This window comes from Oreochromis aureus, linkage group 3 (assembly GCF_013358895.1).
Source record: "Oreochromis aureus strain Israel breed Guangdong linkage group 3, ZZ_aureus, whole genome shotgun sequence".
Taxonomy (NCBI): Eukaryota; Metazoa; Chordata; class Actinopteri; order Cichliformes; family Cichlidae; genus Oreochromis; species Oreochromis aureus.
Window position 1 is genome coordinate 11,518,888 of NC_052944.1, and position 72,089 is coordinate 11,590,976.

Genomic DNA, 72,089 nt, shown 5'->3' on the forward strand with positions numbered 1-72,089 from the left:
GTTTTTCCTTCCTACTCTTGCCAAGTGCTGGCTTGTAGGGGGTCGTCTGATTGTAACATTGTAGGGTCTTTGCCTTACAATGTAAAGCGCCTTGAGGCAACTGTTATAAAAATGAAATGAATTAAACAGTATTTTCATGTAGCAGTCTTTTAGTTGATCTCTTTTATTATCATCGCTTTTAGGTAATAATTTTGTCATAATTTAGGGTTTAAAATAAAACCCACTTTTTGAACACTACACCTCTGCCTTCCTACACATTCTACAAAACAATCTGATATTTTTTTGTTTTGTTGTTTTTTAGCTGTCTCATGTTTCTTGTCAGTATTAAATCCCAACAACATACACAGCAGTGAGTGTAAACAGCATTCTGCACTTTGGGTGCCGGAGGTCTGCCGTAGCAATGTGTGTGTGTGTGTGTGTGTGTGTGTGTGTGTGTGTGTGTGTGTGCGAGCCACACAGTGAGTTACTACAACAGTTCTGTTGTGGTGCTTTTGTGGGCTGTAATCTCTATGTATGTTTGTCTTGTAAAATTGCTTTGTATTGTAAGTAGAGCAAATGATGAATTACCCACAAAAAACATGCACACACATAGTATGAATACACATACACACATGCACCAGCTCTCTGGCTGCTGCTCTTGTGCTGTTTGTATAATGTAAGTTTGCACCACTGCCCGTAATATAAGGCTGCGATTATTACTCTATATCATACCTCCATATTTTTCTGCTCCTTTCATCTGTTTCCATTATCTCTCCCTGGAGTATTCCACCGTTCTTCCAATCAGCCTGTTTTCACCTCTTTTTTCCCGTCACTACAGCCTCCCATCCTTTCCCCAAACACACAACCCAGAGGAAAAAGTGTGTGCAAAAATGGATTACCTGCCTTTTTAAGTCATGTCTGAAATAGCACCTTTGAGCCCAATCATAAGCTCTGCATATATATGTATATGTATATATATATATAGATGTGTGTGTGTGTCTGTATGAGTCTATGTGCTTAGTGTATGTAAATATATGCACATACACTCACAGAGATACAGTACACATGTAGATTTTAGGGAAAAGTACAGTTTTGTAAAAGCGCACATTTAAAGGCTAACACATAGACACACACGCGCGCGTGCAGACACACATACAGAGGTTTCTTCTTCTGTTCATTACTTTACTTATTTTCACTATCATCAGTGTCAATAAAAGCTGGAACAACAAGCAGACAATGTTACATCATTGACCATGGATATTCACGATGAGAGGTACATTTCTATTCATGCCAACAAGCTTCCATCTCTGTGTAGCGAGTACAAATGACAGAGGACAAATTGATGGGTGCAAGAGAGGCTCACATGCACAAACACATACACACTCGTATTATTCTCAGTCCTATTAAACTAAATGCACAAATAAATACAGCTCTGGTAGAATTATTCATGTGTTCTGCCGTCCCCTGGCCTGAGCGGTTCATGTAGGAGGGATGGTGAATAATCACAGAATGAAGAGTCGGTGATGGCAGCAGGTTAGCCTGGAGGGAAAGAGGATGATTGACGTCTCACATGTTATTAGTCTGGAATAAGGTTGAAGCGCTTTTGTGAACTCGAGACTGGCGAGCGACCAGGGAACAAAGACATGTAAACACTTGGAATTTAGTCATATAACGCTTGCTTTACAAACAGCATTAGAACTTTCTGCAACATTGCAACTGTGAAAATCATAGTCTTTATTTGAAAGACGGATGAAGCCACCGTGACATCACCCAGTGCAATCATGTGAGGTTTGATGGTGGTGGGCAATAAAGGGGACCAGTACCAGTCCGTGAGTCGTTTGGTAGCGGGCCACGAGAGTTGAGGCTCAGGTTTATGGTTTTCAGGGGTTTTATCATAATTTTTTTATCGTGTTTATCAATAACTCAGTTTCCCTAGATTTTTTCCTGTGTGTTATGAATAAATCTTTTTTTCTTGGTACTGGTACCGGTTTTATTTTGTTGTATTTATCCACAACACCTTAAAGGCCGGTCTGTGAAAATATTGTCAGACATAAACCGGTCTGTGGCGCAAAAAAGGTTGGGGATGTGGCAATATGTGAACATGAGGGTAGAGCTGGAAAACCTTTGCTTTGTGTAAATAGCACTGGCTACCTAGCTTGCCTCAGATCACAAAGTTGCTGGGTGCTATAGTTTTACTATACTGTAGGTCTAAGCGAGTTACCTTGCTGATCTGTAAATATGATTAAAAATCCTTTGGGACAAAAAATTGTTTAGGCAATGCAAACACCATCTCTGTCATTTAAAAAAACAAAAAGGCTACCAAAATACATCGATTTTATCCCACTCGGCGTAATCTATTTTGAACAACAGATAAGAAATTAGCCCTGAAAACAGGTAGATTTCTAAGTGTGTTCACCATCACTGACCCCCTGAAAACCACCCACCTTTTGGGAAAAATGTGAATTCCTTGAGTGGTTGAAAGAGGTTGCCTGCACAACTAAGTGAAGCTGATTGCAAAAAGGTAACAGTGCTAGGGACTGTGATTAGTTAGCATGTGTTTACAGACAAGTCAGCATCTTACCAGTAAATCTATGGACAACTGCAGAAATCTGCTAGCAACCAAAGCAATCTTTGCAATTGATTTCACCTAGCGACAGCTACGAGCCATTTTTCAACCGGTTGAGAGAATATACCTTTTATCCTTGTGGTTGCCAGGGGCTCATCGATCAAGGCGATCTGGACCTGTTAGTCTAAGGCCTCAGACTTTCAAAATTCACCACCAGTTGTGGTGAACTGGAACACAGGAAATTAGCTACAGAGACTCAAACTGTTGATGGTCCAGCTGAGTGTTTATTTCTGCTGTAAAGTTGGGGATTTTAACATGAGCGTCTACAGACTGCCCTGATTATTACTGTCTATATTTAGCTGAGAAGATGAAAACTGCTTTCAGTATTTATAATTTTCTTAAATTTTTGGTGTTTGCTCTCAGCATGTCACAAACTCAACATGTAATCTGTACTATTGGTTTAACTCGCCGCTCTCCTACAAAGTCACAGCTTCACATAGTTGTCTTCCAGCGCCTGTAGCAGCTATGAATAATTAGTCTCTTTTCATGAATAAACTATTAAAGATGCTACGGGGAAACATTTGCTCTGAGGTCAGGAAATGAGGACAAGCAGGCGAGATACAGCAACAAATCACTGCACAATCTTTATTGAAGGCTCTGTCCTCTCACCCCTCTCACTCTCCTTGTTCCCCCTCCTGTATCCTTATAGTGGGGTCAGATGTCACGTTGAGGTTGCAACAAGTGAAAGCTCGTTCCCAGCGTCACATTTTGGACATTGAGATTTTAAGCCTCCACCTTCCTCTGCGTGTCGTCCCGATGAAGCATCTTTATGTTCGGGCAGTAAATTTTGCTCAAGTAATTTCACTTCAAAGATACCGAGGCCGTGACCAATTTTCTTTGCTCGTCTCAGATTCCCTTCTTGACGATAGTAATTACATACAGATTTAATTAATGTGGGAACAGGAAGGGAGGAGCAGGAGGGGTCTTTGAACTGTACGTTCATAGTAGACGGAGGAAAAGATGGAAAAGGAAAAGAGAAGAAAGAGAGGGAGAGATTAGTGAGCCAAGGCAGAACGAGTTATTTTAGATGAGCCGGAGCTCACATTTGGTGGATGCGTAACATGTCAGTCTCTCATCTGTCTCGTCAGTTTCTTGCTGTAAGTTTAATGTGTATGGTTTGCCTCTCCTTTGCTAGCCTTGCCGCTGCTCTTTCTCCGTGCCCCCTCTAGGATGGTAGCCATCCTCCCGCCTCCCTCTCCTCCTGCTCCTTCCTCCCTCGTTTCCTTTTCTCCTGGGCTGCGGAAGCATAAAGGGGTTGGAAAAGAAAAAACGCAGACGGCACAAGACAACTCCTGAGCGCTGCGTCAGCACCAGGCGCCTCGGGAGGATAATAAAACGACGGGATAATTCTGTACTGACGGAGGGCTAATAAGCGATGTAGAGGGGAAGAAGAGAGAGCGGGCTGACAGGGGTGGCTGCAGGTGGTCTGCCTATCAGGTGAGGCCATACTGCAAAAATAACAAACCCCTGATTTGTGCAGTTAGTCAGAACTTATTACATTTTAGCAGACAAAAGCAGCAGGTATGAGACAATTAAAACCTCCCCCACCTATAGTCATCCACTTCATGGCTTTTATCGCCTGCTATCAGTCCCACATTACAAGCAGGCATCCTCCTGCTCCTTCAAGTGGCTAGTTACCATGTCATTAACAGAGTTAATGGGCGACGTCTGCTTAGTTTAAAACAGAAGCTCAAGTCCACATTAGCAGAGGTGGGGTGGAGGGGCAACCCCCTTGAATTTCAACCACAGCACTTGATTTTGAAACCTCGGCTTTTACTTTTGCTTTTAGCTGTTTATTTTTACACATTGTTTACAGGCAACGATTACATCTCCCTAATCACTGATTAGAAGTAATGAAAACGACCTTTTGAGCCTGCTACGTGGTAGAGGATCACACCTACAGTGATACGTATGGGACTGATAACAGCTGATAAGAGAAATTCAAAAGGCAGATAGCAGCCAAATGAGTTGCAATACCTCAGTAACATCTTAATGAGAGTACGGATGGCCATCTAAGTACCGCACTACACCGCACAACAGAATAACAGGCGTCTTTTTTGAACTTACATAATTTTTTACTTTATTTGCATTTATTATTAGCTAAATCCATTAAGAATTGCTTAGGCAATATATAAAGAAGTGAACATATTTGGATAATGGCATAGAGTGCTCAGCTGCCAGCTAACATCAGCAAGCCTGGTGAGCAAGTTCTAAGTAGACTAAGGCCATGACCACACTAATACGTTACAGTTTGAAAAGGCATCTTTTTCTCTCCGTTTTGGCCTCCCGTCCACACTGAGACGGCGTTTTTGCTCAAGGATAACGGAGCTTTTTGAAAACGCTCTCCAAAGTGGATAAACTTGAAAACGTGGTTTTCGCGTCGCAGTGCAGACTGCGAAAACGGAGGCTTTCGAAAACGATGACACATTTTAGTCATATGATGCAATCATGTGACCAATTCAACTAAGATGGTGGATGGCGTTATACAGCAGTTGTTTTGTTTGCTCTCAATTTTGACAGCCCTATTAAAGATTAATATCAGTCTGTACATGCTCCAGATAGCTTTTCTTCAAATTCTTCAATTCTCACTCGCTTTTGCAACTTTGTACTCTTGTGCTACTCGCAGCAACAACTCCACCTCATTGTCAGTCCATTTAAAAAAACTCGGTGCTTTTCCTCGACGCGCGACGTTTCAAAGAGCCAGAAAGTAAATAAACGGCAGACGGAGATGACGCAAGACGAATCGTCTTACATTTCACGCTTGCACAATACAGGAACCTAAGTGTTTTCATTCGTTTCAGTGTGAATGAACAACTCTTCGGAAACGATTAAAAACGATAGTGTGGCGTTTTGAGCCAAATTTATCCGGATTAGTGTAGACGTAGCCTAACAAAGACGAAAAAAATATAAAATAGCGACTGAAGCATTGTACAGCACACAGCAATCATGTTATTTGTCACAAAATTCCATTTAAAATTCCACAAAAATATAAAGACCACAAATGTTGACAGGTCCCATTCATTGACTTGATCTGGAGGCCCAGCTCCAGACTACAGCTGCCTGTGCTGGTACACCTGGCAATCAAAGCAGCCACAGCCCTAACTTTAAACCTCAGTATCCAAGTGGAAGCTGGACATTTTAACACAGAAGTCAATGGGGCAGGTGGGCAGTAGAAGCCCCAGTGTTTGGTGCTTCGTTTCAGTCACTCAATTAGTCTGAATTGTGGGTTAAAAGGTTTATGGTAGCGTTTATGGTAGCGTCCTTAAAGTTGCTTCGATGTGTAACTACATCTAAGAACAGTTAAACACAAATGGAAACCGAATCTGTGACTCTGTTACTTGCAAGTTGTCACAGCTAAACTTAATCAATCAAAAGGAGATTTTAAAAAAAGTTCAGATTTTGTAAGATTTAGTCAGAACTCTGAGATAATGATGGTAATTTACGATACATTCTATCTAAAGCTTGGCAACAGAGATCAAAAATGGTCTAAATAATTAAAACGAAACAACATATTATTTCTTTCTTCTTTTTTGTACAAATCTGACACATGTGGCTGTATAAAATCAATATTATTTTACAGTTGGTTATGACTGACTGGTGAAACTTTTCTTCCACACCTCCAGGTCTGTTTCCTGTTCTCAGCTGAACAAATCGCCTCTTATGGGACATTGATAAAATTCCCACGTCTGTGCCATACACTATGTCCCATCTGTTAGCAGCACATTTGTTAGTAATGTAGCTGCAAGTAAAAGAGGACAACAATTATATCTGATGTGTAAAGCTCGCTGGAGATTAAGTCAAAGCTGGTCTGCTGTTAAAGATGTTACCCGAGTTTTAAAGAAGATTTCTCTGGATATGAGTTAAACATTTCCAGCCGTGCGCACACACACACTCACACACACATGGATCTGACGCCAACAGCAGTGTCTGCAAAGTTGAAAGGAGGCGAGCAAAGGAGAGGAGAGAAGGTAGAGATGATCGATAAAAGTAATTGTGTCCAATGATGGACATCACTGGCAGCATTACAATCAACAGTGATGTCATCAAGTGCCTCCTGCAAGAGTCGTCGAGCCGTCTACAGACAGAGACAACGGAGGAGGATGCTTATATAATAAAATGAAGGAACGGCTATGTGAGAGATTAATTCTGCAAGCGAACTTGATGACAAACTAAACAGAAAAAGTGCTTAAGTCATGAACAGCAGGGGAAACACTCAGCATGTGAAAGACACGCTGGTTTTTACCCCCGCTCCTTCTTCCGCTTCGTCTCTCCTGAGCCTGTAGATAAGAAAACTTGAGGCAGGAGGTTTTACATTCTCTGGCCAAGCCACAAAGTCAACAGCATCGACTACCCTGTCAAAAATCGATGGGCGCAAAAATCATTTTGGCATCTCTGCTTCTGCTCGGAGCCAAACTTACAGGGCCTCATTTGTTTAAGGCATTCTCACCCTATATGTTGATGGAGATTAGCTGAACACACACACACGTACACTGGTGAAAAATGTGACCTGCTGATATTTCACAGCATTAAATCAGAGCTGCAGCTGAGATGTGTCACAGTAGTTGCTGAGAAAACTAGCAGACCTGACCCGTGATAAAGGCAGGTGTATGGCTAAAGGTCATTACACACCAAGCATGCTGCAAAAACATGACACGAAATTCAAAATTATTTGGGTCTGAAGTTGTTGTGTAATGTGTATACACACCGAACATACAGTACGCTGGTCCTGATGTTTCTAGAGAAGAAAAGCAAAAAACCGAAATTCTGGTTCATTTAAATGTCACAAGGAGGCAACAGCAGGAAGAATTTCATGGTTTGATCCAGGAGTTGAAGCTGTATCGCAGCTGCTTTTGTACATTTCAGGACTTCAGCATGGCAGTTTGAGCTCTTGTCGGCAGAGTTGGCACCACATCTAAGGAGGCAAAGAAATCATTTCATCCAAAGCATTGGTCTGATTGGTTAAATCTGTTTATACAGGTCAGGAAAATCTAGCTTGTTTCTTAAAAACAAAACCTGAAGTATTTGCATAGATTTTACGTGTTTGTACAGCTTACGTAAAGCTCTTAAATGTGTAAGGTCTCCAATATGTCAAACTGGCAGTTCCTTTGACTGAATTGCAGGAGGAGCCAGTTCACAATGAGAAAAACAGCACTACCAAAAAAGCTAGCTATTCTATCAGTGTAGAAATTAGCATAGCGCAAGCTAGCAAGCTAGATAAAATTTTAGTCTTTTACATTTTGTTTCATAGAGGTACTGACCTCATACTAATGTCATATGAGGATATGGTTTTTAAACAGCATGCTATGAGAATATAGACCTGTCACAGCTGCTGTTTGTTGCTATTATATGTAGGTTGCTACAGTGTAGCTTATAGGGCACTGTGACAGCTTTTGTTGTAGACGTGGGTATGCCAAAATAAAACTAGAATTTCCTAAAAAAAAAAATAGACAGCAAAAAGCTCCTGGTAGAAAGTTCCAATCGAACTTTATTTATAAAGCAGTTTAAAGCAGCCAACACAGGACCAAAGTGCTGTACAGTAAATAAGAACTACAGATAAAACAAAACAGCAAAAAATTGAAAACTTAACCCCAAGTATCCACACCATTTTTTTATTGGAGCTAGAGGTGGGCCAATTGATCTAACCAATCCTAGTCTAGAGGACGGCTATGCTAAAGAGTCGGCTAAGGGTCGGAACAAGAGATCCCAAATGAAACATGCTATACAGTTGCACATGGAGAATGCATTACCACATAAAAGATTAACTACACATACGTTTAGAAAGGCGACAGTGTGCATTTCTCTTCAATTTTACACCTACCTTCACGTGCGCCACTCAATCATAGCAGAAAACTATCAGCTTAATGACGTGTGATTCACAATCAGCTATGACAGCGGCCATTATGAGGTCCGAAAGGAGCAGCTGAAACCGTACAGCACAAGGGCAAAAGGTTGGGGGAGGCATCCACGACGTGTGCGCGGCATGAAAACAAAGCAGAGCTCTCTCCCAATTGTCCTCCCTTTTCTTTTTCCCCCTGCAAACTCTTAATACACGTGATTCAATAATGGAGATTAATGCACGCTGGCACGGGGACAAGTTTCACAGAGACACGCACACAGGGCATGATGGTGAGAAAAAGGCAGACAGAGTTTGAATATACAGTGGCTTGCAAAAGTATTCGGCCCCCTTGAACTTTTCCACATTTTGTCACATTACAGCCACGAACATGAATCAATTTGATTGGAATTCCACGTGACAGACCAATACAAAGTGGTGTACACGTGAGAAGTGGAACGAAAATCATACATGTTTCCAAACATTTTTTACAAATAAATAACTGAAAAGTGGGGTGTGCGTAATTATTCAGCCCCCTGAGTCAATACTTTGTAGAACCACCTTTTGGTGCAATTACAGCTGCCAGTCTTTTAGGGTATGTCTCTACCAGCTTTGCACATCTAGAGACTGAAATCCTTGCCCATTCTTCTTTGCAAAACAGCTCCAGCTCAGTCAGATTAGATGGACAGCGTTTGTGAACAGCAGTTTTCAGATCTTGCCACAGATTCTCGATTGGATTTAGACACCAGACAGGTCAGGGATAAAGTTATTGAGAAATTTAAAGCAGGCTTAGGCTACAAAAAGATTTCCCAAGCCTTGAACATCCCACGGAGCACTGTTCAAGCCATCATTCAGAAATGGAAGGAGTATGGCACAACTGTAAACCTACCAAGACAAGGCCGTCCACCTAAACTCACAGGCCGAACAAGGAGAGCGCTGATCAGAAATGCAGCCAAGAGGCCCATGGTGACTCTGGACGAACTGCAGAGATCTACAGCTCAGGTGGGGGAATCTGTCCATAGGACAACTATTAGTCGTGCACTGCACAAAGTTGGCCTTAATGGAAGAGTGGCAAGAAGAAAGCCATTGTTAACAGAAAACCATAAGAAGTCCCATTTGCAGTTTGCCACAAGCCATGTGGGGGACACAGCAAAGATGTGGAAGAAGGTGCTCTGGTCAGATGAGACCAAAATGGAAGTTTTTGGCCAAAATGCAAAACGCTATGTGTGGCGAAAAACTAACACTGCACATCACTCTGAACACACCATCCCCACTGTCAAATATGGTGGTGGCAGCATCATGCTCTGGGGGTGCTTCTCTTCAGCAGGGACAGGGAAGCTGGTCAGAGTTGATGGGAAGATGGATGGAGCCAAATACAGGGCAATCTTGGAAGAAAACCTCTTGGAGTCTGCAAAAGACTTGAGACTGGGGCGGAGGTTCACCTTCCAGCAGGACAACGACCCTAAACATAAAGCCAGGGCAACAATGGAATGGTTTACAACAAAACATATCCATGTGTTAGAATGGCCCAGTCAAAGTCCAGATCTAAATCCAATCGAGAATCTGTGGCAAGATCTGAAAACTGCTGTTCTCAAACGCTGTCCATCTAATCTGACTGAGCTGAAGCTGTTTTGCAAAGAAGAATGAGCAAGAATTTCAGTCTCTAGATGTGCAAAGCTGGTAGAGACATACCCTAAAAGATTGGCAGCTGTAATTGCAGCAAAAGGTGGTTCTACAAAGTATTGACTCAGGGGGCTGAATAATTACGCACACCCCACTTTGCAGTTATTTATTTATAAAAAATGTTTGGAATCATGTATGATTTTCGTTCCACTTCTCACGTGTACACCACTTTGTATTGGTCTTTCACGTGGAATTCCAATCAAATTGATTCATGTTTGTGGCTGTAATGTGACAAAATGTGGAAAAGTTCAAGGGGGCCGAATACTTTTGCAAGCCACTGTAAATCATCAATGTGTGCATGTGTGAAGTGATGTCCACAGTGGAAGTGATTTAGTGACGTGTCACGTGGTTTCACACACAACTACAGGTGAGTAAGGACGCTTCGAGATCCAGCTCTTCTGTCAAAATGCCACGGGTGGATGATAGTGGGTTAAGGTGGGTTTTTGGTACATGAACACTTAAATATTCACACCTTTCGCATTTAGGCAGGTAACTCAGATGAGAGGATGGGTAAAGGCCCAATGGCACCGACTGCAGTTACGACTGTGTGCATCAGGTGAACACATGTCCCCGTTCAGCCCCAGTTGCTCAGCTCAGTGGTAGTTACAGCCTGGCCTCATTCACAACTTCCAAACTGCAAACACACCGAAACAGGCTGCCTGAGGGCTGAGGTTACACTGGCCTATTTACGAGAGAGAGACACCGGTGAGGACATGTTAAACCCTACGGTGAAGGATGTGGACGTGAATGTGAGGGGGGACCAGTGAACACAGTCACAATCAGGGAGTGTGCACACATACCCACAGAATCATCTGACTTTTTTTCTGTTATTGAATTCAAAAACACATGTCTGCAACCAAAAAGACTGCATGGGATTTTTTGACTGCTCCTTATAGATTTATAATCACTGAAACCTGGAAAAATATTTTTAAAATTCCATCAAGTCAGGTTTTCATGCTTTTAGTTTACTTAAGCATATAATTTCCCTTTTTAATCTGGTATATTAGAGTCAAAAAAACATATCCAGTAATGATTTCTTATATTAATGTAATATTTCTAAGAGAGAGAATCAAGAGAAATAAAGCGAAAGCGTGTTCGGAGGAGCATCAAAGAGAAGAAGAAAAGGTTTCACAGACAAAAAGTGTTCAATATATCGTGAAGGAATAGTTTTGTTTCTTTAATTATAAGAAAAATGATACATAGTTAATTATAACAAAATATAGATTTTTTTTCATCGCTGTTGTCCTTTTTTAATGTAAACTCCTTTTTAGCAAAAAACTGTACATGATGGAGGGAAATTGAATTCAGCACCCTAAAAAACATGACATTTAACAAAAATAGCCCATGCAGGTTTTTTTGCAGACCTGTGTAATCGATCACACTCACAAGGAGTGGGAAATTTTAACCTTCATTTCACTACCTGGGAACACATCCTCATTTAGATTTGATGGGGTGAATGAGAATCGTGAACTGCTGCAGTTTGAGGAAGGCCTTCAAGAAATTCAGATAAATGACCTCCACGCTTATAAAAATAATACTAATGTAACCTCAAAAAATCACTCTTTTAGCCATCTCTACACATGATGCAGAAATTCTGACAACGTTTTGCATTATGATATTATAATCATGTCCCACAACAGTATATAGTATATGTGTTACTTCGGTAGCACATGTACTAAAATTGGAACAATACAGAGAAGATTAGCACGGCGCCTGCGCAAGAATGACACGCAAATTCGTGAAGCGTTCCTCATTTTTACTTACGGCCATACGACCCTTAGCACGCCCGAGCTCATCCGGGCAGCACGGTTGCACAGTGGTTAGCACTGTTGCATCACAGCAAGAAGGTTCTGAGTTCAATTCCACCATCAGTGTGTGATCTTTCTGTGTGGAGTTTGCATGTTCTCCCTGTGTTTGCGTGGATTCTACACGGATCCTCCAGCTTCCTCCCAAAGACATGCACTTATTGGGATTAGGTTAATTAGAAACTCTAAATTGCTTGTGGGAGTGAATGTGAGTGCAAATGGTTGTCTGTGTATATGTGTTAGCCCTGCGACAGAGTGGTGACCTGTCTAGGGTGTACCCTGCCTGTTGCCCTAAGACTGCTGGGACAGGTCTGAAAAGGATAAGCGGAAGTGAATGGATGGAGTCATAACAGGTTATAGGTATATCTGAAAATATAGAGAGAGAATCATAGGATTAACCCCTCTCCTTTGGAAAACACCCACTTGTAGGATCATCTTTGCTGGTACAGAACTCTCCCAAAGATTTCAGCTCATTATTCTTTGAGGCTCATTTTGCTCTTGCAGAGGATTTTGACCAGATCGCATAGTTGGCTGGAAACTCCGAAGGTTGCGATTATTAAACCTCTTGAATTAAAGCTGAAAGTCTGCACAGACTCACATCATGACTGTTTGGTTTAAAATCCACTGTGCTGGTGTAAAGGCAAAGTTATACACATAAAGTATAACTACTTTATGTGTACTACTGTGGGGCTGACGGCAGATAAAGGGTCCACGGTGTTACCGGTCCCAGTGACTCATGAGGTCAGAACGTGACAGAGTCGCATCTGTAAATCAAACAATCCAGCGATTTCCTCGCTTCATAATCTGCTTAAAAGACATTAACAGATTGCTGCTATCAGCATGAGGTCTCGGGTATTAATGGAAAACGATATGATGTGTGTGTTTGTACCAAAAACATCTGTGCCATCATCACATAACTAATGACAGGCTATGGATAACATTCTCAAATGTCGCCCGGGGACAAAACCAAATTACTCATAATTATTTTTGTCAAATGACCCACCCGGGATCTGCACCCCAGTAAATAACCAACCACAGATGAAGAATTACACAAACCTCTGCTGAGAAAGTTCAAGAGAGATTACATGAAGAAACTTAAAGAAGCTAAAGTAGTGCAAATGTGTTAACCGTGAGTATTTCACAATATAAATAATAGTCAATGTGTTTGATTGCTCAACATTATGGAAAAGCAAGAAAGCAAAAGAGAAACTAAGTGAGAAAAAGAAAGGGAAAGCAACCGGGAAAGACAAGAAAGTGAAAGTAAGAGACCAGAGAAATATTCAAGCTAGAAAATGGAAAGAGAAAGCTCCACATTAAAAACAAGCTGACATTAACAGACATGAAGGTGAACTATTCATTCACTTTCATCAGCCTGCTGCTGTTCGGTGGTCTTTTGGTAAATGAAAGATTTAGATTAGCACTAGTTTTCTGAAGTAAACCTAGAATACGTCGACAAATTTCGTCTAGGTTAATACTGCCATAATAATAATGATGATGAAGTAAAGCTTGTGTATGAAACTCCGAGCAGTAACTTTTTCTCTCCTCAAAGGCAGGCTGTATGTAATCTGCTCCATTTGTTTGGTTGTTAGCAGTCTCGCGTGCACAAGTTGAAGATACATTTTTAAAAAATGTGGGTTGTTTTTTTTTTTATAATAAAGGGGTCCTAAAATCTGTGTATTTGTCTTCATTCATCTCTTACATGTTGTCAAATGTCTTTTACCAATAGATCAGCAAGAAACTGTGTTGCTTAGGCTTCGAGATTGACCTCTGACCTTTCCACATCCAGAAAACAGAACTGACTTTGTTGCTGTGACTTGGATAAAGAACTTGACTGAGATGTGGCTGCAAGGTTAGCACCAGTTTTAATCTGACATTCATCACGAGAGCACACCGACGCTGACAGAATGCAACATCAGCTTCTTATCAGAGCAGCAGTGAGGCGGGTCTGTGGTGGCCTCGCTGTAACGCTGTCCTGTGGTGCCCTCTGTTGGATTAAACAGGTGTTGCAGCTGATGTTGAAGCCTGCGTCTTCTATTAGACTGCAGACTAGTCACAGGGAAACAGAGCACTGTTTTATCCTTATAAAAAATGATGCACACATAATCAAAGTACAGCACGTGGTAGCATTTTAAAAGTAATGTTTTATTTCATGCTAAAGCTTGAAGATCAACCAATATAAACCCCGAGAACATAAACGGTAATAAATAAAGCAAATCAGTCAGCATAGAGAGAAATAAAAACTTGCTTTTTTTTTTAAAGAAAGAAAGAAAAAATTGGAGAAAGAACTCAAGTAATAAGAGAGATATGAAATTCAATTTCTCAAACTGTGGACTGATTCACTACAGATGCTTATCTCAGTGCCTGAGCATAGAGCACACTACATCTGCTTAGATAACAGCTAAGGGTGATTTGACTGTGATCTCGAGTAGGGAACAAATTAGAAAGATATGGAGGATACATTCAAAAGTTATAACCAAAAGTTTTTTTTAATTATGAGAACAGCAAAGAGAAGACAGTGACGTGTTCAGGTGTTTCATTCCTGGAGAGCAGACAGTGACTCAATCCCTCGTTTTTTACATCGACAATAAATCTACACACAAGCCGTTTGATTCGGGGGTGTTGTTTGCATATCTATGAATCAATATAATACCCCAAAGATTTTATGTGTACAATCCAACAATTCAGGTAAAAACATTGATTGTTTCCAGTGTCTAGTAATCTCTAACTAGGCCTGTTAAGGTACAAAGTGTGACACGTTTTAAACTTCCAACACTCTCAGTCGGATGTCGAACGTACCGTTAACACATCTCTACGCTCCAATAAATAAACGCCGTGATCAAATCTTGTTGAGTCTGGGCAGCCATAATCCGGCCCATCTTGGAGAAAGTGCTGAAAACACCCAGTCCACCTTAACAGCTGAATACACACCATGCTGAGACATTCTGTGCAGCCTCGACAACACACTTTGGTTTTCCTCAGGCTCACACACACACACACACACACACACACACGCATATTATTTTCTTTTAAAAATCATTCAGTAGTAAGTACACAATAGCTGACAGTGTAACACAGGACACCTGAAACATTCTAACCAGTAGTTTAAAATCAACCACCACCCTGATTTTTAAGGAGATTTGTACCCACTCGTGTGCTTGTTGTGTTTTGTACCCAACACTGAAAGCAGCATTGCAGTGTCGGGTCAACTAATTGGATCAAAACTTAGCCATGCAGTCTCAAATTCACTTAAGCAAAACAAACTCTCTCTAAATCCATGTAAGTGGAAGTGATCTGGGTTTGCTTCTTGCTTCTGCCACAGCGGCTTGTAATCAAATCAGCGAAGTGGCGCTGCAGGAGAGCGTCTGCTTACAGAGTAAACAGCGTGCTGGAGTGATACCAAGTATAAAGAGCTTATTTTTGGGGGGTGGGTTTGGACCAGCAAGTTGCCAGGAGAAGTGGGATGAAGGTAAAAGGCCAACTTGCACCCACGGAGGGGGGAAATTACACAGGAACCATTTGGGTGTCTGTCTGCACCCTGCTGTAAGGTTCGTCTCTCAGTGAACACACACGTCGGCGCATATACAAGCACATGAAGCTCATTAAAAAAGGACTAGTCAAGCGGAGGAGACGGGACAATTACCAGAAGCAGTCAAGTCAAAAATAGCCTCCAAAAAAGACACTAAACTGTGTGTTTCCCCTACAGTACGTGAATAGATGTGCTTACACAATGTTTAAAAAGAAGAGATGTACTGGGGCCCTCTGTAGGAGTATGTAGACTTAGTGGTGGCTGTAGTACACAATAGCGCCAAAAAACCCCGAACAGCGTTCCACTTGTAAAGTCTGAGAGAATTATCTACTTCTGGGTCCAAATTCTCCTTCGGTTCCCAAAAGTAAACACCTTTTAGGCACCTTTGAGGGATAAAACGGCCCAAATTCATTCAACTCCAATTAATTGTGTACAATCATGCGTAGCATCCAGGCGGTCATTAAAAAGATGACTTCTAAAGTTTAGTGAAGTTAGCTAGCTAGCTAGCTACTTGGTGAAGTGTTCGTAAAGTATACAAAAGCTATAACTTTGGATTTAAACAAAAAGGAGTGTTAGTGAAGTCAGGCTAGCTGACTACAGAAGTGTTGTTATGCGAATTTCAACACAGCAGCAAAGGCAATGAGCTTTGGGGTGAGGGATAATTTCATCCATAAAGTACAGAGGGGTAGTTTATGGAGAAGTACAGCAGCGAGACGAGTGCCATCGTGCACAAAACTGACTAAATGGACCTGGAAACAGGGTCCATATGTCATCACACAACAAGCAGATTATAGTTGCTGCTTTATAGTTACCTTTTGTATTCTCAGTTTTCTTAATCCCCTTTTAAAGTGCCTACCATAACACTCAAAAGTCAAAACTGAAAAGGTTAAAGTTTTATGGATTTATCTAGAACTTACAGTGATAACTTAGCAGCACCAGCAATTTCTTAAATTCTTGAACTGCTTGAATTTCATTTTATTCTCATACCAGCGAGTGAAATAGCAAAGCTGAGCCACATCTTTGACACAAGCTGACTGACAGTCTTCCTCTCATTTTTATTTAACATGATTTTACTCTTTTTGACTTGAGAAAGGTAATGCTACAGATGCTAGCTGTGTGCCAGCTATCTTAAATTAGCAAAGTTAGCAGATGCTTTTAGTTTTTAAGAAAAAAAGCTTCCTTTTTTATAATCAAACAGTAGTTCATATTGTACATACTAGTTTCAGTACCATAATGAATTAACTGTTGTGGCTCTGGGAGGTGCGGTGTACTACTGTAGCCAGCAAGCTAACAGCTAAAAGCAGGCAGCCAAGGCATGCTAGCACTAGTCAGTTACAATAGCTCACCCAGGTTCTTTCTCCTTTCTTCTCACTGTTTTGTTTTTGTTTGTGGGATATCATTTGATGCGCTTCAGTTCTACTAAAGCGGAGGGAAAAAATGGCTTCTAACAACTTGCTAACAGTCAGTCAGTAAGCAAGAAGTCGAGCGCTAATGAGATAAAACGTCTGGCACACTTTAGCTATTGACTCCTTTCTCATTATTGTTTGCAAGAACAGTTTTCACTGTGACAGAGGAATAAAGTTAGAAGTGCAAAACAACTAAAGAGCCTCAAAAGCTCCCCTAAATCAACTTGAAACATTATCATTGCACTAATATGACTTATAGGGGTTTCATGGTAATATCACTGCATGAAAACTGAGTTATCATCAGTTTTACTTTTATATTGGTATTGGAAAAAAATGCAGTTGTCTTTCTTTGCAGATTACCTACCAGAACTTAAATGTTTTTCATTCATTGATTACATTTATTTTAAAGGCCCTGCTCCCTTTTCCCTACTCCTAGTTTCTTCTAATTATATATAGCTTTATGAGTTTTAAATGATAAACATTTTAGACTGCAACTTATAATTTCATATTTTGAAACCATTACTTTCTCAGACTGTGACCATGCTATGATAATCTTGTTCTGCTGCAAGTTTTGCACCTATTTATTTGATCCACTTTTTACACAAATCTTAACTGTAATTTTAGGGCCACCTTTACCATTTTACATGCTGGTGTGAGACTTTCAAAGGATAAAAGGCAAACAAACATTCTGACCGCGTCGATTTGTCAGGTCAGACCAGAGTAAGATGTCGACACATGTTAAAACGTGTTTGTTCTGCTCAAACGTAGCTCTTTGGTACATTCCATCACCCCATGAAATGTATTTGACATGAAACATTATAATCATAGACCTACAAAAACAGGGTTGTGCATACCTGAGAAAGATTTTTTTTTTAAGTGAGGAGGAAAAAAAGTCATAAATTGAGGCATGAGGGTCAAAAAAAAGGGCTAAAATATAGTTTAAAGAGAAAAGAGACTATAAAGACTCGGCAGTTCTCCTTACAACATTACATTCAGTTACATCAGCCACACCTTGTTTTTCCTTTCTAATTCAGCTCACTCTGATCTGGAATAAAAAAAGGAGAAATGCACCAATCGTGGAGCTTTCAGTTGACTTCAGAAGTGTAAGTAATCCATGAAAACTCTTGGGCGAACATGTACACACACACACACACACACACTTTGTGTTCATCTCCACTGGACTTATTTTTCTGACTAAAGCCCGGCCCTTGTCTTTGTAGCACCAGCTGATAAGTCTTGTTAAGGCCAGCTCATTAGGAGAGGGCCATCTCCGTGGCAACAGCTTGGTGACATCATGTCCATTATGCAACGTCGCGTAAACTGGACGTTTCTTGTTTTGTTTTTTTCAGTAGTGAGAAATGAGTGTTTTTGGTTTAAAGAGTCAGTCAAGCAGCACGGCTTCATCGCCGTAGGATGGTCAAACAGGAGGCGTGTGCACAGCGTTCTTCAGTGTGTTTGTTAGCTAAACACACTTAAATCCATACGTCTTCCCTGCAGCGTGTCTGGGTCAGTAGAACTTGTCATCGATGCGGAAGTGTGGCCTGGTGACATCATCGGGGTTGAGGAAGACGGATATGGATTTCCCAGGGTTCTCTGTGACCAGCTGCTGGAGTCGCTGCGCCAGCTTGTCCTCCGAAGGCGAGATGATGCCGTTGGCCGAGTGATGCCCGGGGGAGCTGTGGCCGTTAGTGCTTGCTGTCAGCTCCTTCTTCAGCTGGCCCGCCTGCTGGGCTTGGTCCAGAGCCGCCCGCAGGTGCTCGCTGGGATCCGAGCGCACGTGGGCCAGTTTCCTGGCGACAAGGAGTGCTTGGCTGTCTGTCAGGTGCTCCAACATGTTGCTTTGGGGCAGGAAGTAATTTGGACAGTTTTTACCCAGGATGCAATGAGCCAGGTCGTCCAGGAGTCCCAGGAGGAGGCGGCCGGGTGTGTCGGTGTCCGGGCAGGACAGGTAGGCAGCAGGAAGTCGGTCACAGGCCCAGAAGAGAAGGGTGCGCAGGTGGTAGAGGCTGAGGCCTGTTCGCGGACGGGCCAGGATACGAGATAGGACGGCCTTGGCTGCTTGAAACGCCTGGGCCATGGGGAAGGGGATGCACTTCTTCAGCTGAACCTGTAACAGAAGAAACAAAAGCCAATGAGTCACCAGTTAGTAGGAAAGAGTGCAGGGAGCTGCTGTTGATTTTTACTTAGATTCCTCATTTATGGGCACTTGTTTCTCTCTAATTTATCGTCTCTACAGTCTAGTTTGGTCGTGCTAGCTTCTTTCAATAGTTTCTTTCTGTTACCAGACGTCCACGTATGGCTGTGTGTGTTAGAGAGGTGGTGAGAGATGGAGTAGAGCACACAGGGAACTAGCAGAAGACAACACAGCCGTACTCGAGTTGATCTCAACGAGTCAGCTGGCAACAAAAGTTTCCCACAGAGTGTTTACTCCTCTGAAGCCACAGAGAGAGATGCTGACCTGTCCACACCTCACTAGAGCGACTTACATAGATAGACTTGCAGTGGCTCTTTCTGTCAGATATTGTCACAGGCTGCTTTATGATTACATATAATGTTGCTATTTTTTAGTCCTCTTTTTAGAGTCGGCATATTTTCACTTCTGAAACTCACTCTGACGCATCAATTTTCTGTCTCCAAAACAAGTCAGGGTTAAGTAACACATCATCTTTGCCTCACCTGTCGTCATGTGTGGAAGAGCTGCCTTAAAATCACCAGCACTGAATCAGCGAGCAGAAAAGATGCAAAATAATTCTCATTTTTCAAAAGTGCTAAAAATGCTACATTTTCTTTATCCTCCATTCATCTTCACTGGAGCTCCTGTGTTACACACTGTCATGCTCCCTGACTAGTTAGCATTAACCCCAATCAGTTGTGTAAATGTTGTAAATGTGCAGTTATTTTCTATCTCTCATGAAATATTGCTGGCTTCTGTTAATTTTTGCTTCCTTCCATCTGATACATCCTGATAAACCCCACAGAAATCCTGGTGGCTGACAGTCTAACACAAGACTCGTCATGACCTCTGTTATGTCTCTGTTACACACCAAGATTATGGTAAGTATTGTCAATAAGAGTATCAATAAAATGATCTCCAATTTTACAAATAAGAGAGTGAATTAAAAATGGGGCATAAATGAAAAACAACATTGGAAACAAAGAAAATTGTTACTACGGTAACAAGCTCCCTCACCTCGCTGCGTGAGAACGCCAGTCTCCACTCCCTGTCAGGCCGACCACCCAGCGGGGAGCAGCAGGGCAGCAGATAGAAGCCAGATATGGCCTCCTCCTCTGTGATTTTACCATCCCAGAAGTGGTTGGCGGTCAGCCAGCCTTGGGCCACAGCGGGCCAGCCTCGAAACGACACCACCGGCAGAAGGTCGTACAGCACCCGGCTCGAGCCTGCCTGCAGGAAGGAGAGTGTGGAGGAATATTAAAATGTCACACACTCGGTGCTGAATTACAAACAGGGCGTGAAAAAAAAAATTATTTTAACATTTGACTACAATCCTCTGCAATATTGATTTCACTCCACATAAACGTCCCGTGAATAGGAGCAATTTTCACACAGCTGCAAAGTTAAACAGCCCTGATGTTCTTTATCGACTGAGGTGTAATGAGGGCTTCAGTTTATCATCGTTTTGGAAAGAAGAGCCGAAGCTGTACCTGCAGGATAATAGTAGTGAGGGGTCCGTTTCTCTCCAGGCGGTCAGGGGTGGGGATGCCTCTTTGGGGGCTGCGCCTCAGCTCCTCTACAGCCTCGCTCACGACTCCCCAGAACCAGTCCGTCACCAGGGTGGGAGAGAAGTAGCATCCATCCAGAGACTGAGGGGAGCCCAGGGAGGGGATGGAGCCTTTACCTGAGCGGGGAAGGGAGGGAGTGAGGCAGGATGAGTCACTGATTCTATACATTTATCTCACAGCGTGCAGTCACAGAGCCCGAAGATCTCACATTCATCACTTCAGGTGCTTAGCCAGAACCCCACAAGACCTGGAAGACCGTTGTTATTCTGTGTTTTCTGTACTTCTCGTTCACTTTACTCGAGACGCTGCGCTCTGCAGCCTGCTACAGTAATCTTGTGGGGCTGTTTATACACACTAAAGAAGTAGGACACTCAATACATCACATATTTACGGCGCCAAAGTTTCAGGGTCCCGACGGAAGCCAATTTCAGACAAATACCCCGGGCACGCTAATGGCCCGTTCCCACTGAATGCGTCATTTGTCACATAAAAATCGCGGGCAAATTAAAAACTACTGCAGCCGCTGAAACTGCTCCCACAGGATGTGCATAAGTCGCAACATCATTGGGAGCAGGCCTCAAGGCTGTAAACTTCATTAAATAGATTTAATTGATCTTCCAGTGTTTACGTGTTTCCCCTTTATTTTCTCTGTGCTATACACTGTAAACTGTGACCTAAAGGATGAGAGAGGCTGAGCCGTGAGTAAAGAAGGTGTTACACTCGTAAACGTCTCTGAGTTTATTTAAAATTGTATCACAACACCGTGCATCAAGTTATGAGAGACGTGACTTAGATTCAATCAGCTGACACACAGTCCTCCTCTCCGTCTAGGAATTTCTCCTTCCCAGTTTCATCTCTGATTATCCTATTTTTTTGCAACTCACCCATTTCCCCCTCCTCCTCCTCCTCCTCCTCCTCTTCCTCAGTGGGATGCCCACTCTCCTCCTGGCAGCAGATGCTCCAGCGGGACAGGATGCTGGAGTCACAGAGGCGAAGGCTAAGCCACGAGTGGCAGGGCGGGGAGTGTCTCATGTCCAGAGTGACTGGCTGGTTGCGGTCGTGAAGCTTAAGGGCGGGCACCAGCAGGGTGAAATCCAGGTCAAAGTCGGCCCCTTTGGCGTAGTCCCCAAGATCCTCGGGGTTGAGGTCCAAGACGCCCTCGCGGGCCCCGCCGGAGAGCAGCAGGTACTCGTTGGCCACCGGGAGGCGCTGGTCCACTTTCTGAACTAAGCCTAGAATTATTGAGCAAGAGGAAGAGAAGCTAATTAAATGGGTCCTGCTCTTCTTTTCCTTGTTTTCTGTCAGATTTCATTACACTTGTAGACGCTCACAGATGTGTGGGTTTGTCAAAGAGTCCTGCATGAGCACTGCACTAGACCCTAATGAACAATTCAGTGCTCACATGTAGGACTGAAAAATGTCAATCCCAGCCTGACATACTCTACACAAACATGAGGAATAAACAGACTGACACAAACAAAGATCCTCTTACACATCTCCAGGTAACAAGCTAAAGAAAAAAGGATAAATGTTTTATAGTTTTGTTAGCTAAGTGCACAGATAAGATGAAGATGGGGTGATAAATATCAGTAATCGGATGATCATCTCATTATATCCTCATTATATTTTAGTCCTGGCTGCATGAGGAGTGCTAAAAAGAATTCCTCACTCTGTTATTTGGACAGTTTATATGAGAGAAACTCCAGCCCTCAAATCCCTTTATGGCTACTTAGCTGTGCTGTATATGTTACAGGCTCCAGGCCCACGGGAGCTGCAGTGCTCGAGTCAACTAAATTATGCTTTGCTAGCTTAAAAGTGCAACTGAGAAAGCCTTGATCATACAGCCAAAACTGCACTGGTGTGGAGCTAACTGCTAGTTACTATAGGTCAACGTTAAAGCACAAATATTTCAAAAACACTTTGCAGGGGAGAGATTGTTAGAGGTTGAACCTGAGAGTGTTTATCCCCACAGGGCAGTTAAGCAGCTGGAGATAGCTGGAACAGGGGCATCAGACCAAGCCAGCAGGCCATGGGTGGGGGCGCAAAGCTCCTAATGTGATCCTCTCATCCTGTTACACGGGTACAAAACCTCAGTGGTATGTGATGTTTTCACGTAGAGCCATGTGTGTGCATGTGCATGTACCTGTGTGCAAGTCAAATATCTGGATTACATGCTCTACGCATTAACACCGGTATATGACCGGTGCCTGGTACAAGCAGAAACCCAAAGACACGAGATATATATCATATCACAAATGTTGGACAGCTGCAGTTACAATATTAGATAATGATAGTTTGCTAAGTTTTCCAACTTTCCCTCTGGAAACTACAATATTATTGGACAATTATAGAATATAATTTATACACAAAAAGAAATTGTGCTTAATCCGTAAAGTATTTCAGACTGATAAAGCAAGAACATCGACTCATTTCCCGATCAGCTTCATTCAGGTGGCAGCAGCAGCTTTATACACAGACAGACGGGACATGAGACTAATGTAAGAACAGGATTAGCAACACTTTAACAACAATAGTGAAAATAACTTAACAATGTAACTTTTTTACCATCTACGCAATATCATCACATGATAAAACTCCCCCAAAACAATTAAATGAAACTCCCACACACTGTCACTAATACAGTTATTAAATTACAACACTTTTGTCCTGTTTACCTTCATCAGGTACCTGATTAGAATGCAATGGCCTAAATGTATTACCAGGAAGCAAGACAAGTGTGTGGGAGTTTCACTTAATTGCTTTTTGGGGAATTTTTGTTCCAACACACCTCCAACATATATTCTAGAGATTTTTAATAACTTTTTCCGCATAAATATTTTGTATTGTGGATCTTGTATATTTAGTTTTTTGAGCAGCTACTTAAAACCTGGCTTTTCCACCACGTAACCGCACCAGGAATTTCCATCTACAGTTTGATCTTCCCGTCATGACGAGTGAGTACTCCAGCGACGCTTGGTGGAGTGATTTGTTTACACACATCATGAGCTGCTAGTATATGTGATGCATTTCCGCCTAAGTGTGTTATTTCCACCTTAAGCAGAAACAGTTTTCTTGCATATTTTATGAAGTGCAGCGCTTTGGTGGAAGTTGAAATAGTGCCCTTTTTACTAAATCATTGGAGACTGGCACGCAGTTTAAGACATGCCTGGGCTCGTCTAGTTGTTGTGTGGACTAGTGAATGCAAATGCATACATAAAAATGTATTATTATCACAGGCGGCATGATATGGTGGAGCCCTAGAGATAAGCCTACGGTGGCCCAGAGAGGTCAAATGGACTGGAAAAAAAACAGCAGCAAAACACAATAAAAAGCACATTAGAAGTTGAATAAAACACTACAAAAATACTTACCACATTATTGTGTCCCCAGAAACACTTCCATTTTTTTTAGCTTTTTTTGTGATTGTGTTTCACTCGACCTCCGTTGTGGTTTTTGCTTTAAAAAACTGTTTGTTTGACGTCTCAAGGCCACCGTATAGCCAAACAATGAAGCTAATAATTCGCTAACACAAAGTGGTATAAAGAAAGCCATTCTTAAGTCTTCCAGTGATATAAGCTGTTAAATTTAATGTGGTTTATTTGGCTGGTTTCCTACTAAAAATTAAAGAATCGTGTCATGTAAATAATAAATATAGAAACAGCAGGAACAGCTGATGAGAACCAATGCAGCAGCAGCAGCATCACCACCACATGCTGTGTGCTACTTTACATGAAAAAGGCCAAAGAGTTAGATTAACTATAAAGTATTAACAAAACTGGCTGGAAACTGGAGGAAAAATGAAAACTTGCCCACACAACAGTGGGCACAGAATGACCAACTGATTATCAGAACTTCAAACCTAAAAAGACAGAAAGAGACAGGGGGAAAGGCCAGAAATGGTAAATGGGCAGATCAAAGTGAAGAAGAAGTAGAAAAGACAGTGTCAGAGTCGCCAGCCAAAGGGCAAAGAGTTTGAAGCTCCAGCTCCTCTGATTTGTTTGGTTTTATCTGCCACTGATAAAATGGGTCAAATAGGCGAGGAGGAGGAAAAGAGTGATGAAAAAGAGAATAAAAAGCATCTTATCTCTCCAGCTTCGCTTAGAGACCAGAGCACAGAGGAAAAACTGCATCAATTAGCGAGGACTCTTCAGTCTCCACGCTGGATGTGGGAAGTTTGAGGTTGTTCCAAAGAACACAGTCGACTTTTTAATACCAAACTCTCAAATCGACAGTCGCACGCTGCTTCGCTGGGCATCTGCCAGTGAACATGCGGGCACACGTGACTCACACAACACACTGTGATGTGTGAGTCTATAGGCGAGCACACACGGCTGAGAATAGAACTGAAATGGAGACAGTCTAGGCTGCTTTCACAGCCACGGATTAACCCTAATCCTGTAAGAAATGTCTTTGAATGCAGATTTCTATTAAAGGAAAATTTTTTCGTTAAGAGCTGTTTCTACTCTAGACTCAATTCTAGGTCTGTGAAATGACTATTTGATGGCAGTTAGCTTCCCCACATGTCCAACCTGTCTGATGTCATTAGCATGTAACTGTCAACTTGCCCCTATTTAACTGAGCACTGATAGCAGACTGGCTCCCTCTTATGGTCGTCTCATGCACCAAAGTCCCTTTTGAAGCCTGCTGTGAGTGGTTGCAGACAGGTCCCCATCTTAGAAGCAACCACTTCAACCTCAGTCTCCAACCACTGTTTTCCCCAGTGTTTCCATTAGCACACTTTTAGAGGGTTTTACATTTGACCAGTGTTACTACATACAGTTGTAGTAGTTGCCTTTGTGAGTGCTAAAATTACATTTAAAAGAATACTTCAAAATAAGCCCAAAGAAGTGTCTGGAGACATTTCAATATGGCTGCCAAGTGGCAGCTTCTAGACCAGGGGTGGGGGAACTCCAGACCTCAAGGGCCGGTGTCCGGTTTTAGATGCGTCCCTGATCCAACACAGCTGATTTATATGGCTAAATTACCTCCTCAATATGTCTTGAAGTTCTCCAGAGGCCTGGTAATGAACTAATCACCCAGGGTGATCTCTAAAACCTGCAGGACACCGGCCCTTGAGGCCTGGAGTTCCCCGCCCCTGTTCCAGAGGGGCGTGGGCCCAAACAAAACTAAATGAAAGAAAATAAACTAGCGTGAAAAAGCAGGGGTCCACTTTTGATCATGATGAAAGAGGCTTAGCTGAAACGTGGCTTAAACTTGGAGATTCAAATGCATTTACATACAGATGTGCTTACTTTAACAATACATTCAACAGGGCAGGGTACCACTTTCAATCAGGTTCCTGCCTAAAAAGTAGAATAAATATCATGACTATTTCATTTTATTCTTTTTTAAACACACAAACTAATTTACTAGGATTTCAAAATCAATAGCCATTTATTTATACTACGACTCCATTCTGTCATTGTCATCTGTCTTTGTCGACAACTGAACACATCAGCACGTAATATGAGTGCATATTGATCAACTGCATCAGTGCACTGTGGACTTACTAAACAGACCAATTAAAATATGAGATATCTCCATTTGAAATGAAGCAAAGTTCAAGCCAAAGTTTTCAAAGTGTACAGCGTTAGAGAGTGAAGACACATTCAGACCCATCTTTAAGAGAAATACTCTTCTCTGGATTACACAATGGTGCATTCAGGTGTCAGAACAAAGCTACAGTACAAAGAGACGCTGCTGAGAGAGCCTCCCCGAAGCACAGCGCAGGCAACATGGGAACGACATCCTCTCTCATAGCAGAGCGAAAATACTCTGCCACACACCTCTACAGATTCATACGCCCTGAAAATAGCTCTGCAAATCTCTCTGGAAAATGTGATTCCTCTAAATAAACCGAGGATTCCTACATGAACCTGACTGCACTGAAAAAATAGGCTGCACTAACAACTGAGATGTAGGTAACGCTAATAATACCATCCTCACACATTTATTTTTAACGCTTATTTATCAGCAAGAAGATTTAACTTGTGACATTCCTCATTAGAGGACTTCCTGTTTCCAGCACTATTGTACACGTGGATACAGCCCAAAGGAACGCTGACACTTAAACCATTACTGATTGCTAGTACGTTAAACCATGACATAAACATGTAATTACACCATTAGCTTGTTTAATCACTGTATTCACATCAAACCAGCCAATTTCAACTGTGAATGCTTCTGGGAGATTAACTAATGAGGTACATCCAAGTTCTTATTTCAGGCCATCTTTGTGCAGTGGTGGGAGGGGATGTCATTTGTGTCAGAAAGTGATGTTTTTTTTCTGAGAATGCACCTCTGCGTGACCTCTCTGTTATTCCAGACAATAAAATTCTAATACTGCTGCAGAGCACGCCATGAAAATCATTTTAAAAGCAGCCACATCCCGCAAGGAGCAATTCAGTCCGTTACAAATGACTCCTGACTAATATAGTCTCAACCTGGATGTTATCTGTGCTTTTCAACTGCTGCTTCTCGCAGCCTCACCTCGCACGCTAATAGCCGGATTAATCCGAGACAACCCCACCGCTGAAAGGTGAGCCATTCTGACGCTGCGCTGTTTATGAATTCATATCGAGTCAGGAGATTAGCTCCAAAATAGGGCTTTCAGAAGGAGAGGAATTGAGAAGTTCCAATTTAATCTGATTGGAGGGGATGTCTCACATCACTGAGCCAGGTGTTTAGAGTGTGTGTGTGTGTGTGTGTGTGTGTGTGTGTGTGTGTGTGTGTGTGTGTGTGTGTGTGTGAGTGTGAGAGAGAAAATGTGATTAATAGGAGCAAGAAACAGGGCTGAGAGTGACGGCAGACATGGTGTGTCTGAAACCACCTGCAGAGAGAGGGGATGCAAGAAGCTGTCAGTGTGTTCCAGCTCCACATTGCTGCTTTGATGCCAGTTACTTTGTGATATGATGTCCCACTAAATGACAGGCAATTATCGCCGAGGGGAAAAAAGCCAGGCTGCAGTTTTACTTTTACATTTTAGAGAAGCAGTGAGGCTCATTTGTTTGAGAAGCCGCATAAAGATGATGGATTTCAATAAAACGGGCCAAAAGAGGTGGCGCAAATTCTCCTCGGTCATCAATTCAGTGTCACAAAGGAGCCCTGTGTAACATCCAGAGAGCCATTGTTACTAATTAATGATACCCACGGCAGTCAAGCGAACTGTAATCAGCATTCAGCACCTCACAGATCATGTCTGAACTCTATGCAGAAGACAGTGCGCTATCATGTGTCTGATATAGGGCTCTAGCTAAATTACAGCTAGCTGGCTAACTGCCCGCATGTTGATTATTGCTGTTTTAAGCAAGTCAGTCGTTACACGAGTGACTGTTAAATAAAAAATGAATTTGTTAGCAGCAACTACCATTGAGATAATGTTACCTACTTGTACGTTAGGTACCCTGAACAAGTCTGGCAGTGGTTAGTTTTATAAAATGAGCCAATAAAATAACTAAAATAATCAGCTAAGTTACCAAATCAGTTCTGAGAGTCTGGATGAATTAGCCAATCCATGTGTGTTAGCCACAGACAGCTTAAACAATGGAATGGAGAATATTATAACCCATAATAGGTGTAAACTTCCGTGCCATGATTTTTGTTGTGGGGCATTATTTAACATTGTATGTCAGCAGGTGGAAGTGTGCCGCTTTACACAACCTTTTTGTAGCTTCTTCACTGCACAGAGTGTAGCTGCACTGAACATGAAGCCAGCTACAACCTCTCTCCTGTTTAAACGGGAACAAACTGTCATCAGAAAAATCCCCAAGTCAGACCTGTAACAGCTACAAGAAACTTCTAGTCCTGTATAAGACGATGGGAAAATGGCAGATGATTGCTGAATGAACTCAGAGGTTCAAGTCAGATCATCACACCTGTCTTCAAAACACCAAGAGACCCTGGAAATGGTCAGTTCGAGGCTTAATAACAAGACTATATAAACTAATGAGTGACGTCACAGTGACTAGCTCCAGCTTTTATAATATTAACAGCATTGGCAGGCACGTTAGCATTAGCTAAGTCTTGTAGCTTTTCTCCATGATTTGGTTTCTTTGAACAGAGAAGAACACCAAGTGAACCAAAATGCATCACTACAAACCACAGATGTGTCTGAGGTGGGAGCAATAAATGTAAATATAGGAAGAAGGTGCTTGGAGAACATGGAGACTTTGCATTCATTTCTCAGCTATTTACACATCTACAGTGTCTTGTAGGACTCATACAGTGGTCCCTTGCCATAAGGCGGTTCACCTCGCACAGCTTCGCTGTTTTGCAGATTTTTTTTGCACAATTTTGCATGCTTTTGATTGGCTGTAGACAATTGTCAATCAATCTCCTCCGTGCTGTGTCTCCTGTACAGTACAGATTGAGTTCAGCTTGTCAAATTTACATAAATCTTCGATCACTAGCAGCGTGACTCTGAAGTGCTGTACTGTATGTTTGTAAGTTTTCTCTCCAACAAACACAACAACGTTGACGTCAAATGCACCTGCGGTAGCACCCAAAAGGCAGAGGAAGATGCTAACCATCGCACAAAAAGTTGGACTTCTGGACATGCTAAAGGAAGGTAGAAGTTACCGTATTTTTCGGATTATAAGGCGCATTGAGCAAAACAAAACAGTCAGATAAGTCAAACTTTACTCAACTCATTCTTTTTGCTTACTCTACTTCCGTACAATTGATTCATTAATGTTGAATTCTCTGGCAGCTGCTTTATTCCCATGTTCTGGACCTGAAACAGGGTTTGATCTTTGGTTTCATTCTATAATACTGGACTTTTTCTACGAAGGTTTGAACTTTGAGAGTGTTTAAACAAGAGAGAAACGTGTGAAAATGTCGATGCCTGTCTGAGAAAAGTGTATAACATGTGTAGTGAGGGGTTTTACAGCCTTAAAACATCTATAATAATTGTAAAAAATAAAGCTGGCGACTTCACGGATTTCACTTAACGAGGGACGACTGTAATACGTGTACGTGGCTCCGGGACGCTTCTTAGCTCAAACTTCCAACGTACACCTGGTATGGATCCAGGTCGGATTACGGTCACGTGTTGCACAATTTACATCACAATGTGTTCAGGTGCTGGCTATAAACAGTGCACACAGAGCGTGTTTAACTATGCTAATAATAATAATAACCCAATCCCACTATATTTGCATCCTGTACTCAGAAATGTAAGCAGTCAGGGAGCAAAAGAGCTCCATAAACTGACACATCCAATAACTGCACACCTCTGCATCAGTGACAAACTCGAGAGCCTATTAACACGCAAAACAAACCCAGCACAAGCTCCACTGCCTCCTTGGATCACATTCAACATCAGTCCCACAATAATATATTCAGGTCTTTTTTCCCCCAGGTCTCCTACGGTCCTCGCTCGGGTTTTGAGCAGTTACACATGAACGAGTTCAGTGTATCGGTTAATGTCACACTTGCTGAATTTTATATGAAGCCTCAGTCACTCCGTCCATCGCGACGCTCTGTGTTTGGAAATGTTCGAATGTCTTCTTTTGAAGTGTAGACGGGAGCTCGTTTGAGACACTTAATGAAGGCAGAAATTAAATTAGTCAAATTAGGAGAAAATATGAATGGTGAGGGTTTAATTGTTTGTAACGAAGAGGTGATTTTCTCCCTGTCGGTGTCCTCCGATGTTCATTATGAAAAACTTTGGAGAGCCTGCGAGTGAGCTGTGAATCCAGCGCCTCACGTAGCTGCGCCCTCCTCCTTCGACTGTTATCGGTTGACAGCTACTGCCCAAATTATTCCCTTTTCTAAGCCTCGGGAATACTTCCGAGTGTGATTATGAAGGAGCAAAAATTAGAGTGTCAGCCACGGTTATTAAAATGAGCAGATACTGTCACGCGGTGTCAGAATATTTCTTATTTAACATGATAAATACAACAAGTTCAATTACAATGAATGACGTCTGTGGCCATGTTCAGTCACAGGATGCAGACGGTTGCAACAATTTAGTGTTTCGCAGTCATTTTCACTGACACGCCAGCTTTCTGATCGCTTAGATTTGAAGCTACAAGGTGCCAAAAAAAGGTGTCAACAATGACTATCACTTATGGCAGGCAAGATGCTGTTCATCTGTGCTGCCTGGCACTGGTGAGCCTGAGCTGATGGAAAGTGAACAGAAACCAAGCCTAACTAATCCAGCACAAATATTTCATTCATCTTTTCTGTCTGCAGCGCCGTGATTCTTGCGTACCTGCCAAGAACGAATGAAGACGGGCTCTTAAATACAAAATGGCATTAACTCAGAATTAGTGAGAGAGAGAGGAGACCACGTGGAGCCACAAGCCTAAGCCAGCGATAAAAACTACAGCTGGACCCGGAGCATCTGAGGCAGAGAAGCCACAGCACCCAGCTGCGAATCAGTCACGCAGAAGCCCACCAGCGTTCACGGGCAAGAGCGGGAGACCGGCCAGACGCGGCTTGGATCCGAGCGAGCTGCTTTCCCGGAGGGATAGCGCTGCTATTTTGACGGTTCAAATTAAACCGAAAGGGATTTTTTTCCACCCGCCCCTCACAAAACTGAAATATGCATCGCACCATGTGAGCGTGTGTGAAACTGCTGCACAGTTTGAGGGGAGAAATTCAGCGCTGGATAAATGCACTATATTAAAGCGTAGAAGGAAAGTAACATGTTCTGCTCTGACTGGCTTCTCAGTGTTTGGATACTGCTACTGCCCAACTGTGGAAAAGAAGAAATACAAGCTAAGAAAATATGCCGGTCTCTGCATTTTGTGCACAATCCTTGCATAATTAAATGGCTTTGCCAATTTGCTGTGTGCTCTTCACAAATAGCAAAGATTATGTTTCATTCATTTCATTCCTGTGTTACTACAGCTGACTAGCTGAATGCACGAGGCCATGTTGGGATATTAAAGAGCAAGGCTGCTTCAAGCTGCTTTAAGATCTTCATACAAATGTAATGAATGACCTTGTTCGAGCACTGTTTTCAACCTTACATTACATATTATTGAATAATAATAAAAAAAGATTAGTCAACTGATGGCAAATTAGTTCATTAATGCCATTTTCTAAACAAGCAACAACCTCCAGGGCTAACAAAGAAAACAGCAGTCAGCCAAAACTGAAGTTCCTCTAGTGGCCACATGAGGTTGGATCCAAAACAGTCAGCCCCCATGAACTTAACATGTTTACATCTTAGGTGCAGAAGGTCGATTTCCCTCGTTAGAGGAACTGCTCATCCACATGCATCGTTAAGGAACATACTCTGAGTAATGTGAGTACATCTGTCTTTGCAGTGCACTAATTAAAATTATGGATGAATCTTGCTGACCACATTTGCTAGAACCTCTCATCCAAATATGGTAACTTCCTGCTCCTGAAAACCAGCACGGTCACACCTAAAAGACTAACTCTGAGGCCAAAAACACAAACTGAGAGACGTCACATGGGCCACATCCATCTTTCATTTACAGTCCATGTTTTCCAGCTGAAACACTGAAAACGTCGCTCGTTCCAGCTTCTCAAATATGAACAGGCGGTTCAGTTAATAATTAATGGAATATATTTGAGTTTTTGGACTGTTGGCACAACAAAACAAGTTATATAAATGTGCCTTCAAGAGCTTTGGGATATTACAATAGACAATCACCAAAACACTTAAAAATAAAATAGGGGCAAATATATTTATAGACTGGATGTTTCAGTGCTGAAGGCCAGCGCCTGCAACATTCACAGAACCACGATAACATCATGAAATGAGATTCTTGTGATATTCCTGGTAAAAATCACTCAGATGTTCACTAATAACTTCACAGCTCAAGGTGACCTTTTCACTCATCCTTCTTCTGACTTGGACAAAAGCAACTAAGGTGCTGATGGCACTTCTCAGTCTAACCACCTCCACTTATCACTCAAATGGACACACAGTCGAGAGGTCTAAGTGTGAAAAATAGCAGCAAAGCAGCTGACATAGGCAAGAACGGAGGTCACTGTAACTAGGGAAAGGCGAAGATCTGATGTATACTCAGAATTTACTGCTACGTTTTTAGGACTGATACCAAATCCAGTTATGACCAAGAGAATGACTGCAACAAACCACAATGACTGAGTCAATAAACATACATTTTAACATATGCTTCTATTCACAATCATTTGTACAGATGCTGCTTCACACATTTCCACCAAAAAGCAGCTCATGCAAGCACCAAACACCAACCCAGGTGCTACAAAAACTCCTCTGTCCAAATCTGAAAAATGCCGAATATCCCTCCCAGTGATCGACTCACCACTAATGTCAAGTACGAGGAAGAAAAGTTCTCATTTGACTTTTTTTTTAAATAATATATACAGTTTGTTAAAAGTGTTTTTTCTTCAAACATTCATACACAGCGTAATTCTTCAACATTTCAACCTACAACAGAGAACTTTCTGGATAAAAATGTCAGAATCTGGGCCGACGCTGAAGAACGCTCATGACTTTTTAAACTTGGATCAAAAGTGATTCCCTCTCCCCGACATCAGGAGGGGGAAGATGAACTCTGAACTAAACTCTCTCAAGCTGGCTAACAAACTTTAAGATCTGTGATGCTGAGTTAAGGGTACGTCTGGGCCCACACCGGATCGTCTGCTCCACCGGCAGCGTGGATCTATTTCTGCCCTCATCACACTTTTGTTTTTCAAAAGACATCCACACTAGCCCCCCCGCCACTGTAGCCTGAAGGCAAAACCACAGTGTTTACTCAAATGCTGGGTAAATAAGGGCCTCCTCTTGAATCTGTCACGCTGTGAGGGGAAATCGCTGGGTACACCGGGTGCGTGCGCGTGCATAAGAGTTTAATCTCTTTTCTCCTTCCTTTTCTCTGACAGTGTGCAAATCCCAGCAGGGATCCCTTTGCAGCTCAAACTTTAGAAAAGGCTGGCAAAAAAAAGCTGAAGCGAAGCCACTAGTGTACGGCATCGACACGCGCGCACGCCAGCACCTTTGCAGCCCCTCCAACAGCAGGCCGGCATGCTTTAACAAGGCCGCTCCATCAAGATATTTGCTTTTCGCTGCTGCTTCTCCTCCTCCGCAGAGCCTCGAGAGGCACAGAAGCTGCTAATGTGGCCACCGCCGCATACTTAACTTTATATTCCTAGAACGCAAACCGTCTCCCTCAGTGGAAAGTGCCAAACTTTTTCTGTTTTTTTTCCTTTCCCCTTTCTATACGCAGTTAGAGCTGTCACAGCAGGTGGTGAGGCACAGGCTATGAAAATGCTAGCAAACCATTGGTGCTTATGCAGGCAAAAGATGCCTCAAAAACCAAGAGAAAAAATAAGAGCGTTAGAGAGAGAGCTTCTCAGCCAAGATAGAGCAAAGAGGAAAGCAGAGGGCTTTGCAACACAGTCATGAAAAATGAGAAGTGAGCAAAAGAAAAGGCTAGAAAGAAAAAAAACAACTTTTACACAGAAAAAGGAATATCTGCTGCACTTGGTGACACAATGATACGATAAAAAAAAGGCCGAGTTCCATCTTGATTTGTGTGATTTCTCCCCGGGTGAAGCAGCCCGTTTGATGAAGCTATTTCAGCTTAGAGGAGGAGAAGCCTTGAAACTTAGAGAAGCTGTCTGTCAAGCAATGCTACAGTACTGATTTGACAGGAATAGTAATTCTGGGTGAGCCAGGCATCTCTGTGCACTGACAAGAGGATCTACAGCAATGTAAAACTTGGTAATAAAAATACACACGGGAGAAAGAAGTATATATATATATATATATACATATGTATTAAAAAAACGACCCGAAACTTTCTGGCCAAACACGCCTCGTTTCAAGAAAGAGGGGCTGACTGACAGGAGACAGCAGGGAGGGAGGAGAGTGCCACCTATTGGGCAAACAAACACACTTCACTTGTTACTAATAAACACAATCTGAGCATCAAGTGTTAACAAAGCCAGCCCCTCAGCTGTGTGATCAAACTACGCACTAAATATTTTTAAATCCAATTCACTCTAATCACTAATTCATTAATTCATTAATTACTTCTTACTCAAGCGTTTCCAGAAAAACTAAGTAGATACAATCATCTCAGTCGACGCTGTATCGTTTGTCACACGCAAGAAAGAATTCAGACTTGAGACTTTGTTGAGGTTGAGACTTTGTAGCATTTCTCTCTTTACTCACACTGATACTACATTCTGTTATGGTCTCCCATACAATGTCAGCTTCATGTACAGTATTTGGAATACATGTAGAATTACACGTATGCCCTTGCAGGGCTCTTGCCGACACACAGCAGCACCGAACACAGGGCTCGCAAAATTTCGAAATCCCTGGTAGCCCTTCGGGCAGGGACTCTTCAGTTTTTGGTAGCCCCAAATAAATTTAAGTAGCCCGAATAAAAAAGGGAGCAATTTTTTATGTTTTGTTTCCTGTTTTGTTTCCGTTACAATATTATATTTTAATGTATAATATTGTAACGGAAACAAAACATTAATTAAAAAATTGTTGAAACACAAATTACAACATTGTATAAAAATTAAAATCATCAACTCAAATACTTGGTTCTAATTGAACAGAAATTTCTATGAACTTGTAAGAACTGTGTAGAACATGAATCAGTCTGTGTCAGATCCTCAATTTGAAATTTCCACTGAAGTCAGGGGTAAGAGGCAAGTGGAACCAAGATCTAGGCCATTTGCTTTTTGAAGTTTGCAAAGATTGCTAAATTTTGCCAGTGGTAGTTCACTCTGTGCAACACAGTACGCTGTTCTAAACAGATTTTTCAGGTTGATTTTTAGTATGTTATTTGCAGACTGAGCAATAATGCATTTCTTGCATTTCTCATGGGTTCTAATGGGGGCCTTTCTTAAAATTACTGGTCCCAGTAACAAAGGCGCTTGTCGACTCAGAAATCGAGGGAAAAACAACAACACACCCGGCATTATGTTCTTTACACGGGTGCACATAAGTGGTCCGCATGTGCGCATTCGCTGTCAAAATAAAAGACCCGCACCAGATAAGAAGTTGCAACGCGCGTTTGCGTACATATAAAAGGCACTGTTTTTGTCCGCTAGAGTGGGATTTTCACGGCACATTCTGCACCACATCTCTGTGCGTTCATCATTTGTTTGAAGCCAGCTCACCTCCTGCAACCACTTTTCTGAGAATACGCGCTTCTTTTGTGGTTCGGACTCCTTCTGACGATTCTTTAGAGGTGGAGGAACACCAAAGTAATTGCTTAAAGGAGCTTCTTCGACATCTTTAAGAGTTCTAAACAAATGTCTGTCCTCCTCCAGAAGATCTTATGTAAGCAAACACGCGTTGCAACTTCTTATCTTGTGCGCGTTTTTTATTTTGACAGCGAATGCGCACCTGCGAACCACTTATGTGCACCCCTGGTTATTTAGCTTGTCATATTGCAGCCACAGAAATTCTTTTGTCCATGAAACCATAAAGCTGAGCTTTCTTTTTGCCTTTTAGTCTGATTTGTCTTAACTTTTCTGTTTTGTGGTAAGCTTTTCTTTGGCTGTCACTTCTTCACCCTGACCTGTCTTATTTGGCTCAGCAGAACTAAAATATATATCCTGCTGCTTTTACACATGCACTCACATAACGGTCAGCGATTCTCTGCGCGATCAACCTCTCACATGTTTAAGCTTGCTGTGGGAGATTTCACTTGTCAGGTTTGCATTGTAAGCTAACGATTGATAAGACGATGTCAGAGGAATTGGTGCGCAAATTATCGTCACTCACCGATCAGTGCTGCCGCTCTCTATACACAGTTCGCGCGATTGCAAAGTGAAAGCAAAAAACAAGCGCAAATTCAAACGCGATTTCAATATGTCACATATTGACAGTGGCTCACCGATGCCAATGACATAATTACCCAGCTACATTTCCGAAAGAATGCAAAAGCATTGACATATATTTTTCCTTTCTATGATAGCCCGAAGGGCAGGGCTGAGATAGATTTTGGTAGCCCGACTGGAAAAATCGCTAGCCCCGGGACGTCGGGCTAGCGATTTTGCGAGCCCTGGAACACTTTGTGTCTGAGCTGTAGAGTGACGCATTATAGTTTTTCTGATCACTTTGGACTTTATGCAAACGTCTGAGTAAGTCTGAGTACTGGATTTGTTTTATAAAGAAGGAAGTGGATTAATAAACCTGGCATTCTGTTTTCTACAAGAGGACTTTGGGGTGAGTTAACTGGATTAAGTAAGGAACAGGTGCCAGCTTGCAGCTTACCCTGTGCAATTCTAAGTGTGGATTCTACACCTATTGTTACTCTTGACTGTTTACACAGAATAAAACAACCTGACGGGCTGAGGAGAACTACGATAACGTGTGGAGTCTGCACATTGTCCCTGTGCCTGTGTGGGTTTGGGTACTCGGGCTTCCTCCCACAGTCCAAAGACATGCTTGTTAGGTTAACTGCTGATTCTAAATCAGCCATCAGTGAGGCAGATGTTTGAATGTTTGAACTGCAGAGCATAAAGCAGTTTATAAACACGTGGTTAAAATGTGACTTAGAGTCTAAAGAGCTTTGACCGGTCAGTAGGATGGGAAAAATGCTACATGAATGTGACTGCGTGACATTATCTGTCTCCTTGTGATAAAGGCTGACTCATTCACGAGTGAACATGAATGAGGTCGACCCTGATTCGCTGCGTTCTAGCTCATCCAGAGTGTTTTGCTTTCATTACATGCTGAGAGAGAGAAACTCTCTGCCGTGTCTCTCGTTTTCACTTCCATGTCAAGAAACAAACAAACATCGACATAGCAAATGTTTGTGCTAAGTGTTACGACCAGCACGTGTTTACACGCAGACGCTGGATCTGGGTCTGTGAGATCGTCTCTGCCGCCGCCAACTGGCTGTTCTGACCGGCTTCTGTAGAGAAAACCAAACTTTAGTGCTCGTTTTCAATCTTCAGATGAAAACTAAGCAACAAGAAATACCTTTACACACGCGAGAGGCTGCTTTACAATAATTTATTGTTTAAAAAAATGTTATTTTATTCCAGCACTCTTAAACACACCGCAACAGATTTCTGGGGAATGTACTTTTCTTGATTTTAATTTCAGACTTCTTAATGACCCACTGGAGCTTCGGTGCATACGGGAGGATTAAATTAAACATACTGTACCTAGTTTATGCTGTTCATTATTTTCCTGCATGCTGGCTCCCAACATGAGCCACGAAACGAAAGAGAATCCTCTCACATTTAAACGGGAACTCTTTTTGCCTAAATTATATTTCACTACGAACAACAAATGTCCAAAAGAAATGACCTCGCTGTACTAAAGTCTGACGAGTAGTTCGACACAAATCCAAACCGTTTTTCATTCTTCACATTTTCATTGTACTTCAAGAGCCTTCTGATGCACTAAATCTACACAGACAGGCAAATCAGCACATGCACAGCAGGATGAAGCTGATGACTCTAATCATTATTTCACATTAAGCATGCCAGCACAGATCACTGCATGTTAAGCCAGCACAGCATGGTGTGATTGCACTGGGCAGAGTCCAGGTGACGACAGCAGGGCGTTGCTAAAAACGACTGCTCATTGCTCACATAGGTCGCACAGCCCTGGGTAAATAAATGCACGCATGCTTGATAAGAAAAGATGGATGACCATAAAGATGCATTTAACAAAAACAGTGGGCATTACATGAAAAGGTGTGCACTGTAAGCAGGCTTCGTGAGAGTGGTGTGCCGACCGAGCCGAGGCTGAAACCTTAGAAGAAAGCGCATTTGCCCGCTTCCTGCCACATTTGGCAGCAAGAACTGCAATTAAGCATTTGTGATAACTGGCAGCGAATCAGTCAGTGCGTTCTTGAACTACTTTTGGTAGGTTGGCCACTCCTGGGAAAGGTGCCCCACTGTTCCAAGTTTTCTCCTTTTGTGGATAATTAACGGCTACTAATGAACAAGAACTACGAGCAGAACAAGGTCTGCAAACTACAGTCCAAGGCTACAGAGCTGGAGCCCAACACAGGATGTGAGACTCACTGAAGATACACCTAATGATACCGCTCTGTTATTTGCTTTTCAATAGAGTTACTCGGCAAAGATGATAGCTACAGAAATAGAAATCATACACACATGCATACATTTGCATGCACATACAATATAAATCTGTGGGAAACCTTTTCCACCCAGTCCCAATTGATTGCAGCTAGAGGCAATGAATGATTACCATCCAAAAAGCTATGTTGTTAGAAATATGACACATGCTATGATATATTTATTCTCTAACATCCAAAAATCACAAAATGACTATTTTGATCAGTCTTGTTAATAAAAGAGATTTTAATTCTAAGACCTTCAAAGTGAAGCCAGATATAAGGAAACTCTGTTTCAACTTGCTAGTAACAGGTTAGATCTGATTTTGCCTTTATAACTGCCTTTGTGATCATAGAGTCAACAAGGTGCTGGAAACATTTTGGTCCATGTTGACATGATACAATCATGCAGCTGCTGCACATAAATGGTCTTTAAGAAACCAGTTTGAGCTGATTAGAGCTTTGTGACATGTTATGTTATCCTACTGGAAGGAGCCATCAGAACATGGGTGCAGATGGACATGGTCAGCAACAGTACTCAGGTAGGCTGAGATTGGACCAGCTGTGCACTGGATGAATGCTAAAGGAGGCCAAAGTGTGCCAAGAATATATCCTCCACACCATTACACCGCCTCCCACTTGAACTGCTGATAAGTGTTGTTTTTGCCAAATTCTGACACTATAATACCAGAAATCAATACTCGTCTTGCCAGGTAATGAATTTCCAGGCTTCTACTGTCCATTTTAGTTAGCACGTGTGAAATGCAGCCTCAGTTTGCTGTTCTTAGATGACAGGAGTGGCACCTGGTGTGTTCTTCTGCTGCTGTAGCCCCTCAGCTTCAAGGTTTCATGTGTTGTGCATTTGGAGATGCTCTTCTGCACACCTCGGTTGTATCAAGTGGTTACTTGAGTTGTCATTCTATCAGATTAAAGCAGTCTGGCGTATCAAGGTATGTTCAACCAGATAACTGCTGCTCACTGGATATTTTCTCTTTTTCAGCCCATTCTTGAGTTTTCTGTGGGGGAAAAGTCCAGCAGACCAGCCCATCTGCTACCAACAACCACACCATGTTCAGAGTTACTTAACTCACTTTTCTTCCCCAGTTTGAACTCAAGCAGGTCATCTTGATAGTGTCTTATGCCAAAATGCATTGACTTGCTGCCATGTTATTGGCTATTTAGATATGTGCATTTGTGTTCACTTAAACAGGTGTTCCTCACACAGTAGCTAGTAAGTGTACACTCTGCTTGTGTCATATCTCTCCAAGCTTCCTTTAACAGTCACTACAGGAAGGGAATCGGAAAGCAAGTGTGTATTAGAAATGAACATCTGTACCTAGCATGTTGAAGATGAAGTCCTTGGCGGTGTGGACCTCTAAGGCAGTCTGGTCTCCAAACTCCCCCTGCTCCAGCAGCACCAGTTCAGATACCTGTGCCGACAGCTGCTCCAGGGTTGCCCCTGAGCGGAAGTCCACCTCAGAAAGTTTCTTGGCGGGTGCTGGGGAGCGTGGAGTCACCGCGCTCATCAGGGACTCCATCTCTACAACCCTGTTAAATAAGGACAGAAAACATGAAACTGTTGTCTTTTTTTTTTTAACCTCTGTGCTCAAATGTTGGAAAACCACAACAGCCCTACTGTGATGACTAAAGCAGTGGAAACAGCTCCCCTGAGGGACGAATTATACACTCACAGTGCCAGTAATAACTATTTGTTTTAAACTTTACCATTTAGCACCCTAGAACAAACCACAGGGCTATCTGTTTACAGGATGTGCCTGACACCAGAGCCTGTGCTCAGACGGTTTTAGTGCTGCAGTCATGTTTTCACCCGTATAATATTCCCCTTGTTTTCACCAGCCTTGTGTGAATCATGAGACTCTGAGAGGCACTTTCACAGAGAAACATATGACATCAAGGAACAACCGCCAATGCATCATAACAGCTGAAAAGGTGACACTGATGTTTTGACCAAAACTGCTAAAAGCGGATATTCCAGCCCTTTTTTATCATATGAGCTCTTTATTACCAACACCCATCATGTTTCAATCAAGCTTCTTTCACTTCAAATGTCATGAAATCACTTTAATACAATTAACAATAAGCTCTTTAGGCAAGTTGGTAAACTTAGCATTCAAGGTTTCAGTGACCATTACATTTAGCTATTATTTTTTAGCATTTTCAGTCATTTACACTGTTGCAAGAATTTTTACTGTTTGGAGGACATATGCTAGAGACAAGATTTAGGAAAATCAGTGCAGGTGTTACATTATGAACACAGAACCTTTTGAAAGCAGTAGCAGTGAATGTAGCCATTCAAAGTCGCAATAAACATGACCGACCAAAGCCTCATGAAGAAAGTTACAATAACACATTTACTAAAAGTACTAAAACTAAGGATATCACCTCTATATTTTTTTGTATCTTTCCCAGGTTCTCAAAATCATTTCAGTTAGTTTTAACAAAAGTCTAGTTTTTGTTTTTATTTTCTTTAACTAAAAGGTGTTTTTCACATCTAGTTTTAGTTTTGGTTAACTATGATAACCCTGACCTCTTGGAGACACTGTAGAAACACCCCCAGAGTACAAGTATTCACTTCCTAGAAGGAGAGTCAATGTATCTACAGAAAGCTTTTTCCCAAGTAAAACTCAAAAACATACCGTTTAATAAAACCTGATCTATTAGTTTTTTAATGACATTACAGACTTGTAATTCGCTTGTAAACACGACCATGAGCAAAGGAATGAGTCTGTGAAGTTAAATGTACTACATGATGCCTCAGGTGACCGGACTAATGTGGCATAGCGGAACAGGAGTTTTTAAAGGGTTTAGCGTATTTGGGAATGCATTACGTCAATGAGGTGCTGTAAAAAAAATACTGCTGTCCTTTAATAGGCTTGAATAATTGCATTAAATGACGTGCTCTGAAACTAACAAGCCTAAAAGTTGTAATGTAAACAAAGCTCAGTCGAGCGGAATGATATCTTGGCCCTTGCCCACCAAACTGGGTCAATTAGCGAGCCAGCTCCCCCCCACTTCTAGCTGCAAAGCTAATAGCCGAGAAAATTAGCCACACTGCTGTCTAAAAGTCAACGCTGGCTTCTTAAGCGATTCTTTAAAGGCAGCAAATAACGCTGTTCTGGTTAGGAGAGACTGCAATCACTGTTGTACCATCGTATTTGCTCAGGGTCTGACTCGCAGTGATAACGTCGGTGCGGTGCCTCGCCCAGAGTCGGCTAATTTCTTTTATTAGCCAATATTAGCTCATCAAATTAGCATGCTAGCTAACGTGACAGATGGGGACTGTGAATCCAAGCGCAGCGTCATACATCCACACACGCACATTCACACTGAAATGTATACACACACACACGCATAACCCATACAGATGCATGCACCCACATGCACACACACTCAGCGAGGGTGGGTGTCGTTAGCTTACGAGTCGCGGATCACAGTGAAATGATTAGCTGTCAGGCTAAAGCTGCCAAATATCCCAAACGGACACACACCCGTTACACGGTGACGCGAGGGACTCTCTTCGCTATCTTCTATCTTTAATGTTATTGTGATGCCTTCGCTTCAATCCGCTTTCCTCAGCTGTCATTTCCAACAGGTCCCGGGCACCACCTTTCCCCTGGCAACACCGTCCCAGAAATCATGGTCCTACTCAGAGGATCCAGGGATTAGCGGTGTATGTGGAGAGCACGCCCCGCGTTACAAAACTACAAACGGATTTGTGAGGTCAGGTTTATGATTAAAAAATGTGCCTCGCAAAGAAGATAAAGGCAAGAGCTGAAGGTTTGATAGGAGGATTGCACAGCAGGTGTTTTGGAAGGCTCCAAGTCCATCAGAGCAGTGGTGCACTGGAGAGGCTATCTGCTGGATGCTGGAAAGAAATAAGAAATACTCATCCTGTATGATAAAAATGTCGCCTTTAGTTTGAGGTAGGGTAGGTTGTGTAAACTGGATCCTCATGGCATTAGCAATGTCACTCGTTGGCTGATTTAAAGATGATGGGGATCAGAGACAAATATACTGGATAATAATAATATATTCTCTGTATTTATCTGTTGTATCACACCCGTTTTTGTGCTGGTTAAATGCTCCAAAACAGTGTGATGAAAACCTGAAAGACATCTAGGGTTGTAGTGGAGATGGAGCCAATCCCTGCTGTCAAAGAGTCGGCAGCATTTACACTCAGGACAGCGCTAACACAGAGAGACAACTATTCAAACACCTATGGCCAATTTGGAGTCACCAGTTAACCTAACATGCATGCTATTAGGCTGTGGGAGGAAGCTGTGGTTGGATGCATTTTCTGCCACTTCTATAGTTCCAGTTTGCATGGGCAGCAGTCTAAGCAAAGATATCCAGACCCCCCTTCTTCCCAGCAATTGACTCCAGCTCTTTCACAGAAATGCAGAGCTGAGAGACATAATCTCCCCAGTGTGTCCTAGAATCTGCCGACCGATTGGACACCCTCAACGCACCTCGTCTCTGAGGAGTCATCCTAGTCAGTTACCCAAACCTCCTCAGCAGACTAAATTCAGTGCAGCGGCTCTACTCCGAGCCCACCCGTTACCTCTAAACATGACCCCAGAAGACAACATTTGGAGCAAGCTCATTTTTGCCGCTTGGATCCGAGATGTTCTGTTAGTCCTGTCCCAAAGTAGGAAAAAAGGAAAGTAATCCGAAACCTCACTTTGAACGGAGCCAGGCCTGGGGAAAGAGGTCATAAGCAAGCTGCCCAGAATGAGCCTGATGGGTCCTGAGCAGTAGGAGGCTTTGTGGTTAATGTGTCAGTTAAGAACAAAAAGCTTAGCATGTTATTCGTAACTCTTAAAGATAACAACTTTCTGCTGCAAAGCTGAGACCTAGGTAGAGAGTCTCAGCTGTGCTGCGAGACCCTGTAATAAAGTTTCTTTAAGCTTGTCGTCTTTCTTGTGAAATATTGTGTAACCTGACAAGGAGATACAGTCAGAAATCTTTAGCATCCTTATCCAACAAACTCCAATCCTCTATCCAGATCGTGTCTTCTCAGGTCAGATTTGAGACATGATCGTGATGACATCCTTGTGGATTTTATTATATTTTTTTACCCTTTAAAGTTCTCTTCAGGTGACGTTTCAGAGTCGGATTAAATTGAACTTCTCGTGACACTGAAGTTCAGGTGCAAAACTTTTGGCTCTTTAAGGAGTAACTTCCCTTTTTATATTCCCAAATGATATTTGACTTAGAAAATTTTACACAGGGAAGATGGAATTAAACTCACAAAAATAAGATGTGTTAAATAAAATGAAGCAATAATGTCTCCCTGGGATCCCCCAGCAGTTGTTCAGTACTGGTAGGTGAACCACTTACTGTTTAATATCTGAGGGTAAACCTCGTGTGCACATTCCCAAGTTATTCACATCCTGCATCGCTGCTACGTTTCACTGGATTGATAGCGCCTGGAATAACCTGTCAGACCTCCCCCTCAGCTTGTCAGTGGATCATTACCACCTCACAGTCTGCTATCACGCTGTGACAGTGAGAAGAACTGGCCATATACAGCCCCACGCTGTCTGATTCATCAGCCTATCCCGTGCCATAAGAGGAACATTTATCAAGATAATGCTGTACCACACTGCACTTAATAAGCAAGCTGAGGGAGCGACACTAGCTGTCTGCCAAATGAGAGGTAAGAGATAACCATAGCCTTCAGCAGACAGAGTGAGATGCTTCAAAAGAGGAGTGCGATGTCTCTTAAACTCTTTAGTTTTTACTTCCTTTTACTGAGGGAGGAAACGATATGCGAAACATCACCACTTCTACTGGTATTCGCCCATTTACAGTGGTGTGAAAAAGTGTCTGATTTCCTATTTTTTGCATGTTTGTCACACTTAAATGTTTCAGATCATCATCCAAATTCAAATATTAGATAAAGATAACACAAGTAAAAAGAAAATGCAGTTTCTAAATGAAGGTGTTTATTGTTAAGGGGATAAAAATCCAAACCTATATGGCCCTGTGTGAAAAAGTGATTGCCCCCTAAACCTAATAACTTATGTGGCCACCCTTAGCAACAACAACTGCAATCAAGTGTTTGGAATAACTGGCTAAGAGTCTTTTACAGCACTCTGGAGGAATTTTGGCTCACTCACCTCTGCAGAATTGTTGTAATTCAGCCACATTAGAGAGTTTTCGAGCATTATCCGCTTTTTAAAGGTCATGCCATGGCATTTCAATAGGATTCGGGTCAGGACTTTGACTAGGCCGCTCCAGAGTCTTCATCAAGCTTCAGCTTGAGGTCATGAACAGGTGGCCAGACATTCTTCTTCGGGATGTTTTAGTAGATACCAGAATTCATGGTTCAATTTACCACAGCATGTCTTCCAGGTCCATAGGCACCACTGTTGGCAGGATGTTTAGGGCTGGGTATCGTCACTGATTTCTATAATCGATTTGATTGAGATTCACAACATCCCGATTCGATTCGATTAAATTTTGACTCAGACAGTCAGAAATATTATGATAATGATCATTTATCAGTACATATCCATATTTTTATATCTATATAGGCTATAAAAACAAAGCTGACACTTGTGAGACTTCATCAGAGGTTTAAGCATCACAGCAGATGCATTTGAGTCAAAGTAACTGAGAAGATTTTCCTGTCCTGGCTGATTATAGCAGATAACTGCCTTAAAAATATTCTGCAGTAGATCAAAAATGGAAGAAAACCACATTACCCGATGTAAATGTGACAAATATGCAAATCAAGAAATCAGGAATGGGGTAAACACCTTTTCACACCACTGTATCACCCAGGTCTAGAATTAAGGGCTGCCTTAAAAATATTCCTCCTGGCAAGTCAAATCAGGTGGAAACTGCAGGAGCCTCGGAAGTAAACATGTATTTGGGAAAAAAATGTTTTGTTTTATGGATAAACAAAAGAACATTTGTCACAACTGGAAAATGTGAACATTTTAAAACAGCAAAGGAAAAGTCTGGCAAAAAATATTTGCCTTTCCAATATTGGTAACCTATTCTTTAAAATAGCCCAAGCAAAAAAGCCTAGACCTTCCTCTCCTCAGTCACCTCCAGCATATCTGGATGAACTGAAGGAGATATAATCTCTCCAGCGTGTCCTGGTAGGACATGCCCATAACAGTTCACCCAGGAGGCAGCCTAGTCTGATGCCCAAACCCTCTCAACTGGCTCCTTTCGATGTGGAGGAGTAGCTGCTCTTCTTAATCATTCGAGCCCCTCTCAAATGACTGAACTCCTCACCGTATTGCTAAGGGAGAGGCCAGCCATCTTTTGGAGAAAGTTCATTTCCACTGCTTATATCTTATTCTTTCAGTCCCTACCCAAAGCTCATGATGATAGGTTAGGGCAGGGACATAGATCGACTGGTAAAACTCTGAGGGTTAATAACTAGTTTGTCAGCAAAAAATGTCTCTGTGTCAGTAAAATTAATATTTGGGGCTTTAAACTTGGAGTCAGACTGGAAAACGGTTACAGTAAACAGAGGAAATCATCTTGAAATTAAGATAATATGTCAACCATATTGAATTTAGCAAGAGTGGATTAATAGTCCATTAGAAGCACAAGTCCTGAAGGTAACATTCATTCTACTGCAGTAAAACCAACAGTATTTTCAGCAAAAATGTAGCCAAGGAAAATCGCTGTAACTGATTTATGACTATAGATAACATTACGCAGTTAATGCTGATGAAGCATTGAACTTCAGGCATGTAGTCCAAACCTGTTGGTCAGCTCTATGGCAGTGGGTGATAAAATATCATATATTTTTAGCCTTATTTTTTAATGTTCTCTTTTCTTTTTTATGAAATCTCCTTTCTTACTTTGACTTCGTCTCAGCTGAGTCTGTGCATCGGCCTAATGTTGGCTCAAGAACTTTTTTAATGCTGCTGAATGTAGAGATGCAAATCAGATTCATTCCTCATGCACATGAATGTCAAAGCAACATGTAACAGTTTTAATCATTTCTAGAACTGAAGATTGTACAACATGCATCTTTTAGAGTAAAACAAAAATCAATTTGTTTTAAGGTTCATTTATTTTCTTAACTCAACTTGGTAAAAATCACTGTATATGTAAGGGTTGAAAATACACAAAAATAAAAACTGTACAGATTTCTATGGAATTTTTTGCACCTTGAGGTGATTGGATGAAATGAAGCACATGCATGGTTTCATTTAGGTGTTCCCACACAATAATCCAGCAAATAAAGGATTTCGTAAAAACCAGTTTTCTTTTCAGTGGGTTTCTGTCCTTTGGATGGATCCGCTGCAGTCTGTCACACTGCAGGACAAATGACTAGAGTGGCTCAGTTATATTAGAAATTCACCACTACAGCTGTTAGAGAACTGGTCAGTAAGCTAGCTGGTGCTGTCGTGTTTTGCTAGATTGGTTGTAGCTCAGGCGTAGGTAGACTTATAAGTGGAAGGTCGGTGGTTCAATCCCTGGCTCTCCAGTCTGTATGCCAAAGTATCCTTGGCAAGATGCTGAACACCAAGTTGCTCTCTTATACATTCAGCAATGTATAAATGTTAGGTAAAAAAAACATTTAAGTGTCCAAAATAAGGGTTTGGGTGAATGTTGTATAAAGCACTTTGAGTGCGTAGGTAGAGTAGAAAAACACTATCTAAGAACCAAACCATTTACCATTTTTGGCACTCTCGCCAAGTTTAAAATGTTTATTTACAAATTGAACATAGTTCACTGAAAGACCTCTAATCTATTGTGAGCAGATTTTATTACTTGAGGGATTACAGAAAATAAGCTCTGGAGGGATCTGAGATGAGGAGGGCATGTTCCTAGACCAGGGGTGGGCAATCTCAGTCCACGAGGGCCGGTGTCCCTGCAGGTTTTAGATATCACCCTGGGTCAACAGGTTAATTGGATAATCGAAATTGTCACTAGGTGTGAATGTGCGAGTGAATGTGAGTGTGAATGGTTGTCTGTCCCTGTGTGTTGGCCCTGCGACAGACTGGCGACCTGTCCAGGGTGTACCCCGCCTCTCGCCCTATGACAGCTGGGATAGGCTCCAGCGCCCCCCGCAACCCTGAAAAGGATAAGCGGAAGCGAATGGATGGATGGATGGGTCAACACACCTGAATCACATGATTAGTTCATTACCAGGCCTCTGGAGAACTTCAGGACATGTTGAGGAGCTAATTTAGCCATTTAAATCAGCTGTGTTGGTTCGAGGACACATCTAAAACCTGCAGGGACACCGGCCCTCGTGGACTGAGATTGCCCACCCCTGTCCTAGACAGTGGACTGTGGGCAGGCAGTAAAGTGCAGGTAAGTCCGTCTCTTTGCAGGATTCTTTCCAGAGGTGAGCGGCTGGTGGTGTGCACCAGTGGTTCCAGAGAAAACAGAGTGGGAACAAAGTTTCTTTAACAGGTTATGGACTGAGAACTAAAAAGCAGAAAACAAACAAAAAAACTCACAGTTCATCATCATGCTAAGTAATATATTGTGTCAAATAAGTGCTGCACAATCCAGCCCTTAAATATCCACAGCTGGATGAGTTAAAGAGGAAAAGATTTGAGAAGGACAACTGAAGACAAAGAAAGTCATTCATACAGTCATGAAATTTCCTCACTATTAAATATTACACAGTAAACTGTTAGTAATATTATAACAATGTACAAACAACTGGAAAGACAGCAACTCAGCCATTACGTTTTAGGGCATGTAAATTGCAGATCTGGGTCAGCAGATGCTGATGTGCACAGATATCATCGACATTCTGCAGAGTCAGTCGTTACAGAGCTCCAAACGTCATGTGGCCTTCAGATTAGCACAAGAACTGTGTGTAGAGAGCTTCATGGACTGGGTTTTCATGGCTGAGCAACTGCATCCAAGCTTTAAATAGCCAAGGGTGGAATGCAAAGCATTTGTTGCAGAAAAACACACCACCACTGGACTCTAGAGCAGTGGAGGAGTCTTTTCTAGATTATTGAATCACACTTCTCCATCTGGAAATCCGACAGAGTCTGGTGTCTGGTTTGGTGGTTGTCAGGAGAACAGTACTTGTTTCACTTCATTATACCAAGTACAAAGCTTGGTAGGGGTTATTTTTCAGGAGTTGATTTCAGCTCCTTAGTTCCAGTGAAAGGAACTCTTAATGCTTCAGGACACCAAGACAATTTCATGCTCTCAACTTTGTGGGAACAGTTCGGGGATGGCCCTTTCCTGTTCCAACATGACTGGACACCAGGGCACGAAGCAAGACACATTAAGACATGGATGAGTGAGTTTGGTGTGGAAGAACTTGACTGGCCTGCACAGATTCCTGACCTCAACCTGACAGCACACCTTTGGCCTTCTGGTTCAACATCAGTGTCTGACCTCCCAAATGTGCTTCTGGAAGAATGGTCAAAAATCCCCAAACCCCGTGGAAAGCCTTCCCAGAAGAGCTGAAGCTTATAGCTGCAAAAGGTGAGCCAACATCATATTAAACTCTGTGGATTAAGAAAGCGATGTCACTAGCAGACGAGCAAATACTACTGGCAGTATAGTGTATATATAATTTTGACCCTGTGTTTATTTCAGAAAACAACAAAATAAATACACAGGAGACAGACACCCTCTCTACTTTTAAGATTAGCCTTAAAACTTTTTTTTGACTTTGTGCTATATAATTAAAATTCCAGTTACTCTTAAAGCTGTATGTCACCCTAGCTCAAAGAAATTACTAAAAAGCCAGTGGGGACCAAACTTCAGTGTCCACAATGGAAGTATGTAAATCTCCAGCTAGAACTATAGCACAGTAATTCTCAGCAACAGGTTTAAAGGTATACATCAAATTGATTATAGTTATACAAAAGCATTTTCTTTGAATATTTACAAAAGGGAGAAATTCACTGTAAAGTGCTTTGTAGAACCGCAGATCATAGCGAGTTTATGTAATATCATTTATGCAACATAATCCCAACCACTGTTCGCCATTATCTTTACCATCCCAGCTGTCTAATAACAATTTCCAGACACCACATTACTCTGTGAGACGGCTGCTGATGACAGTGGTAACAATAGCAGCTCCCTCCGGTGTCATCCCTTTAGCTCCTCTTATGCATTGCCATCATGACTGTGCTGCAGAGTGAAGCGAAAAGATTGGGTATAAAGCTGTGAAAAGGGGGCTGAAGTGATGGGGCTTCGATGTCCATTGAAGTGAGGGTATAATCTATCTGAGGGTGTGATATCATTTAAGTGTCTTGAAAAGGTCAGTGGGGGGACCGGGATGTGGGAGCGCTCGGGACGGCCGTTACAGTCATTCCGCTCCGCTATGCGAGCCGCTGCGTCCTGATTGATGCCTTTGAGAGGGGATTTGGCGCTGCTGTGGTGGCATTATACAGCGTGCACTTTAATTTATTGCCCGTGTGTGTCTGTGAATAGGTATTTGTGTGTCCCCTGGTTCATGTGAGTGAGAGGGAGGAAGCTCTGGGCAATCAAGTGGCCTCGCCAAAGACGGCCTAGCCAGAGAGTTTCATTCAGGTCTTCAGATTGAGGATCTGGTGAGTGCACATCAATCTATAGCCAGCGTCTCAATTCCTATAAGCTCACTGTCACCTTACTCATGACTGATAACGCTCACAGAACAGCTTTCTTTATTTTTTGACCAAAATAAACTGAGACACACACACACACACACAATCCCCTTCACAGAAGATGCTGATGTAATTAAATCTGTCTGCAGGGTAAGACGAGAAAAAGGCCAAAACAGAGGGAAAAAAATGGAGAACATTTTTGACTAAATAATATATTCTTGAGTTGAGGGGGAATAAAAAGATAGGAACACTTGTGAAGTGCAGAGGAAGTCCCTGGAGGCATAATTAACAATATCTACCGTTGGTATCTTTGCCTCTGCTTTCTCCCAAGCTTGCAACACTACAGACTGAGGCAGAGGCAAAGGCAGACAGGCTTTTCTGCCCATGGGTTTGCCTCTGTAATCTATTCGGCTTTGGATTAAACAGCAACACACATTAAAACCACATTCAATCAAAGGGCATTTAGTGTACTTTCTGACACTTATCACTCGCCCATGTAATAGGACATGTGTAAATCATAACAGGTGCACCCACAGGGCCTTTTTCACAAAGGACACTTACTTAATACGTCACATTTGGACAAGCTGCTATTGTCATTTCAGTTTCAGGATCCTATCCTTGTACACACTAGTGTTATACTGTGCAATACGCTAGTGCAACACTGCAAATCTTGGTATTGATTGCAATACCAAATAAATACAGGGTATACTGATTCCAATATTTTTAACCTATACAAGCAGCTTATGTAGGGAACAGCAGCCTTTCATGACTGATGAGATGAATCACTACTTAACTTCTTCTAGCAAACACAACAAAACACACCTTTCAACTATTGGCACTGCTTTGTAAATGTGCTATAGGCTATAAATAAAATAGATGTGATGGTCAACACAAAAAGGATCAGACATTTTTCATGGTACATATTTGAGGTATATTGATTTCCCAAAGAACATTTTATTTTACACAATGCAGTAGGCTACATACTGAACTTGGAGGATAGCAACAAAGTATCGATGATGATATCGATCTGATAGCAATACCAGCATTGGTAGCGATACTTTAGATATTTGGATCATTCTGCCAACACACACTTTCACAGCTGACTAGCGCACTGGACAGAATTGATCTACTGCTATTAGCTGTTAGTGAGAGATTGTCTTTTCCCACAGCAAGGAGTATGGTTAAATCAGTCCGCAAAGGAACGAATGAAATGAAGAGATACTGTCTGTAAAATTTGAAGCTACTGCCTGCAGCTAGCATCAAGACTGAATCCTTGGAAAACAGCAAATATTTCTTTGCTAACTGGTTGTCATGTGGCTATTGTAAATTGTACCGTAAATTGCAGAGTGTAACACATTCCAAAGTAACATGCTATTGTAATCACAGTAATGCAGTAATGTAATGCGCTAATGTAATCATATTAGTCACAGTGATGTGGTTACTTGCGTTACAAAGTTTGTCAGTTATTTGCACGACAGGTGGATAGAAAGAAACACATCAAGCATGCTTTAATTTTTATTGCACAAAACCACCAGAGGATGATAGTCCAGGGAAAACTGTGTCCAGGAATGAAACACTTATACTGCTAACAAAACTAGCGCTTTGTTAGCATCTGCACAGTTAGCATGCTAACAAGAGCTAGTGGAGAATCCAGAGTGATGTTCAAGCTGAGTGAATGCTGACAACAGCCCAGCGGCCAGAGCCTGAACTTCAACAGCTAACGAAAGCAATGATTAGCAGTCAGGCTTGTCGCCTCCATTACCACCTGTAAATGTTTCTGCAGTAGAATTGTTGCTGCAGTCACTTTGAAGTTGGACTGGTTTTGAATTTGTCCTGGTGTTGTGGGTTTCTGTTAAGACTTAAATACTAAAAGAAAGATCTTGTGTCCTCATTGGGATACGGGTTTCTGCTACTGTGTGGATTTGTAGATTAAGTTTTATATTGTTAGCTGATAATTATGTGGCAGTGCATTTTAGACCATGTTACAGACTAACTCCAAAAAGTAATGTAACAATGATTTTGATGAATTACTTTCTCCAGTGAGTAATTAAGTAACGTACTGCATTACTTACTGAAACACTTACAGCCACCTACTAAAGAACCAGTTCTAGGATAATTCATGGATAGTTTCCCCTTTCGTAGTAGCTGGAAGATAGCTCTTCCATGGAGATAACTCCATGCCCCATGATTGGAAGGTCGGGGGTTCAAATCCACCGAACGGCTACCCTGAGGGACCCCTGAGCAAGGTACCATCTCTACACAGTTCCCCAGGTGCTGGATTGGTGGCTGCCCACTGGTTCACTAAGTGAATGGGTTAAATGCAGAGGACTAATTTCCTACGGGATTAATAAAATTTCCATTATTACTGTTCAGTGGGTAAGGCTTAAATTTAGACCTGTTCAACTATGTTTGTGGTGTTGATGCCTTTTAAAACAAATACCTGACAAATTTTAAAAATGCCTTGCAGTTTAGAAGAGATATTACAAGAAGGTTCTGTTTTAGTTTTGGCCACTGAAATTTGTTTTATGGATTCAGCCCATTAGCCAAGCTTGCAAGCCACATCTGAAAACTTAGCACTCCACATTTACATCCAATTATTGCAACTTCTAGCCAAAGTGCTATGATTAAGTCTTCAAAATGTGTTTATTTATACACATTATATTGAGACACAAATCTCTTTGGGGTTGTTATAGGAAGGGCATCCGGTGTAAAGCAGTCAAAAGTAGTTTCTTTTATTTTAAACATTACAATCATGAGAAACAAACGTCACGGAGCCTGGCTGCAGTAGTTATAGCTAAAATGCATTTGCTGGAAAGTGAACCAAGAGTCTTGGAAGTAGAAGGAACAAAGAGAAATTGTCAGATGCATTGATAGCTGGAGATTGGACCTCTTAAATTAATCCATTTTGAGTTTTTTAAACATTTCCGAGGTCAAAATATAAATGACTTTAGTTCCTAAATTAAATGTAGGATTTGGATTAGCAGAAGACCTAGCTGCAAATGTTTGGCCCGATGAACTGTAGCTCAGTCCATGGTAGATGTTAAAATATATACATCAAAAGTGTAGATGTTTTTTCACTTAAGCAAACTGCATTTTATATTTGTGATGAAATATATTAGAAAACCATTTTCTCTTTAAAAAATAATCTTTGAAGGCACCGTACACCGAGTGCTCAACAAGCGCTCCTCATAGATACACTGGAAAGCTGAGGCGTCGTCTGAATTAACTCGTGAGATTATGGTTCCGAGATAAGGGTCTCCCTTTATCTCACTTTCCATTTCACCCCCCCTCGTGTGCTCACACATCAAATGTGTGTTGGCAGACCAGAACTCTGTGATCCAGTTAATGGATTTTAACATTGAGGTGTGCTGCTGACAGCAACAGGATCCACCCATGTGAACGTCAGCTACAGACGAGAGAAATAAATACCCTAAAATAAGACTACTGTGTGAAACTGTTCTGAACTTGTAGCTCACATCTTGTCAAGAAAAAAAATCACATGGTTTCGCTTTAAATATTTAACAAGTGGTTGAAAATTTGATGATAGCACTTCAAATATGCATCCGACAGAGCGGAACAGCCTGTAACTTTCAGTCAGGTGTCTCCCATATGCTTGAAAGCTGTGAGTCATAGATGTGTGACCAGGTGTCAGAGCTTTTTCTTGTGTGATTGCTTGGTCCTGGAAGAACAGAATTCTCCTCAGCAGCTACTTAATTCTAATGAGGGTTTTATGACTCGTGATCAAGAGCTCACTGGCAACGCATTCAGTCAATAGTGCCTTCTCTTTTGAGCACAGCCTCGGCTTATGTACCGGCCCCAGCAAATTGACCCAGAGATTTATACAGCTATTTTCTAAAGGTCTCCATTCATGGGCCCACAGTCAGGAAGGGGAATTAGTGTTTCAATGGATTTCACTTTCAATTTGAATGCCGAGCGGTTGGAACATGGTCCCGGCTAACGGGAGGCCATTGCTAAAGAACTCTTTTGTGTTCTGCCACTCAGAGGCTCAAACCCTCGGGCTGTGAATACATTCACCACAAGAGACACCGTTTCTGTTGACTGCCATAGGTGGTGAATTCTGTGAGTTTATCTATCCTTTAGTGAAACCAACACATTGAGGATGCCCTTTAACTAGCACTACCATTAGTCAGCTTCCTTTTTCCTTTCAGATGAATGTGCACACAACAAATCTTCAGAACAGAAGTTTCTACTGTCCAAGTATGATAACAACAATAATACAATTTGTTACTAAAGCTGCTTTAACATGTCAGCTGCTATACTGTCCACCTGTAGCACACAATCCATATGTGCTCGTGTATTGGAATAGATGAAATAATACTTTTGTTTGAGGCCTGGGTGCTGTCTAATAGTGTAGAAGACCACTCGATAGACATGACTTCACCAGACTATTACGCTTAGCTATTAGCTACTACTTTAGCCAGTCCAATGTGATGGTTTTGAACATTTGGATTCTCACTTACAAGATAATAGCTAGATAATATCTAGAAATTTTCAGAGTCACAGCATGTGTGTCAACAGCTTTTAATGTCGCAGTGAAACACAAAGCACTCTTTTGAGCTGAAGCATATCCGGACTTTACGTCTGACGTCATTAGCCATTTCCGGGTCCAAACTCCACTTCAGGTCCCAAAGTCAAACGATTACTGCAGCATCACTGAGAGTTAAAAACTGTCTAAATTCTTTTATTTTTAATAAAATGATCGGTGTGGCTGCCCTACCAGGTGTAACAGTTAAGTTTAACATCAAGGCATCCATGAAAACAGAATGTTTTAAATTTAACGGAGTTAGCAGGGAGTTAGCCCTTTAGTTTCCATCTAAAGATGATATAGCATGTTCTGACTGAGGGATTTCTGAAAAAATGAAAACATACAGCTCTGCTATCACTTCCAACATAAATGAAGACAGAAAACTAAACAACAGTGACTTTTGTAGGGTTGCTGAAGTTGGGCTAGCTGGTATATAATGATGTGCTACGTGGTGGCTAGCTACACAGCTATGGTTAGCATAATATAAACACAGGAGGATGAACGCTAACTATTTTCCACTTGATAAAAGCTAAATTGAGGGTTCCCAATGGTTAGGGACAAATGCAATGCATGCCAGGATGCTGTAAATGGACCAAACGTCAGTCAGGAGAACAACTGAGATAATCCATCCACAATACAGGTTAGTCATTGATATACTGCTGCATGGGCTGGGCTTTAGTTACATCGTAAGGTTTTAAAAACTGAGCTTTAAAATGAACAGTGGTGATAAAAACTAAGAGAGTCCGACAGTGATCACTGACTTTGTTAGGGGGTGTTCAGATTAAATAGAACAAGATACAAAGCATTAAAACATGTAAAACACAACAGCCTTAATAAAGAGTAGTTTGGACCCTGTGGCAGGATTCATACATCATCACTTAAAGACCGGATATTAAGACGCATTAGTTCTTTTTAGCATAGAATGTAAGTATGCAACTGAATGATATTTACTATTACACAAACATTGGGAGGTTAAAAAAAAGTAATACTAATAGTAATACTAGTGTTCTAGCACAAAGTTCTGTGTGTCAACACTTGCTTATCGTCTTTCAACTAAACAATATTTGACTATGTAGTCAAATGAAAACACTTCTGAAAGCTTGTTTGAGTTTAAGATACCAAGACGGTGAAGACTGAAACACTCGAGTCTTCAAAATGGGTTTACAGAAATCAGTGGGTAATGTCACATCTTACACTCTTGCCTCATTTCTTTATATTTTGCTTCCAAGCAGCCAGACTTCCCTGTAATTTTGTAAGACTTTGTTGAGCAATAGTTCTCCAAGCTTTCAGAAAGTTTGCTTAAGTTTTTATGTGGACATGTGGCTGCTTTTTCTCAGATTTTCTCTCCAAAATAACAATTTGTTCCTATCCGTTTAGTTAAATCCATGAAAAATCTCAAGGATAACAAGACAGGCATAAAACTTTATTTTTGCACCAAAAAGGGAATTCCCAAACAGCTATTAGCTGCAAACTTGACAAATCTCAGCATGGTGTGCAGTGTGTCCTTAAAAAAAAAAGACAAAACTGAACAAGTGGAGGAGAAAAGAGGAAGAAGATAAACAACCTAAAAACCATCTACAGCAGATGATCAGTATCTGAAAGCCATGTCTGTAAGAAACGGGAAAAGCAAAGACTTGACAAGGACCTGTGGTATAGAGCAGACTGAATATTAATTGTTGAGATTTATTCACGCTGATAAATGACTGTTTAAAGGTAAATAAACAATCCTTGAGAAAAAAAGATTTCAGAGTTTAGGAAATGATTTCATTCTTAATCCATCATACGGGATTCTTTATTTTTACAACAAACACTGTCTTATTGATGCATTGTAACTCAAATCAGCTCATTATTGATTTTCCCACCAAAAGTTAAAATGCTCCATGACAAATTGTTTGGATGATACAGTTCATTCCATTCATTTTGTGTTAAATTTCTTATCCAGTTTAACATTATAGTCAAAGGGCAGCAGCCACAAACAGACAGCAGTGGCAGAAAAGTGATAATCCTGCGGTGACCTTATCTCCTGCTGACATCCACAACCCAGGGCAGGCGGTGGTTGGATGGGTGACATTATAACTCAGCACTACCCCTCAGCCAACTCTTACAAGTTCTCCAGTTCATTTATTAGCAGTCTGACAGTTTAGTGTCACAGTGTGGCTCTCTGGAGAAGATGTAAGCTGTCACAGTTCAGAGAATCATGGCCAGCCATCCAACAATCATAGCTACGCCCCCCACGGGAGCCGCTTTGCGCAGTCCGGGGTCCCCTGTCAGAGCCTGGTGGTATAGAGCGCCACAGAACATCCCCATGCCCGCAATCAGAAGGCTACCTGCCTGTGAAGAAGAAACATTTTGGTCTCAGTCAGTTTAAATCTGTAAGTTTGCAAACACAATGTAGTAGGGCTGCCATATACTCTCCAACCTCTCTTGCTTGAGACTCGCCCAACAGCCTTTTGCTCCAAAGATGTTGCCCCACAGGCATCAGCAAAAAGGAGTTTTTTGTTTGTTTGTTTTGCAAGAAAAAGTTAAAAGCATTAAAAACAAACCATTATTTAGTCAGCCTACTTATAATGTACTTATATTATAATATAATCCTATAATATAATTAGAAATATCAGCCTACTTATAAATCGATGTATCTTATTAGCCTTGCATTGTTAGGTAATATAGCTAATTTTTTTATTAGCATACTACAGTATGCTATTATTAGCCCACTATTCACTTAGCCAGTGCATGCTCTTATCCCACAAATACGCTATTGGATAACATAATTTAATAGTTTACGTTACATCAGCTAATTTATAAAATTAGCATGCTTCTTATCATAATAAAATATATTAGCCAGCACATCTTGTTAGCTTGACAATAAGTTTGCTAACTCATCTCAATAGCCTACCATTAAATTAAACAATGTACCTTATTATCCTATTGATTCATATTATTAGCAAACATAACTTATTAGCCTACTACAGTACGTCATTTCCTAACATAATTTATTAGCCCGTCATTCAGTTAGCTAATGTAGCTTGTTAGCTTACATCACGTTACACACATTAAAGTATCTTATCAGCAAAATAACACATTTTATTAAATGTCATTACTTATGATTATTAATCATTTTATCTCATTATCTTAATATTTATGCCCATTTTGACATAGCACACAACATGAGTTGCCAGGTTTAATAACTTTATAGATTGACACTTTGTGTAATCAGTAAAAATCCGTCTAACTGTAGTTTGCAAACCTACCTGTGCATCGGACTGACTCCAAAGCTGGATCATAGATTTTATTTAATCCAAACTAATAACTTCACAGTTTTTACCCATATATTGTCAACTCATAATAACAATATTATCAGACATGGGGCACAGAGGGACATGCATGCATGCTTAAAAGTACAGATGATGGGGTGATGACATTTAAGCCAGGAGATTGTTCTGGGATTGGCTACCATTTTCTTTTTCTTGGTTCCATTTGTTGGAATAATGTGTTCTTTCACCATCAATCCACAAGAAATTTACACTTATGCTGTCACTTTTATCATTTATAATGTAATAAAACAGCAGTCTCTGTAACATAATATCTGAGTGAGGATGGACAGGTAACAGCAAATACGATTGTGGCACTATATCCACTTTAAAGGATTGAGCTAAGTGCATCCAGCCAAGAGTGAGGGTCTTAGGCTTCTGTACTTACCACAGCAGGTTTCCCACAGTGGGCAGCGCCCAGCAAGGCCAGGCTGTGGTAGAAATGGTACTTGTTGGCGGTTTCAAAAAGCTGAAGAGGCACACACACACACAGAGAGCTTTCAGAAAAAACTCTGCCTTTCCCAGCCACTCATCAAGTTCAGTGAATCAAACATTTTCTGGAAAGGCCTTTTATTATCAAGTGTAGAAGTGGATATTTAGTGAGCCACTATCAGGCACCATTTACACCATTTTCATCAATCAGCCCAAGTTCGGCCAGGAAAGTATCTTATCATTAAATACTAATCGTTTTCCTGTCTTTTTGCATTACAGAAGTTTCCTCCAGATTAACAGCACATGTGAAAACATTTCACAGACATCTTTTAGATTTCTGAGAGTGAAAGAAATAACAGTCATACAGTCCACTAAACTATAACTGGAGTTGCACCAATTGGGCAGATACACTGATGCTTAAAATACAAATTTGGCCAACAGTAGATGCTGCATTTTTTTAACCCATCTTTTTTTCTTATTTGACTTTGTTACCACTGACTACTTTTTGTGTATAGTACCTTTCCGGGTATTTTCAGGTACTCCAGCTTTCTTCCAATTTCCAAAGACAAATTTTATCTGGTTCTAGAATAGCTGTTCAGCTAAGACAGGCCCCAGCAGCCCCCTCCACAACAACCTAAGCTGGGTAAGGGGTATTTCAGTTGTCACTTCAAGTGCCTACATCAATGACAAAGTCACCATGAAGCCATATTTGGCCAACGTTTTAGTGCATCCCAAATTAACCCTTGTATGGTGTTCGGGTCTGTGAGACCCATGCCATTTAGAGGCCGTTGCCCCTTTAGGCAGTATATACCATCAAAACCTGCAAAATATGGTATAAGGATATGTACACTTGATTAGAACTGATTTTTTTTTTTTTATAACATTTTATTGACAAAAAACTATATTCATAAATGTGATCGAACAAAGGTAAAAGGAAAAAATTAACCATGTTTGCTGTTCACATGGCTCGTAATTGGGATAAAGTAAACATCTGTTGAGTAATTTAACATAAAATTGTTTGATAGTGTTAATTGGAAAGCCAAAACTCTAGCGGGTCCACCAGACCCATGAACACTGGCTGAGTAACAAAAATACGAACCCCATACAAGGGTTAAATCAGTCTTGAATCCGTATGCTCTGACCAAAATCCTCAAAAAACATAAGTAGCAGTATTATGAACATACCACTATTCGGTAGTCATCAGGATCGCTGTTCTTGAAACCTAAAACAAGAAAAACACAACTGTTACTTATTATCAAACCATGAATATCATGATGACAGACACAACAGACCACACTTTATTTGGTTAATCAGTCACCCACACCCTCAAGTCATGTTCCTTAATACTCGTGTTGTGATACGGTGGTGAGACCAACCACTGTCTTATCCCATTGTAAAAGTTAGCCAAACACTCAGCTATCCCCACCGTGGACAATGGCTGACCCACAACAAGCCTTCTTCCACCCTGGAGGCGGGTCACCTTGATTACGACACTGGTTCTTTTTACAAAAACAACGTGAAGCTTCGACGGCTTACTGGCAGCCGAATTAATCGTTAGCCTGTTTAACATTAGCAGCATGTTTGTGTTGTTGCTTTACAGTTACTCGGGCGTGTGGTGAGTACGCAAACTTTAAATCGGCGTGTTTTGATATCAAGGCTGGCGCCGTAAGCCTCAACATTACAGCCTTTCACGACTGTTCAGCTGACCGAGAGCTACAGACAATAGGACAGTTGCGTACCGTGAGCCCCGTAAGCCCCAGCTCCCACTGCCGAGGCTCCTGACAGAGCTGCTAACCTCCGAACCACAGCAGAAGCCCTCATGTTTGGACTGTCGCTGCAGGTGTCACGCGGGCGGAAGAAGTGACGGCGGTGCTGCATTCACTGTCATTATGTACGTTCAGACTTCTCAACTACGTAATTGTGGACATACGTAGTTAAATGACGGACTGTGAGTTTCCCGCTCATGGGGCAAACAGCAAACGATCAGACATTGCAAGAAGAATTTTTTTAATTGCATTATGATGTAGTGTAACCACAGTGTTACAGCTACATGTAAACGGTAAAGTGTGTTGAAATGTCATTAGATTTGCGTTCTAAAATAACTATAACATACATGCAGATAAGTAGTCTAAAACGGAAATTATATTGTGTGAACCTGCAGTTATTCCAACTAATATGACACGTGACTTCGGAGTGAAGTCTCTGATAGGCTGATGTGTGTTTATTTAATCAGCAATTTGTTCTCTTAATTCCAGCGTTTGACTCCTTGAAAGCACCAGTGGGGGCGTTCGTTTCAGGGCTCTGGGCTTCCAGGCACATCTGTTATCAGTTTGTGGGCTTGAACCAAAATGGCCACTGCCGTGCTACAGTTTCAAGCCGCTGGGCAAATTTCGTTACTCTACCAAGCTGATCTGACACTGACGTGGCACTTGAGCAGTCGTTTCAGCGCCTTTAGGTATTGCATGTGAATTTAAGTGCAGGGAATCACATACTGCTTGTAATATATTGACGTATTAACTGAAGCTTGAAGTTGAACCGACCGACCTCCCTTGTTAAAGTGGAATACAGAATCAGATTCAGTTTATATTTTTGCCCCGATTTGTTTAAGTCATCACCTCTGTTTTATTATTCAATAAAAATTTTAGTATTGTTCAGGATTTTATGAATAATTGATTTTTCCCGGGGAAAGGTAGCTTAAGAAAATGGCTTATTTTGCCCTTTTCCTCAGCATCACCAAAACACCACATTCCACTGAATGATGGGCTCGGGGAGGCGGAGGGCACATTATTGTGTGGCACTTTTCAATTTGTCTGTCACTGCAACTTTGGGAAGAATCGGTGAAGTTGTCTTTAGTGAGCTATTCCTAATGTTTGATGTATTTTCTTGCCAGCAGAGGAGTTGGAGACCAAGGTTGATGCCATGTCTTTGATGAAGATACACTGATCCTGGTAGATCCTGCCAAAAGGGGGAGCTGTATTGCTTTCTCATCTGCCCAAATTTGTGGATAGGTAGCGTGTGTGGGTGTGTGTCTGTGCACACGAATGGGCGGGGGGACTTTGTCCAATTATCATTCTGAAATTACACAGGGTCACACTGCATTACTGGAGTCGCTAAACCACACTTTCCGTCGAGCCTCGTCCTTAGCTGACTTTGACACAGCATTAACACAATGCATACAATTAACACATTTTAATGACCATGTCGCTAATTAAAAATAAGCCTTATGAGTCGCAAGCATTCATCATCAACTGTGAACTGAACCCAGTGTGGGTGTGTTTGTGTGTGTCCTCTGTGGGTTTTAATCTAAGTCTGTCACCATCATCCGCCTGTGAACTTTTTTCCATCTTTTTTGTCTTTTGGCATGATTTCTAGCGCTGCCTGCATATAGGGTTATATGCAGAGGAATGTTGTGCTTACCCTGCAAACACAGGTCATTTTCATTCTGGCCCACGGCAGATGGGACAGCAAGGACAACAATAAATTGTGGCTTTACATCTTGTTTTCACAGACAAGCAGCAAATTATCTCTAAGTCCCAGCAGCAGTGTGCTGTGAGGTTCCTCCAAGAGCCAGCATCCATCTCACTTCAGCCTGCCTGCCTGTCTTCTTCTCTGCTCTCCAGTGACTGCTTTGCTCCTCGCCAATCCTCGGTGTGTGTTTGAGTCAAAGTGTGTGCATGTTTGCGTCTGATCTCTTCAGATTGCTTGCCCCTGGCCTGTCTTATTGTGATCGAGCTCCCCTCCAAGAAAACAAGCGGCTCTTGGAGGGGGAGGAGAATATTACTTTCTTTAAATGTAAAAATGAAGTGAGAACTTTATGCAAATGGGGACCGGGAGGCCGTCTTGCAACCCACACATGCACACGACACTATAAAATATAGCTGTAGCGCACTGGTTTTTGAATTCCCATTATGAAGCCTTGAGTGGAGTGCTTTTACTGTTGCTATGTTGGTGAAAATCCCTAAAAAGCCTTCGGTTGATCCAAAATGTTACCGTGGGAAAAGGACTAGAAAGAGAGATCACGTTTTTCCCATACTGGCATCTATTCATTGGCACCCTGTGATATCCACTTTTGAATTTAACTGAACACTACTGCTGTCATTACCTTTTTCCTACTCTCTCCCATAGTTTAATACCTTTGTCCTTGCCTCTATGCACTCCTTTTCTATATTCTTTTTACCCTCATCCCCCAAATGGTTGCAGAACATAGACTATATTGCCAAAAGTATTCACTCACACATTCAGATTATTGAATTCAGGTGTTCCAATCATTTCCACTGCCAAAGGTGTTTAAAATCAAGCACCTAGGCATGCAGACTACTTCTACAGACGTTTGCAAATGAACTATAGGATGTCACCTGTGTAACAGGTGTGGACGTGACTGCAAATGACAACAACCCAGCCAAATCACAGAGCAGGGTCACCAAATGCTGACCCGCACAATGTGCAGAGGTCGCCACCTTTCTTTAGAGTCAATCGCTACAGACCTCCAAACTTCATGTGACCTTCAGATTTGCTCAAGAACTGTGCATAGAGAGCTTCATGGAATGGGTTTCCATGACTGGAAGCTGTATCCAAGTCTTACATCACCAAGCACAATGCAGGGTATCAAATGCAGTGGTGTAAAGCACGTCACCACTGGACTCTGGAGTAGTCAAGGCGTGTTCTCTAGAGTGATGAATCACGCTTCTCCAGCTGACAATCAGATGAGTTTAGGTTTGGTGGTTGCCAGGATAACAATATTTATCAAACTCCACTGTGCAAGGTGTAAAGTTTGGTGGAGGGGGAATTATGATGTGGGGTTATTTTTCAGGAATTGGGCTCAGGCTCTTAGTTCCAGTGAAAGAAACTCTTAATGCCTCAGCATACCAAAACATTTTGGACAATTCCATGCTCCAAACTTTGTGGGAACAGTTTGGGAATGGCCCTTTCCTGTTCCAACATGACTGCGCACCAGGTCCATTAAGACATGGATGAGTGAGTTTGGTGTGAAAGAACTTGATTGGCCTGCACAGAGTCCTGACCTCAACCTGATAGAACACATTTGGGATGAATTAGAGTGGCGACTGCGGCAGGCCGTTTGGTCCAACACCAGTGTCTGATCTTACCAATGCGCTTCTGGAAGAATGGTCAGAAATTCCCAAAAACATACTCCTAAACCTTGTGGAAAGCCTTCCCAGAAGAGGTGAGGTTGTTATAGCTGCAAAGAGTGGGCCAACATCATTTTAAACCCTGTTGACTAAGAGTGGGATGTCACTCAACATCATAAGCATGCAAATACGTTTGGCAGTATAGTGTAGCTGTCCCTGCTTGAGATAAGTTCGTTCAGATGACTCTGCTTGTTAAAAGACAGTTCTTTCTTCCCACTGTCACCAAGTGCTGTGGCTGACAGTCATACCACCCTGAGCGTGCCCACTCTCGTCTGATCTCAGAAGCTTAACAGAGTCTGGCTTGATTAGTACTCGGGCGGCTGTAGCTCAGGAGTTAGAGCAGGTCATCTACTAATCTGAAGGTTGGTGGTTTGATGCTGCTCCAGTCTGCATGCCAGAGTATTCTTGGGCAAAATACTGAACCCTGAGTTGTTCCGCGATGGATCCGTCAGAGTGTGAATGTAGTTTCTAGTCTTAGAAAAAATGCTTGCATGATTGAGGCATCTTGTACAAAGTGCTAAAGCAGAGTAAGAAAGCGCTCCATAAGAACTCATCCATTTACCGTTAAGAGACTGTCTGATTATTGGGGTTTTCTTTTTAGCACTGTAGGCTTTTACCTTACAATATCACCTTCAGGTGACTGTTGATGTAGCAATATATGAATAAACCCAAAATCAATTAAATTGGCTAACTGTATCTCACTTGCTAATTTTATCATAACCAAAGTCATCTTTTCAAAATGTTAATTGGCTACTTTGCTAAATTGTTATCTGTTGTTTGTGTTTTGTTTTACTCTTTTGGACAATGTTTGCAAGTAAAACAAAACACAAACAACAGATAACAATAAGAATTATATTAGCAAAGTTTTTCTGGGGTTACATAGAGCTCGTTTGGAAAGAAAAAACATTGTATATACAGCAGAAATTTCATTTTCTCTCCAACTTAAAGTACTGCCTTGGGTTGTTTTGTAAATCCAATTTCCTTGTTAGCTGTATAGTTAGGTACGTCTGTTGGTGATGCATCTTTGTTCTCAAAAGAATTTAAGTGTAAGACAAACAAAGTGGAAACAGGCTGTCTCATCAACATACAAATAAGGATTCCACTTTGTTTTTCTTCTGCAGGTAACAAGACAGATGGAAGTGCCTCAGCAAGACCCCAAAGACGTCATTATTTCAAGATATAAGCTACACTCTGAGTGATGCTTTCAGAAATGAAGACTTTGCTTTGTTACACTGTTGGATGTGTTATCAATTTACTCACTTTTGCACTCTGATTTTGTCTCGTAGCAAAAGTAAAAACTAAAATAGGAAAACATTAAAATATAAGGTTCCATATGGGCCACTGATAGTCACACGCATGCTATCCACATCGGCTCAACTTTGAATGTAGAGTCCTTCAGGTGTGACAAAACGCTTGGAAGGTATTGTGTGTCAAGTGTTCCACTGACAAACAAATTTATCAGTGTCACTGCTCCTTTTCTTCTCTTATCTTGTTATGCTTCCTGTCACAGGTCTACAGAAAGGTTGTTGACCATCTGTCAGCTACTGAGCAATACAGAAGAACTAGTGTTCCCCAACCACTTGTGAGAAGTTGCTGAAGGTTGCTGGCAGTCACTTTGATGTTAAAGCCCCATTCATGGAGGCCATGAGCCTGGTCATGACCAGACTTCCTGGTAACCATCAGTCACAAAGTTCAAATGTGCATTCTACAACTGGGATGGTTACTGGAAGTTGTTGGCAGGCGCAATTTGAAAAACTTCCTTGTGATTGTTTTGGTTGCTAAAGGATTGCCATTGTCTATCAGAAGATGCTGACCTGTCTGCAAACGCTTGCTGTTTATTCTCTAAGCTGTAGTAGTACTATTCACAGAGTTTCATAGCGACCTAAGCCAAGCTCCAAAAAATTACAAGTATTTATTTCTGGACAAAACCAAGAAAAATAGCACTTTAGAACAAAACTGAAGAATACAGTCAAATGGGAGGAAGCTTGAAAAAAGGCCAGAAGCAGGACTGCATTAGCAAAAACAAATGTTTTATCCATTAAAACATGAAAAATCTATCTGTCAGAATAGCTGTGTACAACTGAAATCCAGTTCAACAAACCAGACAAATGTTTTGCGGTGTGTTCGATCAGCATAGACAGCGAGCATGTACACTTCATTTTCACACAAATGGAACCTCACATGAAGAAATCAAAAACAGCACGGCTGGTCCTTGTCCTCATTCTTGTGCCGAAAGCTTTGCCTGCTGGGCGGTGTTCTCTCCCTCTCTCTCTTTTTCCTCCGGATTTTCAAAAAGAACCGAAGATTTTTGAAATTCTCCATTAACCTTGATGTGTTTTGACGGCTACAGCCCATCACTGTCTTCAGCTCGCTTTGAGAAGCCACAACCACGTCCAATTATCTATCCGTTGGGGTGCTTTCATGTCTTTGAGATGTTTAGTCACAAATGTGCGTATTGTGCCCCGGTGTCACAGCTTTTCATGCTCCAGCTCTGTCGCTCATCCATGTCATTACATAGCTTTTAGCGAAGGGGAAAGATGGTGGGAGAGAGAAAGAAAGAGAGGCGAAGGATAGAAGAGAGAGGGAGGGAGAAGAGTCGGGCCTGTCGAATGACATTTTGTCTGTGTGTCCAGGCTATTGTTTGCTAGGGGAGACAACACCAGTCACTGCAGTTACACTGGCTGGCAGAGTGACACACGCACATACCCTGGATCAAAATAGCCTCAGGTACACACACAAACGTGCACGATATTTGTCTCTATCTTCATGTCGGCACTGAAAATAATTTTTTTTTGTGGGTGTTTTAAACAAAATAGTTCCATTTTCGGTCTGTAGTTGATTGTACAACCGACGACTATATGCCGCTGAAACAATGCAATCAAAGCACATTCACGCTGCCGTGATATTAAGCCACTCTGTGCTTAATGTCAGGTTGTTTGTCCCCTGCAGGTATCCACACAATTGTACATACAAAAACACGCAGGCATGCACAACCATAAAATCTGAAATATACGCACACACACGTGCACGCTCATAGCCACACACAAAGTTGCGGTTACAGCAGGCTCCCCACACTGAGCCAGCATAATTAGCACACTCGTTAAACTCATCTGCATCTCTCTTCAAAGGAGATCGATGCAAATGGATAGGACTTAGCCACTGGCAGCAATTAGGCCAAAAACATATCCTAGCTGGAGAAACTTGGTTCCAGCGAGGCAAAATTGGTTTCATTGTGGGGAATAAATGCGTTTTCTGCCCCTGCAATGAGCACATAATAGAATCCAAACTGAATACTTTCATTTACTCTCTTGTCAAATCAAGTTGTGTTTAATCACGTTCGGCACCAGCCCTCCTGGTTATCACATAATCCTGGGCTCTAAGGGAGAACAGAGTTTCATTAGGAAAATGCAACACCATCACCGATTCATTCTGCTAACAGGTCTCGGCTTCGCTGCCATACACTCATCTATGTTATTCCCATTTTGTTGTCAAAAAACTATTAGAAACACTTACGTGACCCACACAGTGCACTAGGTGGCCTGTTATTTACTGCGAACTTCATTTGTTGACTTAGTCATGTGGCAGTAACATTTAGTCCTGTAGACATGATCAAGACAACGCTGAACTTCAAACCAGATGGTTTGGTCTGAGTATTTCAAAAACTCCTGATCTACTGGGATTTCCCCCACACAGCCATCTCTGGGGTTTATAGAGAATAGTCCAGAAAAGAGAAAGTATCCAGTGATTGGCAGTTCTCAAGTATCTTGATGATCAAAGGAAAATGGTCATGGATAGGAAGGCAACAGTAACTCAAGTAACCACTTGTTACAATGATTGTATCAGAACTTGTGATGCACAACACATTAAATCTTCAAGGAGATGGGCTTCAGCAGCAGAGGACCACACCGGGTGCTACTCCTTTCAGCTAAGAACAGGAAACTGTGGCTACGGTTCACATGGGCTCATCAAATTTGGACGATAGGAGATTGGAGAAATGTTGCCAGGTCTAATAAGTCGTGATTACTGCTGTGACATTCAGATGGTAGTGTCAGAAATTGGCACAGACAGCATAAAAACATCCATTCTATTTTGTGTCAGTGGTTCAAACTGATGGTGCTGTAATGGTATGAGGGAAAAATCCAGTGAACAGCAGTTCTCTAGACCAAAATGCCTTGAATAGCCAGACTGCTTCAAGCTGAAAGCTGATAGGAAAGCAAGTGTAATTCATATAACTTCTTGTTACACCAACGGTTTGCAGAAAAGCATGTCCAAATGCACAACATGGCAAATCTTGAAGCAGATGGGCTACAGCAGTAGAAGACCACACCGGATGCCACTCCTGTGAGAACTGGAAAACTTTTCTCAAAAATTGGAAAATAAAAGACTGGAAAATAATTGGTTGGTCTGTTGAGTCTTTCTGCTGTGAAAACAACACATGTCAGCGGTTCATGATGGTGGTGCTGTAATGGTGTGAGAGATATTTTCACACTTTGGACCTTTAATGTTTTTCCAGCACGTTATTAAATCCATGCCACGAAGAATTAAGGCAGTTCTGAAGGCAAAAGGGGGTCCAATCAGGTACTCGCAATGTACCTAATTAACTGGTGTGTATTAATATGTAGCATTGTAATGGCATGGTATCAGTACATTAATATACTGTAAAGTTGAATAGGACTATGAAACAACTCTGGCTTCATATATTTCACTGTTAAACTTTATGATATTTCTGCAGCAGGTCATTCCATTACTTCTTCACATATTTAAGAGCAGTCCTTAAAGGAGACCTATTATACTTGTCTTTGCTGTCATACTATATATGGTATTTTGCTGGTGAATGCTCTGCATGTTTTAGATAACGAGTTGTGCAAATAATCTCTGTTTCAAACAGTTTTCCTGCTTTTGCATCATCCTTCACTAAGAGGGAATATCCATAATAAATCCCATCAGAAGATATTTAAGGAGAGTGACCTTACAGTAAGGTCTGCACCAAGGCCCAGTGTAAGTTATATAAGGTTTATTTTCAGTTGTCACTCATGCAAAGCTATGCCAGTTAGTCCATGAATTAACAATATGGAGCTGGGAATGAAATATTTTCCTTTTTTAGTGTTTCTTTTGTGTTTTATGGGACGTGTCGAGATTTGGAACAAGAGTAAGAGATTTCACAAAAGTTGCTGTGCTTTAACCTCTTTTACTAATATGTTTTAGTCTGGAACCAAGTGGTAGCCTGTTCATTAGACAAGCACTGTCTTCCCTTAGAGCCACAGTGAAAACACAATCTGCTGCTTTGAGCACTTTATCGTCTGTGTTTTAATGGCTTTGTCTTCACTTTCCCACCAGCAGCCTGCTGAATGGGTTTTTTTCTAAAGTATTACAATGTCAAAACTACCGACTTTGTATACAACGAGTAATTATGAACAAAATGATTATTACTTTCAAACCAAATCATGTTTAAGCAAGGATACAGATCATCTGATTCAGTCATCAGTGGCAATCCAGCCACTCGAGAAGGCACACACACACACACACACACACACACACACACACTATTCATCTTGGCATCACAGTCCTGACGCATGGACTCTTGTGTCTAAAATGCCTCCGTTGCAGTATTTCCAGCCCAACATCCATGTAGAGCACCATATTGGTTTCCAGACACACAGTCTGGATCACAGTTCCCACAGAACCTCCTTCTCCAGAGAGCCTTCAAGAGAACATGCCCCACTCCTCTAGTTCCTTTTGGAAAACTCTTCCTGTCCTCGTGAAATTGTTTCTCCAAACCTGCTGAGGAGTTCTTCACTTACTCCTGCTGTAGTTCGTCCAGATCCTCACCCAAAGACACAGCCACATCGGTGTCTGGTTTGTTTCCAGATGTGTCTCAGTCAGGCTTCTAACTCTGGGGCTGAAAAATTAAGCCAACAAAAGTTAGCTGATCCCCACAAATGGTAAATGGCCCGTATTTGTATAGCGCTTTACTTAGTCCCTATGGACCCCAAACTCATGTTAAAATTCCCAGTTTCACTGTGTTTCAGTTTTTGTGAGTGAAATTCTATTATTTTACTAATCTGTCACATATCTCTAATTCACAAGTATGTATATCTCTGTGTTTCTTGCAGTTTATGGATGCAGCTTGTTAATGAAGCTTAGTGCTACTTGATAACTTACACTCAGACCTCTAGACTAAGTATGATCACCTATGACTCTAATAAAGCTAAATGTTTGTGCCTTAAATCCTAAAGCTGACTCTTTCTTATCCTCTGCACTGTGCCGTGGTGCTAGTTTGCCTGGCATTTTTCCTTTTCTCGTTTTTTTCCACCCTTGTTGCTGGAACTGCGCTGATTTACAAGAGCTGGCACATGAACAGATAGCATGTCCCGCTGTTGACTGTTGCCACTCTCCTTATCATTACCATTCCTTGCTGAATTACCTGTGTGCATGTGAGCGGGGTTTAAATGGCAACATCGTCCTCGGCGCCGTTGTGACTCAGGCCATCCATCTCATTCACCTTACCTTGCTTATTCCTCCCATCTTCTGGCTCCATCAGTCTGTTTTCGCACCTCTAATGAGTCCCCTTCTGAATGCTTGTTTTTCTGCAACACCATTAGAATTTCCATGCCATGGCTCTGATGGACGCATATTTGCCAGGAGCTAAATTCACAGCAGAGTGAAATAGGGGAGGAACGGATGCCCGCACGCGTAAGTTCAACATTATGAATCTTTAAATATTCTAACGAGGCAAATGTTGGCAAAAGTGGTGATCAGCAACCCCCTCCAGCATGAATGCCATCAGAGGAGTTAATTAACACGAGGAGAAGGGTCTTGGCTTTTTTTCCGAGGCATCTCACATGGAGATAGAGTCGGATTTTAAGCCTCGCTGTCCAGTGCCCTGGTGGACAGCTAGAATCAGCTGTGAAGAATGTAGGACGTAGCAGGGTTTCTACAACCTATTCCCTTTATGTTTGAAAGAAAAGGGAGCAACAAGGACTAGAACAGTAAATCTCTGCAAAGGCTTTGCGACTTTTTAAATCCTGGCCTCATTAGTCATGTACCTGGAGAGACGCAGGAGATGGGGAGCAGGAAGTTGAACCAAAGAGAAAATGCATTTTATTCATTCTTTCACGAAGAGAAAGTGTCATGGCAACATTTTTGCAATGAAATGGCTTCATGTAGGAGTGAACCAACTCCACTTTATGTTGTTTACTTTTAATGCTGCTCTGCTATCTATCTATCTATCTATCTATCTACATATATATATATATATATATCTATATATGAATGTACTGCAGTCTCACCGTGTAAAAATATCCCCATACAATCATGTTTTACTCTGGAGAAATAATGCCTTTGGTTCCTTGTTTTCATGTCCCTAACCACATTAAAATAAAAACAGTCAGCCGTAACTGTAAACTTAATCTGTATTCAGCTTTCACAATGCCACTGTCTATAATTGCAAGTCATAATTAACTTTTGCCAAGACAGACACAAAAACATATGTATACATATACATTGCTCAAAAATAAAAAAAATTTAAAAAACATTTTGAAAATACTCAATAAGAAAAATCATACTGGATCTCTATACTGACATAGACTAGGTAATGTGTTAGGAATAAAAGTCAGGGTGCCATTGCTTATCCTGTAGAGGTCCCTCCAAGGGTACGCCTCCCCAGTCCACCACTGACCCACCACCAAACGATGTTACAGGCAGCACAGCGTTCTGCACGGCTTCCCCAGACCCTTTCACGTGGTCGCATGTGCTCAGGCTGATCTTGCTCTCATCTGTGAAAAGCACAGGGCACCAGTGGTGGACCTGCCGATTCTGGTATTCTATGCTAAATGCCAATGAAGCCCGTCAGTGAGCACACAGACCACTAGAGGATGCCAGGTTCTCAAGCCACCCTCATGAAGTCTGTTTCTGATTGTTTGGTCAGAGACAGTCACACAGTGGACTGCTGGAGGTCCTATTCTAGGTCTTTCCAGTGCTCATCCTCTCCCTGCACAAAGGAGCAGATACCAGTCCTGCCGATGGGTTAAGGCAGGGGTGCCCAATCCCAGTCCTTGAGAGCTACTATCCTGCAGCTTTTAGATGCATCCCTACTCCAACACAAACATCAAATGGTTTAATTACCTCTTCAGCATGCCATCAAGTTTGGCAAAGGCCTGATAACAAGCCATTCATTTGATTCAGGTGCGTTGGAACAAGAATGGATCTAAAATCTGCAGGACGGTAGCTCTTGAGGACTGGGATTGGGGACCCCTGGGTTAAGGACTTTCTATGGCATTGTCAAGCTCTCCTAGAATAACTGTTTCCTGGAATCTCTTCCACACTTGAGGCTGTGCTGGGAGACACAGCAAACCTTCTGGCAATGGCACGTATTGATGTGCCATCTGTAAAGCCTGTTTTGGGGGTTGTCTCATTGTTGCCCGTCTAGTGTTAATTTCATTAACACCAGAGTAGCTGTAACTGA

General features: G+C 41.7%; 2 protein-coding genes, 1 long non-coding RNA gene and 1 other non-coding gene across 7 annotated transcripts; 2 read left to right on the plus strand and 2 right to left on the minus strand.

Moving 5' to 3' along the window:
• Positions 1 to 1,272: 1,272 nt before the first annotated feature.
• tmem102 (transmembrane protein 102) lies at positions 1,273 to 42,419 on the minus strand. Of its 4 annotated transcripts, none has more exons than XR_005612502.1 (7): positions 42,135 to 42,417; positions 39,962 to 40,173; positions 21,484 to 21,831; positions 20,522 to 20,715; positions 20,049 to 20,261; positions 16,799 to 18,965; positions 1,273 to 1,518 (listed from the first exon to the last, which is right to left on the minus strand). XR_005612502.1 is itself a non-coding variant. In XM_039610063.1 (6 exons), the coding sequence occupies exons 2-6, from the start codon at positions 40,161 to 40,163 to the stop codon at positions 18,366 to 18,368; spliced, it is 1,557 nt and encodes a 518-aa protein (XP_039465997.1). In that variant the 5' UTR covers positions 40,164 to 40,173; positions 42,065 to 42,419; the 3' UTR covers positions 14,389 to 18,365. The 4 variants fall into 4 exon arrangements, 2 of the variants coding, with proteins under 2 accessions (XP_039465997.1, XP_031590891.1); XR_005612501.1 differs by lacking the exon at positions 1,273 to 1,518 and adding an exon at positions 7,496 to 7,517; XM_039610063.1 differs by lacking the exon at positions 1,273 to 1,518 and having other exon boundaries at positions 14,389 to 18,965; positions 42,065 to 42,419.
• On the plus strand, positions 11,774 to 11,879 carry LOC116316488. The gene has a single exon (XR_004199158.1). It is a non-coding gene; the product is annotated as a U6 spliceosomal RNA (small nuclear RNA).
• A 13,728-nt stretch (positions 42,420 to 56,147) lies between the features above and the next one.
• On the minus strand, positions 56,148 to 60,370 carry tmem256 (transmembrane protein 256). The gene is made up of 4 exons (XM_031735029.2): positions 60,218 to 60,370; positions 59,663 to 59,700; positions 58,435 to 58,515; positions 56,148 to 57,069 (listed from the first exon to the last, which is right to left on the minus strand). Exons 1-4 carry the CDS (start codon positions 60,354 to 60,356, stop codon positions 56,926 to 56,928), a joined length of 402 nt encoding a protein of 133 aa, XP_031590889.2. The 5' UTR covers positions 60,357 to 60,370; the 3' UTR covers positions 56,148 to 56,925.
• A 996-nt stretch (positions 60,371 to 61,366) lies between these two features.
• LOC120439449 lies at positions 61,367 to 64,869 on the plus strand. The gene is made up of 3 exons (XR_005612649.1): positions 61,367 to 61,486; positions 61,987 to 62,126; positions 64,747 to 64,869. It is a non-coding gene; the product is annotated as an uncharacterized LOC120439449 (long non-coding RNA).
• Positions 64,870 to 72,089: the final 7,220 nt, after the last annotated feature.

Excerpts from the sequence above, each read along its gene's own strand:
- tmem102 (XM_039610063.1), bottom strand. The coding sequence starts at position 40,163 with ATGGAGTCCCTGATGAGCGCGGTGACTCCACGCTCCCCAGCACCCGCC. Across the intron at positions 20,716-21,483 it reads GGAGGAGGAGGGGGAAATGG|GTAAAGGCTCCATCCCCTCC; the intron begins GTGAGTTGCAAA and ends TTCCCCGCTCAG. Across the intron at positions 20,262-20,521 it reads TCACTACTATTATCCTGCAG|GCAGGCTCGAGCCGGGTGCT; the intron begins GTACAGCTTCGG and ends TCCTTCCTGCAG.
- tmem256 (XM_031735029.2), bottom strand. The coding sequence starts at position 60,356 with ATGCAGCACCGCCGTCACTTCTTCCGCCCGCGTGACACCTGCAGCGAC. Across the intron at positions 58,516-59,662 it reads CTGATGACTACCGAATAGTG|CTTTTTGAAACCGCCAACAA; the intron begins GTATGTTCATAA and ends GTGCCTCTTCAG. Across the intron at positions 57,070-58,434 it reads ACTGTGGGAAACCTGCTGTG|GCAGGTAGCCTTCTGATTGC; the intron begins GTAAGTACAGAA and ends TCTTCTTCACAG.